At 52.8% G+C, this 68,906-nt stretch overlaps 4 protein-coding genes across 6 annotated transcripts in view; all 4 read right to left on the minus strand.

Annotated features, from left to right (window-relative positions):
- Window positions 1-4,642, minus strand: part of KRT5 (keratin 5) — a 6,316-nt gene extending 1,674 nt beyond the window's left edge. Inside the window, exons 1-7 of the mRNA XM_031462498.2 lie at window positions 3,941-4,642; window positions 3,151-3,365; window positions 2,337-2,397; window positions 2,131-2,226; window positions 1,169-1,333; window positions 684-809; window positions 218-438 (exon numbers count right to left, since the gene is read on the minus strand). Of these exons, the coding sequence (XP_031318358.2) occupies window positions 218-438; window positions 684-809; window positions 1,169-1,333; window positions 2,131-2,226; window positions 2,337-2,397; window positions 3,151-3,365; window positions 3,941-4,495 (1,439 nt within the window). The 5' untranslated portion in view covers window positions 4,496-4,642. The remainder of the gene's footprint in view (window positions 1-217; window positions 439-683; window positions 810-1,168; window positions 1,334-2,130; window positions 2,227-2,336; window positions 2,398-3,150; window positions 3,366-3,940) is intronic.
- A 24,416-nt stretch (window positions 4,643-29,058) lies between these two features.
- LOC105094607 (keratin, type II cytoskeletal 71) lies at window positions 29,059-37,890 on the minus strand. Its single transcript, XM_010986673.3, has 9 exons — window positions 37,379-37,890; window positions 34,806-35,020; window positions 34,270-34,330; window positions 33,661-33,756; window positions 33,140-33,304; window positions 32,817-32,942; window positions 31,408-31,628; window positions 30,710-30,744; window positions 29,059-29,902 (listed from the first exon to the last, which is right to left on the minus strand). Exons 1-9 carry the CDS (start codon window positions 37,823-37,825, stop codon window positions 29,691-29,693), a joined length of 1,578 nt encoding a protein of 525 aa, XP_010984975.2. The 5' UTR covers window positions 37,826-37,890; the 3' UTR covers window positions 29,059-29,690.
- An 11,224-nt stretch (window positions 37,891-49,114) lies between these two features.
- Window positions 49,115-56,113, minus strand: KRT74 (keratin 74). 3 transcript variants are annotated; one of them, XM_064491266.1, is made up of 10 exons: window positions 55,913-56,113; window positions 55,643-55,864; window positions 54,816-55,030; window positions 54,317-54,377; window positions 53,724-53,819; window positions 53,061-53,225; window positions 51,741-51,866; window positions 50,470-50,690; window positions 49,969-50,003; window positions 49,115-49,510 (listed from the first exon to the last, which is right to left on the minus strand). In XM_064491266.1, the coding sequence occupies exons 1-10, from the start codon at window positions 56,111-56,113 to the stop codon at window positions 49,305-49,307; spliced, it is 1,548 nt and encodes a 515-aa protein (XP_064347336.1). In that variant the 3' UTR covers window positions 49,115-49,304. The 3 variants fall into 3 exon arrangements, with proteins under 3 accessions (XP_064347336.1, XP_064347337.1, XP_031318364.1); XM_064491267.1 differs by lacking the exon at window positions 51,741-51,866; XM_031462504.2 differs by having other exon boundaries at window positions 55,643-56,113.
- A 10,347-nt stretch (window positions 56,114-66,460) lies between these two features.
- The window catches only part of LOC105094605 (keratin, type II cytoskeletal 72), an 11,016-nt gene continuing 8,570 nt past the window's right edge, over window positions 66,461-68,906 (minus strand). The window contains exons 7-9 of the mRNA XM_031462502.2: window positions 68,488-68,708; window positions 67,820-67,854; window positions 66,461-67,057 (exon numbers count right to left, since the gene is read on the minus strand). Coding sequence (XP_031318362.1) covers window positions 66,867-67,057; window positions 67,820-67,854; window positions 68,488-68,708 — 447 coding nt within the window. The 3' untranslated portion in view covers window positions 66,461-66,866. The remainder of the gene's footprint in view (window positions 67,058-67,819; window positions 67,855-68,487; window positions 68,709-68,906) is intronic.

Consider the following 68,906-nt stretch of genomic DNA (forward strand, 5'->3'; position numbering starts at 1 on the left):
GGTCAGAAAAGTGAGTTGAGGTCACATCGCGTAAGTCAGCTGTATGTCCAGGTGTCAGATTGGATTGGATTGGATCATTGGATTAATGATGCATAACGATCATGTACAAGATAGTGGCCCCCCCGTGCGTGTGTTTTATACCCTGTAGTGGAGGATAAGCTACACTTTATCAACTGTGAGGCCATCCTGGGCTCATGGTGTCAATCTTGTCACGCACCTGCACTCCTCGCCCTCCAGCAGCTTGCGGTAGGTGGCGATCTCTACGTCCAGGGCCAGCTTGGTGTTCATGAGCTCCTGATACTCGCGCAGCAGCCGGGCCATGTCCTGCTTGGCCTTCTGCAGGGCGTCCTCCAGCTCGGCCAGCTTGTTCCTGGCATCTTTGAGGGCCAGCTCCCCACGCTGCTCGGCATCAGCGATGGCGTTCTGCAGGTTGGCGCACTGGAGGGGAAGCAAGGCAGAGTGGGGCCACTCTAGAGGCTGGGCTGGGCCTGGGGTGTCTCTTTCTGAGCTTCCAGAGAGAAGCCAAGACATTTGTCCTGGTCAGTGTGGATGGTGGAACATTAGAACGCCAGGACCCGCACCAGCTCTCTGGGTGTATGCGTTGTGTGTTTAGAAAAAGTAAAATGAAACAAAACAGGTCTGCCTTTCAGAGCACAGGCGCCTTCCCTGCCTTCTCTCGCTACCTGCTTCTTGACGTTGTCGATCTCAGCTCTCAGCCTCTGGATCATCCTGTTCATCTCGGAGATCTCATGCTTGGTGTTACGGAGATCATCGCCGTGCCGGCCCGCTGTCTGCTGCAGCTCCTCGTACTGGCGCCACCGGAAAAGAGGAAAGATTCCATTTAGATGAGGACGGAAACACTTTCCCAAGTTCGTGGGCACGAGCTACCAAGAGGTGGCAAGCGGTGTCGTTATCTGGGGCCTGGGGCTGGTCTTAGATAATCTCCTCTTTAGTGCCTTTGCTTTTCTAGAGACACTGCTGTGAAATTCAGTGAGATTCTCTTAAGGTCCTTGAATTTATGTGGTAGATTCATACAGGTCTGTTCCCATAACTCATCCTAATAGGCCTCAGCAGGTTTCAGGAGCCCCATCCTTTACATTTGGTCATGGCCTGGGATCCTAGACCTGTGTCCATCCCTCACTCAGGACACATTTGCCACGGCACCCACCTTGGTCTGGTACCAGGACTCGGCTTCTGTCCGGCTGCGGTTGGCGATCTCCTCGTACTGGGCCTTGACCTCAGCAATGATGCTGTCCAGGTCCAGAGAGCGGTTGTTGTCCATGGACAGGACCACGGACGTGTCTGAGACGTGCGTCTGCATCTGGGACAGCTCCTGCAGGGGAAGACTCGAAGTCAGTCATCTGATTCTAGATAAACAACAAGGTCTTACTATATAGCACAGGGAGCTACATTCAATATTTTATAATACCTATAATAGAAGAGAATCAGAAAAAGAATATGTATATACATGTATATGTGTATAACTGAATCACTATACTGTACACCAGAAACTAACACAACATTGTAAATCCAAAAAATTAAAATTAAAATTAGAAAGAAAAAAATGAAGTCAGTTAATTGCTTCTGTATTATTTAATGTCAGGTCCATTCAAATCTCCTCATTGTGCTATGTCAAGTTGAGAAAAAAAATAACTCCAACATAAAAAACTTAGGTAAGTTAATAAATAATCCAAATCATTACTAAGCCTATTTTTTTAAAAAGGCTTAAACCCCTCTGAACCTCAAGAAACCCCTACCATGTAAACTCTCAGACTCGAATCTTACTTTAAAACAATCTAGTTGTGTGGTCTGCTGCTGTGGGAGTAAACCGAGAGAGGGTGGTTCTCCAGAAATGGGAGGTGGCCAAGAAAGGTATACCAGGGCCTCTAATAACTCACTCTAAATCTCATTCTGCAAAATGATTATCGAGGAGGTTTTTTGCTTTAAATTTGACTTTAAAAAAAAAGGCTTTATTAGTTAATAAAGCATTGATAGTATTAAAGAAGTCAGAAAGACGGAGATGTGTCCGTAGCTTAGGAACCACTGACAATCCTTAATCCTGGAGACCCTAATCCCTGGTGGTGTCCCAGTGACCATCATTCGGGCTCCTGCACAGGGAGCATTTCTTACCGCGTCAAAGAACATCTTCATGAAGTTGATCTCATCCATCAGTGCATCGACCTTGGCCTCTAGCTCCACTTTGTTCATGTAGGCGGCGTCCACGTCCTAGGGCAACAGGGATGGTTGGCGCCACTCCCCACTTCCACCCTGACTTAAATGAACAGCACCTTAAGTAAGTGTAACCATGGGCGACAGGATCTCTGCTACCCACGCACCTTTTTCAGCATCACAAACTCATTCTCAGCGGTGGTGCGCTTATTGATTTCATCCTCATACCTGGTGGCACAAAAGATGGGAAGTGCTTAGCAAAGGATGATGGCCAGGTGAAGCCTGGGGTCTTTACTGCATAAAAAATCAACTGTGAGCCTGCCTTTCCACTACAAGGGGCTTCTTGAAACATACAGACAGAGAGGGAGGGCACACTGGGAGTGTGAGCCCCTGGGCAAGGTTCTTACCCGTTAGGATACTGTTTTCTCTGCAATTGTCTATCAGATAATCATTCTATTATTGCTACAATTCGGTTGCTTCAAGAACATTTCTATAGAGAAACTGTGTTATTTCTCCCCACTCCACGTCTAGTCAATTTCTGTAATGCTTTTTATAGTCTTTGAAAAAAAAACTAGCAGCCCAACTGCTAGTTCATAAGGACTAAAGAAATTATTCGAGCCACTAAGTTAGGTTGTGTCATCAAGTCCTGCTCTGGGGGGAATCCATCAAAAAGCCCATGTTGCATATTTTGAGTGTATTGGGGAGGAAAGTCTCCCAAAACAAGGATTATATGACTGCTTTTCGCACCAAGTAGTACAAAGGGCATGGAGCTTGTTGCTCTGGCCAGTGGCTAAATGCCTTGCAGAGGGACTGAGCTTGCAGCTATAACTTTCTAACATGAACCTGCTTTTTTTTTTCAGTACTCTAGTGTCCATGGAAGGTATATGTTTTCAGCCCCTGGGGGAAGCATAAGCAGTAATCTGGTTACCAAGTACATCTGGTGCCAAGACCCACCCCTCTTTCCACTCCATCGCAACTCACTTGTTCTTGAAGTCCTCCACCAGGTCCTGCATGTTCCTCAGCTCCGAGTCCAGGCGGCCTCTCTCCCCCAGGATGCCGTCCAGCTGCCTCCTGAGGTTGTTGATGTATTGCTCAAACAGAGGCTCCAGGTTCTGCCTCACGGTCTTGGTGCCCTGTTCCTGCAGCAGGGTCCACTTGGTGTCCAGGACCTTGTTCTGCTGCTCCAGGAACCGCACCTGGAGGATTGAAGACACAGGACCTTGGATTTCAGGATTCAATGGTCAGTTTCCCAGTTATCCTTCCATCTCATGCTGTCCCCCTAAGCCTTCCCACGGGCAGTGCCTGGACCTGGGCCCCAGGATGGGAGATCCAAAGTGAAGCGCCTAACCTCACTATTCTAGGGGAGACAGGACACTTATCCAGGGCACAAACAGCACTGGGCACAGCTGGGTGGAGAGTGGCCCAGTGCAGTGGTGGCTGAGAAGGCACTTGGGCTGCTGCCCAATGAACTCATCTGCCTTCCTCTGTAATCAGCCCCGTTACATGGAGCACACGATTCATCTCTCTGCCCAAATAGTAATCAAGGAGTCTTTAGGGGGGTAATCTCTGAAGGGAAAGAAGTAAGACCCTCTCTTCCAAACTGCCAGTCTAATTAAGAAAGTGGCCCACAAATCCAGGACACAGAGACAAATAGAAACTCACAACAGCAAACCAGGAAGATACCAGCAAAGTCAGAGGACCTCCCTCTTCCCACTTTCTTTGGCACTAATTCCACTTTCACAGTGGTTTTTCACAAAGAATCATGTCTCACCTTGTCGATGAAGGAGGCAAACTTGTTATTGAGTGTCTTGATCTGCTCCCGCTCCTCGGTCCTCACCCGCTGGATGGCGGGGTCGATTTGCAGGTTGAGGGGAGTCAGAAGACTCTGGTTGACGGTGACTTCTTGGATGCCTCCAGGGGGACAGACGGGGAAGCCAGGGCCACCAAAGCCACCTCCAAAGCCAGCGCCACCACCGAGCCCAAAGCCACCACCAGCTCCACCGCCAAAACCAAATCCACTCCCAGCTCCACCTCCAAAGCCATAGCCGCCTCCAGCACCAGCTCCGAACCGGCTCCTGAAGCCCCCACCACCAGCGCTGAAGGAGATCCTCTTGGAGCTCCCCAGGTTGTAGAGGCTCCGGCTGCCAAAGCCTCCCGCTCCACAAGCGCCCCCGAGGCTGACCCTGCCAAAGCCGCCGCCACCGCCGCCCCCGGACCGGGACACTGTGGTGAAACTGGTGCGGGAGATAGACGGGGTGATGGCGGAGGCAGTGCTGAAGCTACGGCTGCCCCCGCTCCGGAAGGACACACTTGACTGGCGAGACATGATGGCTTGTTCCTAGTGGAGCAAGATGACTAGATACTGGCAGTAGGGAGGCGCAGGAGAGAACAGAGCACAGCAAGACGCAGAAGGTGGCTCTGTTACCCAGGCACCGCAAGCCCCTCTTTTATCCTCTAGAACTGGGTTGGGCGGGAGAGCTGTTGAACTGTGAATGATTAAGTGGGCTGGGCATGCCTGGGGGGCAGCTGTGAGCTCACCGGCACACCTGCGCGGTGGTGTGGGGTGCGAATGCCTTCTTCCTGGCAGGCTCTGCTCAGGTAGGGATAACCTTGCCTTGCAGCCCTGATGTCTTGGCAGCAAGACGGCGATGCTGCTAGCAAGTTTCTCTTTACCACGGGGCCCAGAGCTGTGAGGAGCCCAGAAAAGGGTGCCAGGAAGCAAAGGGGCATTTGGGCAATATCCTGAGGGATCCTTACAGGACTAGGGATGTTGCCAAGCATCCCAGCCCGGTGTACACTGTCCACGAATGGGGGGCAAAGCGAGTCCCCCACTGGCAGTGATCTGCTCTTCTCCCTTTTCTATGAGAGGTTGCTGTGGGGATTTCAGTACTTGAAAAGCCAGCCGTGGCTTGATATGTCAGCTATGTGCTATAGGGAGAAAATAGATTTCCATCCTTTACTGCAAAGTTTCCTTTCTTGGGGGAGGCACAGTTATTCCAGAGCCCGCTGGGCAGATTCTCCTGCAAGGTTTGGTCCAGAAAGACTCCCCAAGCCCTAAGCTCCAGAAACAGAGAACGTGGGACACCCCCAGCCCTGGTCTATCCCACTTTACTCTCTGCAGGGGCAGCCCTATCTGGCCACAGTTCCTTCAAATTCAGCATTTTCTGCTGCATTTGAACATTTCCCTTGCTCTTTGGCCCCAGGCAGGACCCCGAAGGGGCTTAGCAAACCCAGGGACCCCGTGCAATCAATCCCTCCCCAAAAGTCCTGAGACTCCGCCTGGCAGTCATGTCTCTCTTCGGGGGGGGAGTTGCTCTGCCCGCTCCCCGCCCCCCAGGTATGTTCCAGCAAGCCCTCAGTTATTCCACTGGGGAAGAAATGAGTCATCGTATCTGTTGATACAGGCTGAAGGCTGCCACAAACACATACCTGCAGGAGCTTCTAATCTCATCAGGAACATGTCGAGAATCGGCCGGCCTGTTATAACGGCGAACCTCCCTGTTCCAAGCAGCGGGATTGCTGTGCTTTCTCTAAACTCCAGCTCAGCTCTCCTTCAGGGCCAGGGGATTGGAAAAGGAATTCTAAATCTACGGATTGTCCTGCCGGAGAGACTAGAAGGGGCAGGTTTGGGGGACCGGGCAGCTGGCCTAACAATCTACCACAGTTGTTTTAGGAAGCCCCCCCAGTCTGCCTCCCAGTAAGACCCCTCTGCAAAGCTCGTCTGGGTGGGTTATGGCACCCAACGGCAGAGAAAGGGTCTGGCTGAATTTTATCAAGTGTCTGTTTTAAATTACATCCCCTCTTTTTGGCTGCAGACCTGAGTTGGGCCACATCTCTGCCTCCCCAAAACAGAAGCAGGACCCATGAAGAGCTGTGAGGTGGGGAGGGGCACCTCTGGGCAGGGGCTGGAAGTACAGGTAGGGTGGGAAATGGGCTTGAAGCCTTGGGGCCGATGGGCAATGTTCTCAAGAGTAAAGAAATGAGGACCCAGCCCCAGCTTAGGAATCACTAGTCAGGGTCTGTGGTTGGCCACAGGGAAGGCACGGCTGTGGGAAAATGACTCGAAGCTATTGGGGATCAGCTGAGAGGTGATTGCTCACTGGAGGCTGTGGTGAGAAAGCGGTGGACAGGTAAATCCAGACAGACAGACAGGTTGATGGCCAGAGCTGGCCTTATGGGTCTTGGGCAATGAGGTTTGGTTGATTCCCTACTTGGAGAATTCCTGAGACACTCAGAGATAAATTTCACTGAGCTTGCCAATTTCACACTTTGTTGCCTCTCAGGGAGCAGATGTGAGTGTCTTGGGGGCCCTGAGACATATTGGTGGACCCTCAGCCCTTGCCAGAACAGATCCAAGCCTGAAGCAGATGTCTGGGGACTCCAACTACAAGTCCTCTCTCTCCTCTGGAAGGTCACCATCATGGTATGTTCCCCCAACAGGCACATCCCGGGTCTAGTCCCCACTGCCCTATGGAAGCCCCGCCCCTCCTCAGACACTGGGACATTCTTTTCTCCCTAAGCCTCCTCCTCCCAGGAAGGAGGACTCAGTGGAACTGGAATGCATTCTGGCCAGTCTAAGAATGGCTAGAGTGTGCCAAGTTTGGATTCAGATGCCAGGGACCAAAAGGGTGTGGGTGGCAAGTCACTGTGGCCAGGAGTGTTTGGGTGCCTCGCTGGGGGAAAAGGGCTCTCTCTGTGGGAACTCTCCGTTAAACAGGCAGGGCAGCCTCTCCCACAATGCCAGACCTGGACAGCCCCATATAGTGGAGATGCCCCCCCCAGGGAGCCAGGCACCAGCCCCACTCCAGTGCGAGAGAGTCCCACCCCAGCCTGGAATTTCACTGTGGCAGGAAAAGAGAGATTACATGGAGCTCACCGAGCTTTTCTGCCAGGCATCCACAGAGGGAGTTACCAAGGCTTGGCAGGACATGTTAATTAGCTTCTCCAGGCATCATTTTCCTCATCAGCAGAAGACGAGCACAGGGTGGAGGGAGATGCAACACCTGGCCCTGCTGGTCTCCATGTCACAGGAGGATGGGGCCACTGCCTTGGCCTCCTTTGTGAGATGTGGGGGCCTAGAATATGGGCAGCATTTCATCAACAGGGTTGAACCTCACAAACCAGGCAAGGAGTAGAACTGGTCCAGATGTCCAGGGGACAAGGGTTAGGCAAATCTCGTGATACCAGTCCAGGGCTCTTTCCTCGGAGCCCCCACCACAACCTGTGTAACTTCCTTAGAAGGTGATGGAACGGACATATTTAATGGGAGATGGTTTTGCACACACCCTCTAGGTCTCCCCAGATGGTCAACTGCCCCTGGTTAGGGAGCGCATCTGACTCACCCTGGCATCTCCGCACTCAGCCCAGTCGTATGCACCGGAAGTACTCAGCAAACAGTTTTGAGTTGAATTGACAGACGTAAGGTCATTTCCCCCTGCTCCTTCCCTGGGTCTTTGTGGGGGGTCCTCCCCAGCCCCATGCTGAGTCTTAGGGTCCTGTCCACCTGCTTCTGTCCCTGGGTCTCTGTCTAGAGAGCAGATCTCTTGTCTCCTTCAGCCTGGGCAACCTCTGAGAACAGAGTTCATGACTCTTCATTCCTTGAACTTCCCTTCATTCCTCTCTCCCCATGCTGTGCCCCAGCAGGCACGTTCCCCTCCAGGAAAGAAAGAAAGCTACAGTGTCCTGGTCTTTGCCGACCTCCTACCCCATGCATACTCAGCACAAAAAGTGGGGAGCGATAGTTGAGGCATGAGTCACCTATTCACTGGATGATGGTTGGCAGCCTCATCTGGGAGTGCGCAGCCAGAGCCAGCAGGATGGGGAAGGGTGGACAGAGCCGAGAGCCAGCCCTCCCCTCGCAACTCCTCACAAAGCCCTAGCCCCAGGGAGGAACTGAGGGCAGAATTCTCCTGCCTCCACCCAAAGCCAGCAGGAACTCTGGGTCCCAGCACTAATCTAGCTGGAGTCACAGAACTGCAGGGGTAGAGAGGAGACTGGCCTCTCTGTGGACGGGGGAGCAGGATCCACCCCACCCCTCATGCTGTTCCGTCTGGCTGCAGATGCCATGGGACCTGCGACCCCACCCTGCCTCTCTAGGACTCTCAGCACCCACGTCTGAGAATGCAAACCTCCAGTAGTAAAGGAACCACTCTGCCTTGGCTTTGCAGTGGATTTGAAGACGGCACCCTGCTGCTATTGTTTGGTGGCAAGGGGCCCTTGAAGTCGACTTTCATCATGCAAAGCCTTCACAGACACTGCAGGTCACAGCATAGGAACAAAAGCTCATGGCCCCACTCTGGGTTGCATCTTGGTCCTAATCCAGCCCCTGAATTCTTGGGACCCCGAAAGGGGCCTGAGCTCACTGGAGGGGGCTGTGGGAGCTGGAATTGTCATTTTGAGCTGGCTGGGGTTGGCAGGAAGGGTGGGGCAAACATGCAGGGGGCTGTGGGGAGCAGCCTGGGCCCCCGCCCCTCAGATGGGGCGGGCAATTGGCACTTGTGGGGCCAGAGCCTCAGAACAGAACTCTCAGCTTCCCTCCAACAGGTCCCTGCAAGTCTGGGGAATGTTCTTCCCTCCTTGGAAGGGTGTTTTGCCAATGGCATACCAAAGTCTTTGAAAGTCTCCCTCGGTTGATTGAAACTATGGGCTGGAAATCAACAAATACTTTAATTAGTCAGAGGGACTCAAAAAAGGATACAGAGCAAAACCCTCTGTTCTTTGCTTTCTCATAGAGGGCGGTTTCATTATTCTATTTTTTAAATCAATACTTACAAAGGACTTACCATGTGTCAGACACCGTCCTACAAACTTTGCATCTATGAATCTAAAATTGCAAATAAACAAAGAAAGGCTTTTACCGTTTTCTTGGCATGTGCTTTGATCCTTACATGTGGGTGTGGGCGTGTCTAGTACTCTGGGAATTTGCAGACTTTCTCTATAACGGAGAGGCAGGGACGCGATTCATTTACACAAGTGTCTAACCTTATGGGGTCAGAGGCACGCAAGGGAGCTTTTTTACATCCTTAACCTGCTCCATGGTTGTTTTGCTTTGGTTTGGTTTGGTTTCTTTCGCCCTGTTCTTTTCTACTCCCAGCATGGTAGCGACATCCAAGGATGAGAAGATGGAGGTAGAGACGGGAGCTGCCCTCCCGGAGAGTCTGCTTGGCACATGGCTTCCTCCTCTTGAAGAGGTAGGGCAAGGCACAGGGGACAGTATTGTTTCCATCTGGCTTTCCCGGGTGGTGAACTCCAATCACTGGGGCGTGAGTCAGTACAGACAGTGATGACACAAAGGGAGGAAAGCAAAGAGATGGCAGTACGGAGGCTGGAGACGGTCTCCCTCCCAGGGAGGGTCTCTGGAAACACACCAGGAGTCTGGACAGTCCTGGAGGCAAAAGGACACCTTCCAGGCCCAGCCACACCCTCTGCACGTGCTCCTGGCTCCTTCATATCCCACAGGCACACAGACCGCTGGCCCCGCTCACTGTCCACTGGGACCACCAGACACCATCCAGGGCTCCTGGAAATAGGTTCGCTTTTCCAAGAGAGACACAGCATCGAAGGCACCAGAGAAAAGGAAGAACTCAGAACACTTGTATTAATCATCTGATCATTTCTTCATCCAGTATGTGTCTTTTGAGCAATTTAAGTCGCCACGCACAGGGCTGCAGCGGGGTTTACAGCGGTAAATGGGACAGGCTAGTGGGGGAGAAACACAGGATCTAAGGACAAGCCTGGGTCCTGCCAGGCCCAGGATGATTAACCCACACCTGCCTGGTGACAGGGGTGGCTGTGCCAAGGCAGGATTAGGGAATCCTGCTCGACTTGGTTTCTGGAAAACTCAGTTCCCACCAGCCATGCCAGGTGAGCCTTGGCCAGACTTTCCTATGGGAGTTTTCTGACTGTGATTTCTACCGCCAGTCTCCCCATGCCTTCCATGCCCAGATGCACACCAGCAACCCATTCAGAGGGAAGGAAGCTAAGTTCAGAGAGGGAAGATCTGACCCCAAATCCCTCAGTAAGCTGCAGGCATAGTCAGGACCAGGTCGGGGCCTGTCCCCCGCGCTGCCCTCGCCCCATCGCTGCCCTGCCAGGGACCCAGCAAGAGCCTCGTGTGTCTCGGCGTCCTTCGGAGGACACTCCCCCAGCCCTGTGTGAAGGGAGGCCTGTGTATACTGAGGGCACTGACAGGTGGCAGCTTCTGGGTGGTTTTACTGCTTCCCACCCCACCCCCGTCCAGAGCCCCGAGAGCTTCTGGCACAGACCCAGCCTTTCCAGGGTGAGACCAGCCTCAACCAAAGTCAGCCCCACGGCCCTTCCCCAGGGCCCTTGCCTGAGCCAGGCCACCAGGTCCCAGAGGCTGAATGTAGATGGGAGAGGATTGGTTGCTGGAAACCCCTTTCTGTCCTGTCCCTCTCCCCACCCCCTACTCCCATCAAGTGAGAATTCACACATCACTCTGTTTGCCTGTGTTCAGGGCCCCACCGCATTCTCCACTGGCTCTACTCAAGCCATATCCTCTGAAACAGCCTCAAGGGCCCAGCATTCCACTCCCCTATCCCTGGGTTCCCATGGCCGTTCAGCCTCAGCTCTGCTCTCCAGCCAGGGGATCCATTTCCACCCCTACCCCAGGGCCTACCCACCCCCTGCTTTCATGCTAAGATGGGCAGTTACGCTGAGTGCTGGCTCTGTCTCTGTCTCTCTCTGTCTCTGTGTCTCTCTATCTCTCTGTCCTGACTTCCCACAAAATGTGAGGCAAAGACCCAGATGCTTTTTCAGGCAGTCTCTTCCAGGGAGAGACAAGTCTGATAATTGCTAGATGGGGTGCCTCTCTGAAACTCTAGACTTTCCATGATCCCAAAATAGCTGAAAACATGGGATGGGTCAGTGCCCAGGACGTGCTCTGTGGCATGACAAAAGCCAGCAGCAACAGCCATACTTCCACAGCACTGAGTGTGCGCCAGGCTTCGCTCTGGATGTTTCAGTTCACTTAATCCTCACGACCCTGTGAGATGGGCCTATTGTTAATTATCCCTATTTTACAGATGAGGAAACTGAGGCCTAGAGAGATTAAGTAGCTGGTAAGTGACAGCCCTAGATAGGAATCTGAGCAAGTATGGCTCCAAAAGCCCTTGTCTTCACCTTCGTTGATAGATTGTCAGCCCACAACCCTGCCTTGACCCTGAAGAGGCCTTCAGCAGGGGCCCTGGTCTCCAGCCGGCCTGGGAGGGCAGCAACTCAGAAGGCCTTAGATGCCACTTGGCAGTCAGTGTTCTCAGCATCTTCCAGCAACCCAGAGGGAGAGGAAGAGGATGGATCCTTGGGGAGGCCCCTCCCCTCTCTGGACTGTCAGAACCTGGGGTGAAGCAGCTGGGACCCCGGGCAAGGCTCCAGTGGACTGGGGTCACCCTATACAGTGTTCCTGCTTCTCGCCTACTGCGGTTCCTCGGCCTACTTCCCTGGCACCAGACGCAGAGAAAAGGCTCACGTGCCTCTGGGGCAGTCTCTTCCCGAGGGCCCAGATGTGTCTGACAACGTGACCTCACGTGTGGTCTAGTGCCTTGGGTCAGCCTTCAGCTTTTCCTTCCATTTCTCACCTCCCCTAACCCCAAAACTCCCTATGGCCAAGACACCCAGACAGGGCCCTGCAGAGCTCTGCTCTGGGTGCAATGGAGGGGATGAAATGGGGTGACCCAGCCTGGGGGTTATTTGGCATTTTTAATCCTTTGGGATGGGCCAAGCTTCCCAGTGGCCTTACAGGATTATACCAATTCCTTCCATGAGGTTGCCCTGCTCAGAAAAGAAATGAACCCATTTCATTCAGAGAGGTGGCCTCATTTTTTTGGGTGACACTGGGCCTGATTTCTTCCAGCCCCTCTTTGAAGTGAATGGCTATTGGAGTCCTGCTCTGTGCCTGATGTTGTGCTAAGACTTAACGTGCATTGTCTTCCTTACCATTCACATAATAAACATAATAGACATAATAAACGTATTACATAATAAACATAATAGGTGTATATTGTGTATGTTACGTAATAAACGTAATAGGTGACAAAGCATTGTGACTATCCCCATTTTCTGAATCTCAGAAAGGAAATGTATCTCATCGAAGGCCACACAGCCAATAAGTGTCACACTTGAGAGCTGACCCCAAGCCTGGCTGTCCTAGAGCTGTGTTCTCCACCAGTACACAAGTGGTGGTACCCAGGGGACCCTGAGAAGCTCCATCAGCGGCCCACACACCAAAGCCTCCCCAGATAAACATAGCACCTAAATGAAAGCAGTGTGCCCCCTGGCAATTCCGCTGACTCTCTAGAGCACAGCCCCTAAACCCCAAGCCCTAACCACGAAGAAATTCTGAAGGCACCACTCAGGCCATCAATGCTAGGATGCCCCGCAAGATGGAACTTCCCAGTTCTCTGGATCTCTGAGGCCCAAACGTTCTCCACTGATCCATCGCCTCCCCAGGCAGGGTATATGCCAAGGAGTGAACAAAAGCTCCTTTCATGGTGACCTGCCCCTTGCCCTTACCATACCCTGCTTCCCTCGTCAGCAGCCCAGGAGTCCCAACTTGTTCCTGAGTCTGCCCCAAGGACTCGTTTCACCCATCGGCCTCCTCAGCCTCCAGGCCTCCCCAGAAGGGGCAGCTCCACCATTCAGAGCTGGGGAGACACTCAATGGCTCTCTATGCCTTGCAGCCAGAATGTCACGACCTATCTAGCCTCTTGGGCAACCTCCAGCTGCCAGCTGACTTGGGCATCCCTGAGGGCTGGGGCCTCTTACTCTGGCGCCAGCCATGGCCTCCTGAAGGTTGGCACACTGCCCTCAGCAGATAACAATAACACGTTATGGTCTGCAAGACCTCAGACAGAACATGGCTCCAGTGTTCTGAGTCTGGAAAATGATCTCACATTAACCCTGTGAACCGAGGTTATTGCCAGTCCCTTGGTGAAGCGTGGCCTTCTTTTGCTCAAGGACATGAAGTAGCTTCTCACTGGCCTTAAACTCACCAATGCGTTCTTCTGAGTGCCCTTCCCTCAGCATCCTTCCTACCACCTGTGGTGGACAGAACAATGGCGCCCAAAGATGTCCCCACCCTGATCCCCAGAACTGGTGAATACATACTCTACAGGAAAAAGGGAAATTAAGGCTGCAGAAGGAATGAAGATTGTTAATCAGCTGCCGTTAAAATTGGGACATTACCCTAGATTATCTATCTAAGTGGGTTCAATGTAATCCCAAGGGCCCTTAAATGTGGAAGAGGGGAAGTTAGGGTGATATCACCTAAGAAAAACCTGACTACCATTGCTGATTCTGAAGAAGGGAGGAAAGAGGCTGTGAGCCAAGGAATGTGGGCACCTCTAGAAGGTGGAAAAGACAAGGAAACAGATTATCCCTTAGAACCTCCAGAAGACATGCAGCCCTGCCCACACTGCTGCTCATTTCAGTCCTTCATCTCCAGAACTATGAGTTAACAAATTTGTGCTTTTGGTAGTTTGTGAGAACAGCAACAGGAAATAAATACACATTACTCTCCAGATTCTGTTTTGACCAAGGAAGGGAACCTACTCTTTATCCTCTCCATCCAGGTTACCCTTTCCCAACTTTAAGATCTCTTCCCTGCCCTCTCCACCCAGCCCTGCCTGCCCACTCCTCTTGCTGCATTTTGTTCCTCACAGCTTCCCTCCAAAATCCGTCCACTGCCCAGTCTCTCCTGTTACTTCATTTACTTGTCCAATCCACAAGTTGTACCACCAGGCAATGGACTGGGTCTATGGGACAATAGCTAACAGGCTAGTCACCATCTACTGGGGGTCCTTTGCTGGATGCGTGATTTTCCGCCCCAGGGTCTGTGTGCATTTTGTCCACTGGTCTCAGTTTGGAGTTCAGTGTGCATTGGGTCCCCAAGCCCACCTTCCTCAGTACCTACTTTCCCTCCAACCCCTCCACATCCCCTTGCCCAGGGCCCAGCAGGGGCAGTGCCTGGTGCAGACTGATGCGTGTGGGTCTCACAGCTGAGGGTGGGAAGAACTCGATTGGAATAGACCCATCCTTTGCTTGCTATTTGATGAGAGTGAGCCAGTAAGCCATGCCTGCTCGAGAGGCCTGGCCTCCTAGGGTGGGCACAGGCTGCTTGGTGAAGAATACTCCATCTCACCAGGCTCTGTCCTGTCTTTTTGAGACTATTGGTCTCTCAGCAACTCAAGTGGCCCACTTCCTGGCCGGTTAACCTTCCCCATTGCTGCCTTTGTCCACCTTGGTCTCTCCCTCCATCCCCTGCCACCTCTAGGTCTCCACACTGGTGAGGCCAAGAAAAGCAAGATGGCAGACTGTCAGAAAGAGTCTCTACCAAGCTGATAAAAATGGATCTGCCCCGGAAGATGACACCACCATCAGTGTCTCCCTGAAGACGCTGGCCTGGTGAACAAATGCTGGCCTTTCCCCATGGTCCAGCTCCTTGAGAGGGAGGCGGTGGACACTCTTTCCCCAGACAGTTCCCAGAGGGCTTTCCCCAAGTGGTATGGGCTCTGTCCACCTGCCCAAAGCCCCACAGCCTTCCTGGTTAGTGAGGACAGAGAGTGCCTTTGTGTTAGAATTTGGACAGAGATGTAGTCTTGGAGGAGAACGGGGGCTTGCCCGATAGGTCTATCTCATAATGAACTCAGCTGGGAGCCCAAGTGTAAGACAGCCCTTCCCCTGAAAATAGCTCCAGGCTGCTAGGGAATTCTGCCCTCCCCTTGACCTACACCCTCGTGAGGATTCCCACAAACTCTGCCCGCCTCCCCCATCCCTGCGGGGGACTGAGCAGCTGGATTATGGCTCCTCCCAGGTGAAGGCAGCCCCACTGGAAGTAGAAGGAGCAGAGAAGGCTCTGTCTTGAGTTGGCTGCGTGTGGAAGCCGACCCAGCACGGACATTCCAACACCCAAGCATCGGGTTCACATTCCCAAATTGGGCCTCACCTGGTGAGTCAGCTGGGTAGGCACCTCCGAAAGCCTGCAGCACCATCAGTTAGCTGCCTCAGTCTGGTACCCGATTCCAGCTGGGCCTCAGGCTGGACGGCAGATTGGCCACGTTCTTCAATCTGATGTGCGCAGATCCAGGCTGTGGTTGTTTTCCGTGGACAGGAATCCTGGCGTGGCTGAGGCAGGGTCTGCCTTCAAAAATCTCCTGAGGGCTGAGGAGGGAACCCCTTCTATCAGGTTTGACAGCAACCAGAACTGGCCTGCAACCGGCCTGTCAAGCATCTCCCCTCAGGCACCCGGGAACAACAGCCAGCAGCTACCTGACTGACTCTGTCCTCCACCTGCCCCTGAGAATCTTGGTGGTCTCCCTCCCACCTTCCTTTGTTGGAAAGTCACACTGTACTTGCCTGGAGGGACCAGAGAGGGCACCCTTCCCCAGCCCCACTGGGGGTCAGTGAGGGGACTCCTGTCCCCAGACCTACTGGCCCATTTCAGACAGGTCTCATTAGAAGAGAGTTCATCCTCATTGTGAGCGGAAATCAGCCTCCCTCCAACTTCCGGTTCTGCTCTGTGGAGCTACACGGAAGATCAATTTCACTTTCCCTTTGGCAAATTTTTTTATTTTGGGGTCATTACTTAATCACTCCTCCCTCTCTGACTCAGAGGACACTGACTCCCAGGGGGGAATAATCTGGTTATATCCCAAGCTGTCTACACTGCAGTGGCTTGCCAGGCCCTGCGCTTCTCACAGCCTTGGGAGCTGACTGTAGCCCCCATGGCCAACCCAACCCTGGGCTGCGATTTCTGGCCTCTCCAGCCACCTGTTTGCTCCTCTTTAATAATTTATATATGTCTCCTTAAACGTTTCCCAAACTATAGTCATTCAAGCCACCGTCAGGATTTTGCCCATCTCCAAACCACCTGCATTGTTATTTTCTTTTAATACTTTTTCTTTACTGGTTTGCTTGTTTACCTAGCATATTTATATTATAAGGCAACTTTGTTAACTACTGAATGACATCTCTTCTAATACACATCAAAATAAGGCCAGGACTACGAAACAGCCTGAAATGATTCTGTGTGCCCGCGGCACTAGCTGTCTCTGCTTTGGAAGCGCAGCCTTAACACATCATGTGTTCCAGGGTCCCTCCCCACTCACCTCATCCCCCTCCTCCAGCCTCTGCCCCAGACTCCTCCCTAACATGCCTGTGGTTTCCTCCTTCCAAGGGCCTCAGGAGCAGGAATAGACCCTCCCCTCTGTTTCCTGGCTCCCTGAGTCCGTCCTACAGCCATAAAGCCAGGCCTTGCTCTCTGCTCTTAGGTCTCATCTCCTGTCGAGCAGTGAGTGACCCTCCCTCTGTGGCACTTAGGAGAGACGGGGCGGAGGCAATGCCTGGGCCACTTCACGTTTTCAGAACATCCAGCTGTGACGCCAACAGGTACAGCTGACCCAGAGTCAGGGAGGTGGAGAGTCCACTTCTGTAATTACACCATAGAGTGTCTGCAAACCACAAATGAGCACTTAGAAAGCCAAATTACAGCCCTTAGAGGGCGAGAAGGTGAGTGTAGCTAGTGGGAGCTTCTGACCAGGCAGTCAAAACAACCAAGGCTTGGGCAGTTCGGCCCAGATAAGTTTCAGGGAGGTGGAGGGGTGGTGGCTGAGGGGCCCAAGCCCACCCTACCTGAGACAAGTAACACCTGCTAGAGATGCTGAGAATTACCCTCGATGGCCTCAGGCAGGACCCAGGAGAAATTCCTGAAAAGTTTCTCACCCCCAGGGATTTGCCCCCTCCCCAGAGCACCAGGCTCATGACCATAACACTGGCCACCTACTAAGGACAGCCCTGACACGTGGACATTCTGGCCCTTGCATGGCCTTGACCTTGTCTGGCTGTCCCACCCAGTCCACAGTGCTGGCTCCAGCCTCACCGTTGGCCCTCCCAGACCTGTATCATTGGTCCCACACAGAGTCTGCAGTTTCTCTGGAACATCTCTCCCAATACCAATGATTCAGACTTGGTTCCTGAAGACAGAGCCAGATCCTGGAGCAGACACAAGGGGGACAGTGAATTTCCTGTCCCCTCTCCCACACACTGCTCCCCAGCAGGGTAGGAGAGTGTGGAGGCCACTTCTGCCTGGTGACCCTAAGCACATCTCATAGTTTCTCTGGCCCAAGACTTCCTCATTCATATAAAATGGAGGTGCCAGTGGAGTTGTTGATGATGATTTACTATGGAAACATCCTTAAAGAGCCTTGCCTGTGGCCTGACACCCAGGAAGCCCTCAAAAGACAATAGCTATGATCATTTTTCTACCTTCAAAGAAGGTATTCTCTCAGTATTAATTTTCCATCTCCTTGATGGGCTCAGCACAGCCCCTTGGCCTTCTTCATCCTCCTGTCCTTTGACACCCAGGGCTTAGCCTAGGTGCCTGGTTCGGCTCCAGTCAGTGTCCCGAGTGTGGATCCTGTGTCCAGGAGCACCTTATACTTGGTCTTTAATGGGCCCTGCTCCCCACAGAGTAAGGAGTCTGCAGGGCCACAGGGACGAGCTCCGCCATCTGTAGCCAGACTCCCCTTCTAGACCAGCTTAAATAACTAAGACTCCAGAACTCCTGCCCAGTAGCCCCAGCCCACATCCAGGCCTGTGCACGCCTCTTTGCAAGGCATCCTTGGAACACAGACTGCCTTGCAGGTGGGCACTCTTTCAGGCTGCTTGCAGGTTATTGTTGGAGCTTGGAAGTATAGACTGGGGTTTACATGAGGTCCTTGCAGTGAGGACAGAGCCAGGGCTGGAAAGAGAACGGGGCAGGCAGCAGGCAGGAGCTGGGAGTGCTCTCTGCTGCAACATTCTGACCTGGAACTCTGCGGAGTCAAGAATGTTCCATTTGAGCCTGACCTGCTGGTCTGTCTGTTGGGGACTCAAAGCCTGCACATTTCAGTAGGAATAAGATCATCTCCACCAGCTCCTGGGCCACCAGCATAGGGACATTTTGGAAGTGGAAGATTTGGCTTAGTGTGTGGAAGGGATCGGGGCTACCTGGGTGCCTGGGAACTGCCTGGGGCTCTCAAGAGAACTCCAGACTGTACTCTGTTTGACACTTCAGGTCCCTGGCTAAGGGTTGGGATGCACAGGGAAGCTGCTGGCATCTCCGCAGTGGCAACAGCAAAGCCGAGGTGTCCAAATACCCAGTTCCTCTCAGAGGCTAATATAAGCTAATTATCTCATCAGATGTTTTCACTGTTTTTCCTTAGGCATTTCCTAGTATTCTCCCCATGTTCCGTGCCCTTTTCTGAGGATGCCTTTTTGAGAGTCTTGGACCCAAGCATCTTTATATAAAGTGAAAGATTTTAGGTTCATTTTCATCAGTGATTATCCTAGACCCAAACATCTAGAAGCAAGTTGCTAAGTGGGAAAATTATATACATGTGTGAGCTTGGACATGAATGCATAGATTACATATATCCTTATCTATGTCAAGTCACAGGGGTCTGATTTCCCACCTGCTAGCTGTGTGACTTTGGGCAAGTTACTTAACCTCTCTAAACCTCAGGTACCTCTTGTATCTTGCTAGATAAAACTAAAACTCTGGTACTTACTTTCTTTGCTCTCCCTTCCTTATACTGTAGGATAAGGGCACCTAGGAGTCCCTTTTTTCATGTCTTTATGCGCTGAGAAAGCCACTTTTTAAAGGCTAGTTTAAATGTCACTGCATCCAGGAAGCTATCACCCCAACTCATCCTGTGAGAAGCACCTGGAGAGCTGGAAGGGGATCTGGCCATTCACTGAGCCCAGCCCTTTGATTTAAGAGACAAGGAAACTGAGGGCAAAATGACGAAGTGACCTCAAGAGAGAGACAAATGGCCCTTAACCTCTCCACCTGTGGGTCCACAACCACCAGGGCACCATTATAGCTTGCACATACTGTCTCTGTAGGTCTCTGTACCTCCCTTAGGTCACAAGACCTCTGAGGCTGGAATCATACTGTGTTCATTCTAGTCCCCATCCCCACCCCCGCCCGGAACCAGCTCTCCAGCACAGCCCTGTGCCAGATGGGACCTCAATGTATTATACATATACGCACACACACGTGTATTACTATAAAGCATTGGCTCATGTGATTAGGGGGACTGAGAAGTTTCAAGATCTGCAGTTGCCAAGCTGGAGACCCAGATGAGCCAGTGGTGTAGTTCCAGTCTGTGTTTGAAGGCCGGAGAACTAAACGAAGCAATGGTATAAATTCCAGTTCTAGGGAGAAGACCGATGTCCCAGCTCACATAGTCAAGCTGGCAAATTTCCTTCTTACTCAGCGTTTTTGTTCTGTTTGCATATTGTACCTGACCTTACATCAATTAATAAAAGAGTATTGTATATTTTATTATTATTTGTAAACTGTGTGCTACACAGCTTTTATATCAGTTAAACATGATGTACGTGTGTACATATGCACATACATGCATGTGTGTATCTGGATATTTACGTATACACACTTTTTTCAAAAAGCTATGTAGACATTTACCAGCACACCACTGTCTACGACCCTCCTGCACCAGGTCCTGCCCTTTGTGGCACTAGCTGCCCCTCCCCATCCTTCACTTTGTAAATAAGTAGTTCTCAGCCATAGGACCCTTCCCCAGGCCCCGCTTTGTTCCACTCAGGATGCCTCTTTTCAGCCTATTCTCCTCTTGCCCATCCTGGCCCACACCCCAGTTTCCCGACACCAGCTCTGAATAGTCAATCACGGTGCCACGGAGATTCTGTTCCCGGCCTTGGCACTTAGCCCGAGCCCTGCCTGCCTGCTCTTGCCCTGAGACCCTCACAGCTGGAAGTCAGCGTTGGCAGTGACTCCTGACACACCTGGCCCTCAGGGATGAAAGGTGGCAGTTCCCAGACCTGTCTCGGAAAAAAAAGAAAAAGAAAGGAAAAGAGCAAGGCAGAGGGGTGGCTGAGTCGCAGAGAAGAGCGGTGCGGGTGAGTGGTGTTCAGAGCGCTGGGGACACGACTCTGCAGGCGTCTTCTTCCCACCATCATTGACAACAGAGCTCGCCTTGGGACAGTTCTGTCCTGAAATCCGCAGAGGAAAACACTGCACCTCCCAGGCTGTGCCCACCAGGGATCTCAGAGGAAAAGACCTCCACCGAGACAACTAACGAATAGGCCAAGGGGCCCTTGAGGGTAAAGTAGCAACTTCTGCTTAAAGTAAACCACAAACGCGGCAGCATATACGCGTCAGGAGCCAGGCAGGGTTTTAGGAGGAGATTCCGTGGGTTTGGTTCGGGGAAAAGCCCAGGGGCAAAAGCTCCATTCTGATGGGGAGAAACTGAGAAGGAAGCCATGGTTTCTGAACACCTGGGCTAGTTCCCCAGGAGAGGCAGTTTCAGAAACGTGGGCGCAAATACATCAGTCTAGGGGACAAGGCCAAGAGAGGAGGGGACAAGCACTCCTGCTGCTAGGAAATCAAATTAGGATCAGAGTCCCAGGGTACCCCTAAAAATTACCCGTGGTTTCCTGGCTATCACTGTCTCTAATAGTAACAGTAACAATAATAATAATAGTTAACAGTTATCATGGGCCCAGCATTTTATGTCTCAACCACAACAATGTCAAGAGATGGTTATTATGATTCCGGTTTTTGCTGAAAAGAAAGCAGACACAGGAGATGATGCACTTGCTAAGAGCGAAGCCCCCAGGGCCGAGTCTGGGACCAGCGCCCGCGCCCCGGGCCCCGCAGCACCACCTCTGCAGGATCACCATCATCATCTCTCCTTTATCCCTCATCTCAGGCTGTTTTCCCACAGGCTCCCCCTTTGTTGTTCCTTTTGATGATTTTCTCAATGTCGTGTAGTTGACAGAGTGGCTTTATTCTCATTGTTTGGATGAGGACCTGAGACAGGAAGCTGTTGCGCCACACATGCCGAGGCAGAGCCTGCTCTGGGAGCAGCTTTCTTTGGTCCGGAGCTAAGGGAGAAAAGTCAGTGCCATGCTGTACATTTCTCGGGGGGCTGACTTCATTTAACCTCGAGGACTGGACTTGTTCTGAGAGTGTGTCCTCCCTCCTATTAAATTGGCCCTTTCTTTTATGAAATGATGAAGGCAGGAGATGGTCACTGTTGTCTGTTTTATGTCCCATTTTGGCAACAGAAGAGGCTGGCAGCCCTAGCATCTGATTTGAAACGCTGCTTGGTCGTGGACCCTGGGCCTGGCGCATCCTGGCTTGCTTGGCGCTGCCTCACCACACACTTCCTCTGGGCAGGGGGCGGGGGAATTAACCAAGTGCACCTAAGCTGCTGAGAAAATACAGAGGAACCTCAAAGGGTAGGGCTCAACCTCCTTCTGCCCTGACTATGGAGAAAGGGGCGTCAGAGAGACGTCTGGGCCCTCCTGCCAGCTGAGGAAGGAACACCCCAGTCTTTCTGGCTTCAGAGAATGCGATGTCTCCACCAACTCTCATTTTCAAACCTGCCTCAGCCTGCATGGGCCCCCTTTGCCTGACAGTCAATTTGCTTACTCGAGGTGGGGAGGTGGGGGACCGAACAGGAATCTTCCCACCATCCATCCTTGTCCCAGCCATCCCTCGGGCCATCAGAGCCATGATTCATCCACCTTTTATTTGTCTTGAGGATTTTCTACGGCAACCTTGAGGCCCCTCTTCCCTGGCTTGGCTGGATTCCAAGACTATTCAAACAAGCAAAAAAGCAAACAAGCAAACAAAAAAAATCAGGACCCAGTGAGGAGAGTGAGTCTCTAGAGGACAAATATATTTTTTTAATTTCTTGTGATGAAAATAATCCTTGGATCATCTATGCTTCTGAATTAGCTGCTTTGTGGCCTGGTCTTCACTTTTGGATGACTTTTTCTTCCTCTTCTGCTAGCGCTGACAGTGGACAGTGATCGGATTCAGTCTAGAATGGGGAGAACAGAAATAATTAAGGCAGAGAAAGGGTAACACCTAGACTTGGAAACATCACCTCTCCTCAAGCTGGTGTTGGTAAACCCACAGCTGAATGAGGGAACCTAGAGATTTGGACCAGCAGGGTCAGGCTATAGGACCCGAAAATCTCCAGCCCTGAGAGGCAGCTGGTGGGTGAGGCAGACAAGAAATAGTCTTCATTGCTGGGCAAGGTAACACATGCGTGGTAAGGAGTCAGAGTCCAGTGTGGCTGGGGTGGGGGGGATGGTCAGACACGAAGCAGAACTTTTCTAAGGACATGAGGACTCGAGTCTCCCCAGAAGGTGCTCAGTAAAAGTGGAGATGCCTTTGTCAGGGGTGATTGCAGAGGTGGTGGCCATCTTCTGCTGGTTGGACAGGCCATCATGCTGATGTCTGGACAAAGGACAGTGCCCAGAAAAGCCAACTTGCATGGCCAGGCCGTCTCCTTCATGCATCTCCAGATCCTTCTAGCTGGTCTAGAATTTCATTTTGATGCTTCTGCTCACAGAGCCCTGCCAGCTTCTCCGGATAAACTGCCCGCCCCAGTCTGCTTCAGCCCCATTCCCTCCAAAAGCACCCCTGCTCCCTTACACTTAGCCCACCTCCTCTCAGCCTCTCTCCTCAACCCTTCCTGCTCCTGCTCCAGGGCCAGCACCACCCCACTGCCCTGGCCCCCTCTAGTGCTGGAGACTAGGACTTCAAGAGGAGCTTGATAAAGGTACTGCCTTGTTGACCTCTATCACTGAGGGGATGGGCTTCTATGATTGACAGGTGACAACAGGGCCGTAGCCTCTGCAGGAAGCCTGCAGTTTGTAAAACTGAGACAGGTTACATGGCAACCAGGAAGTGACAAGGGAACCTAGCCCAGTGCCTAGGAACCCAGAGACATCAGGCTTCAGATGATGGAATATGATGAAAGTTCCAATAGGGAATGGGCAGGGAGCCCGCGGGATGTCAGGGTAGGGTGGGAACGAACACACAGCAGCTGGGTGGGCAGAGGCAGGCAGTTCCCACACCAGGAGGCGGGATGGTGATGTGGAAAGAGTGTGGGCTTTGGAGAGACAGGGCTCATGGAATCCTGGCTCCAAGTACTGGCTCTGCGGCCCAGGATTTAGCATGTCTATCTCAGGAATAACAACACCTGCCTCAGAGAGAGGTTCCCAGCCCAGGGAGACTCTGGTCCACAGTAGGAGCTCCATGAACATCAATTTCCAGTCCCTCCCCTTGGAGCTCCACCTGGTACTCTGGGCCTGAAGTACAGGAAAGGGTCTGGGGGATGAGGCTTCACAGATGAAAAAAAGGAGCTGAGGTCAAGGTCAGGAAGTTTCAGCCCCTCAGCAGGATCTGCAGGTGCGGTGGGGGACCCGTTTTTACTCTCCTTGCCCTCTAGAGATGTCCTGAGGGTGCCAACATCCCCGTCTACAGCCAGCCTGACTCCCAACAGCCCCTGAGAGTCCCCCAGCTGGGCTGCTGCTATGTCTGGCCTTTTTGCTGCAGGGGCTTCCAGCGGGGTGTCCCAAGAACCGGCTCCCATCAGTAGCCACAGTGGCAGCCTGTGGGGGTTGGGGGATGGGCAGTCCACCAGATCTTGCTTAGTGCAAATGACGTGCCAGGTACAGGAGTATAAAGGTGAAGACAATTCAGTCCCTGTCACTCGTTTTGGGGGAGGTGATGGAAGGGATGAGTAAGGTGGGTAGGGGAGCAGAGACAAGGTCTCAGAAGGCAAGGGACACTTGCCAAGTATCATAGGCCTTCACTATCTGCATTTGAGGAAAGGAATACACTCCTCTCTCTCCTCTTCTCCCATAATCGTGGCCAACCACAGCACCTCTACCCCTGAGATGGCCCCCAGCCCTGTTCTTGCCCCTCGTGCCCACTCCAAGCTCCCTCTTGCACAAGCCATTCTATCCAGTGGAGCTTTCTAGCTGTTTCCAGGGCTGCCTTGGGCCAGTCTCCAGCCCAAGAGATGCTCCAGCATCTCCATCACACTTGGTGATTGATCTGATATTTCAGTTCCTCTCTGCAGTCTCAGAGACTGGGTGTCAGGTGGGCCTCCCCTGCTCACCCCCTTCCCACTGTGGGAGCCCATTTAACATGTCTTGGGCCCTGATCTGGCCCTTTAGTCAGAATGCAACACAGCTCTGTGCCCCGTAGCGTTCTGTGGCTCCCACTCTGGGCTCAGCCTTTACGAGCGAGTGCATCTCACACTTTATTCATCTGCACCAGTTTTTCCTGTACTTGTACCCTTCCCGAATGGCTCCTCTTGCCTGTAGGACCAGAAGCTTCCTGACTGCAGGGACTATGACTTGCTTTCTCTTTCTCCTGCATCCACTCCACAGAACATCACTTCGATGTGAGGAAGGCAGTAAATGGGGACAGATGTGGGGCCAGGACTTGAGGCTCATCACAATGCCCTTCCACCCCTGGGATCAGCTCCCTTCCTGCCCCTCACCCTCTGCTTATTTGCATGCCCCACCCCCACACCATCGCTCAGCACATGGCCATGCCTTTTATTTGACACAAAAAAACTAGGCTCTTAGGTATGAGCTTTCTCAGCTCTCCATCCCCATGTCCCTTTCAGAGCTCATCCTGCCCTCTGTGGTCCCTTGATCCCATCGCTACTCCCTTATTCCAAGACCTTCCTATGTTGGCTGGAATTTGAACCTCTTTCTCCACTGATCACGTTCCTGGAGACTCTAAATATGCACTGTGTGCACTCATTACTCTCTACCTCCTGCCGCATCTCTGTTTTTCCCTTCATGGTCAAGGTGACTCTGACCCATCCCACTCCCATTTCAATAGGCCTTCTGCCTTACTCTTGCCGGAGCCCACTTGGGCGAGGTCCCCTCCCACCCTCATCATTAGACCCAAAGCCACCTTTTGGATCTTGCCCTTTCTTGGCCTTTCTGCAGATTAGTCCCTCTCGATCCATTTCTTCACCCTAAGAATTTTTCCTTTCTTGATTCCCAAATGCCCTCTCCTGTTCTCCGCCTCTCTCTCTGACTACTCCTCCCCAGTCTCCTTTCCCTTTGCCCCAGGGCTCTGTTCTAGACCCTGTAATGATCTCTCTGGGTGTGCCTTCTGGCCCCCAATTCTGATTGCCAAATCTGAATCCCAGCCCTGACCTTTTTTTGAAAAAATCCAATAACTTACTGACCATCTCCCCTTGACAATACTACAGGCACCTCCAACTCGGCTTCTCCAAGCCTGAACTCCACATCTTCCTTTCAGAACCCAATCCTCTTCCTATATTCCCTTTCCCTGTAAATGGTGTTACTGCCCATCACCTAAGCTAGAAACCCCAGTGTCTTCCTGGACACTTATGCGCTTATCCCTCTTATTCCTCAACTACCCGCCGTCACTATGGTGGGCAGCCTCCAAGGTGGCCCCTGGTGATTCTTGTCCTCTCTCCTCTCCCTGAGAAGAGTCCCAGCCCCTCGGGGAAATGCCCAACTGCCCAGATGAAACTTACACTGTACGGAAACTTAACAAATTTCCAGTGAAGAACCTGAAGGAAAACAGAGTCCAAATCTGGACACTGCTCTGGATATAAATGCCCTTCATCCCTTCCCTCTGGGCTTGGCTCTCTCAGTAAAATCTCCTGCTGGGACTTAGTAGCCAAGTTGGAGCAGAAATAGTTCAGTTTTCAGAGAATTTAATTCTGTCAGGTTAGATGGGACCTTGAATGCCACTCAAAGTGAAGTTCAAGGACCAGCAGCATCAACCTGATCTACAAGCTTGGTTGAAGTGCAGACTCTTGGGCCCAGCTGGTCCTGCTGAAACATAAGGTGCATTTTAGCAAGACTCCCATAAGACTGATACGCCAGTGAAAGCGTGAGAAGCGTTGGTCTAATCAAACTGTCCATCCAACTCTCAAGTGCTCTATAACATCGGAGTTTGTTCTTGAGTATCTCTTATAATGGCAAACACCCTATCTCTTAAAGCAGCCCACCCCATCTTGAGTATGGTTTCCTCCAGTCCTCAATGCACAGGTCCCCCACTTTGCCCTTGTCCTCGGCTTCCCCACGTCCCATCCCTTACTTTCACCCTCTCTTGGCTCCAGGGACTCAATACCTCTAGCAATCACCCCAGGAATTCATTCCAAGCCCAAACCCATAGAATCCCACTGAGAAGGTCAAGGGAGATCCCGTTTCAGTGAATTTCCTGCCCAATTTTTATTAATCTTCCTGCCTAGTGTCTTTTAAGCCTGGATTTTAGTACTACTGACCTTTGTCCTGGAGTTCTCAGAAGGCAGAGGGAGCCCAGCCAGAGAGCACTGTGGGGGCCCCCCTGGTCTTCCAGGGCCTGGGCCTCCCTCCCCCGGACCATGTTCTCCTACTGGGATGATGCAGCCAGGTCCACCACCTGCTTATTGCCCGTGGACAGGAACACAGATGTGTCCGAGGCCCAGTCCTGCTGGTCCCCTTCTGCAAAGTGGCAGGAAGCCCAGCCCTAGGCTAACAGGCCAGCTCTCTGCACACAGCAGCACGAGGAACACCCTGACTCTTCACACTCTGGGTGCACATGAGCAGCCTCTGCCCTGTTGGTGCTCATACCAGCTGGCTTTGGGCATCCAGCAGGAATTGTTATGACAGGTAGTAATAGCCCAGAAGCAGTGGATTTGGGGTCAGCGGCTTGGGCCAGGCACCGTCATGTACCCCTTCGAGGTTCAGTTTCAGCATATGTGAGTGGGAAATGGGCATGAGGTGTGATCCTGGGGGCGGGGGTAGGGATGGAAGCGGCTCAGCAGCAGAGGGAAATGAAGCCCTTGTTAACCCAGAGGTCACCCACAGGCCCGTGTCGTCCAGGCAGAGATCAGGACCCACTCAGTCGAGACTCCCAGGGCCAGCCCCGATGCGACCCCTGGAAGCAGGTCTCCTGCACAGCCCTTCCAACTGGACCTCCACCTCCACCCTCCGACTGAAGGCTCCTCCACACTCTGAGGGTAGGAAGGACCATGGGCCTCATCCCTACCACCGTGTGAACCAGCATCTCCTCCTCTGCCTCAGATGCCTCCAGAGACCCTGTCCCTTCCCTCTGCTCCTCCCAGGCAGAGGGAAGGAACTGGATAGAGGGAGCAGAGGCCTGATTGGGGAAGAACTGACTGGCTGTACACAGTATACCTTCTGGCTTCCCCAGACAGCTCTGCCCTACCTCCTACCACACCTCATGCTGCCTCCTCCTTCCGCCCCCCTGATGTGATACAGGCCCACCTGCACCCCTCCACCCCACTGATGCCACTGAATGCTGCCAAGTGCTTGCCTCTGTCTGACTGTCCAGCAGCCCCTCTGCTCCGAGACTACACAGGTCCCTAACCTGCCCACCTCGGGCAGGACCCCTCGCCCGTATTGGAGAACAGTGCCATCCTGCCATGGGTGTGTTGGAAAGAGCACAGGACTTTGGGGTCTTAGCCTGGCTCTGCTCCTGACAACCTAGGTGAACTTAGACAAGATCCCTGTTCCTCCCTGGGTCTCAGTTCCTTCACTGGTGAAATAGAGAGGCCCCTGCTGCAAATACAGAGGGCCCCCCACATCAGGACGCGGGAGCTGTGTGAGGAACCAGGGCATCACTGAGCCCTCTTCCACATTCACCCTGCAGTAGATGTCCTCCTGGAACCTGCCAGGAGGGAGGAGCAGGCAGGTGGCAGCACTGCCAAGGACAAGCTCCTGTCCACTCACATGCTGGAGCCAGAGCCCTGCCCCCACTCTCCACCTCAGCCCCCTAAAATTAGGCAGGCAAGCCACAGGGCACCTTTGGGGTCTTCTCCAGCCCAGGGTGCTTGTTGATAGATGGGTGACCTGATAAACAATCTTTTTGTCTGTAAAAGAGCAGTAGCACCCTTCCGTCACTCTCAGCACTGTTTAGACAATGGGTGTGAATGTACTTGGTAACTGCAAAGCCACATGTGGGCACCAACAAGAGAGGGAATCGTGTGCCACCACTCCCTCCACCCGTGGCCATGGCAGGCATTACTAATCCATCAGCCCTTCCTCCCCTCTGGATCCTGGATCCACACTCTAGGCCAGTGGCTCCTTAGAATTCCTTCACTAGCCTTCAGAAGATACCAATGAAACGTGGGCCCCACCCCAGTAGCCTGACTTAATCAGCTTGGAGAAGAGGCTCAGGTATCAGTATGTTTTGAAGTTTCCAGGTTATTTTTCAACTGATGTAAAGAACCACTGCTCTTGGCAACCACAATCCAATGACCACATGGATTCATGTAACATAGTGGCTGCCCCTCCACCTCCATCGCTGGAAACCCCTCGGGCCTCCAAGGACTTCCTGGCTGAGGTTTGCTGGCTCACGGCTGGTTGCTGGGGAATCTGTCCATCTGTCCTCACACCTCTCCTCACCACAGGGCAGGACTGGCTAACTGCATCATCACTAAATTTCACAGCCTGCCCCACCCCCAACTCACTCCTCCTCAGTCTAGCCTCAGGTTCCAAGAAGTTGTTCCCTTAGATTTTCTAGCAGAAGGGTCCAGTGTATGGGGTCCCCCATAGCTCCACCCATCTGGGGTGACCCCCCAAGGAGGCCAGATCTGTGAAAGTGATGAGCAAGTGGAATAAATGCAGACACCTGTCCATCAAGCCCCTACCTTTCCTCTAGGAAAGATCTAGTTCTTATAAAGAGGCCAGGGTTCCTGTTGGGAGCAGGACCCCTTCTGCCAGTGGACACAGGTAACACTTCTGTTGAAAGTCACAAACGAGACCTCACACACACCTCTCCATGCTTTTCCTTTCCTCTCTCCCCACCCTTTCTCCATCCCTCTTCTCAAACTCTGCTCCGCACTTCATCTCCCTGCAGCCCCAATGGTACTCGCAGCCCCTCTGCCGTGTGTGCTCTGAAAGCTTCTTTTTCTGCCTTACAGAGAAGATTACCCTTGAAATATGGGGTGCACAGGCGACACGCAGCGCTGTTCTGTGTGTGTCCGGGTGGCTGTGTGATACCTGCTCATGTGAGCAGCTGAACTGAGGTACACGTGCACACCTTGATTACTCAGAGACCAAGCCATCAGACTCTGCTGTTTATTGAGGATGCAGTGGGAGGGCCTTTAAGAAGAAAGGAGAAAGGAACGGGCCTCCTCTTCTCTGCTTGTGGAAGCAGGAGAGGGGAGAAAGAGACCCTGGGTTGCACTTGGTCCGCTCAGAATGAGCCGTGAGACAGCCAGGGTGGGGTGCGGATGGCCTCGCCTGGTCATTTACCCTCCAGCCCTCTTTTTCCTGAACACAGAACCAGCTCCCCTCACAGGGCAGGAGCTGGGACAAACGCCCCAGTGTGAAAGGGGGTCTCGGTCTGAGATCCATGGAGCCAGACAGAGTAATTAGCAACTGAGCCAGAAGCTGTGCAGAGGACAGAAGGCTGGGAGCCAGGGGCTGCTCTGGTGGCATGGCTAGGGGACCACAGCCAAGGAGGCAAACACCAGCGGGTGCAGGGAGGAATTTCACCAAGCTTAGTCGTCCACACCCATCCAGGCTGGGGAAGACACAGGTTGGGAGGAGTGGGTGGCCAAGTCCAGCACCAGAGGTACAAGAGCAGGGCTGGCAGGGTTGGGGTAGGGCTGACAGTGGCTGGGGGAGCCAGATGCGGGACACAGGGATGGCGGAGGGGCATGGGGCAGCCCTCTCTACCGACTGGCCTTCTTGGAGGGGGCGCTCAGGCTGGAGCCCTTCCCCAGGGCATCCTTGGAGTCGCTGGTGCTGCTCCGGCTCCGGCCCTCCCCACCGCGGACACTGCACACTCCGGAGATGCAGCTGCTGCTGTTGGCCACGTAGCCTCCGCTGACCGAGCTGGGCCGGAAGCCGTAGCCAGCGCTGCCGCTGGTGCTGCTGATGATGGCTGCAGGGGAGAGAGCAGGGTCAGCTCCCCACAGGCAGAGCAGGGGGCAGGGCCAGAGGAGGCCACCTTGCCCCTTGGAAAGATGGGGCTCTTCTTGAAACAGTGGGTTGGATGGGGGATCTGGTCATAGCCAAGCCCCTCCCCATTGGGGAAAATATCTCGGAGACAGCTTCCCCCACGCCCTGCCCTTGCCTTGCCCAGCTTGTACCCAATCTAGCTCATTCTTAACTCGCAGAAGTCCATCTCTTTGGTCCAGGTACCGATAGACCTGCCTGTCATGCTGGACACTCCTTCCTCTTCTATTAGCCTTTTTTTTTCTAAACTTCCCACCGTCCGACCTCTCCGTCCTGCCAGCTGTTCTACAGATGGCATCTTTCAGAAGCTCTGATTGAATTCTTAGCCTTGCTGAGATACCCAGAGAGCTAACACTGTCAACTTGACCTCCGAGGTACCCCATTCATTAATTCCCCAGCCCAGGTCTGATCACAGGTCTGGTTCCCCAAGCCTCACACACACCCATGCTCTTTTCTTGCACCGTGCCCTTTGATTTCCCATCCCCAAGATAATATGCTTGTGGCTGCCATCCCCTGGAAACAGGGAGACCGAGTCATAAGGGGGAAGGAGCCCTGGGTTGAGAATCAGGAGGCCTGATTGCTGGCCATGCCTCTGCCATCTGGCTGTGTGATCTCAGGCAAAGTTTTTCCCTCTCTGGTCCTTAGATTGCTCATCTACACACACAAGGTGTAACTAAGGCCCTCTACGGTCCACAGATTCCACAGTTTTAGGTCCAAGCGTACAAGTACTTACAGATGCTGACGGGGGAGGGAAATTCTCCTGACATCCTGTTAGGGGAGAAATAAAATAAGAGCAAACAGTTATCCAACCCACAGTCTATTAACCTCAAAGCGAGTGCCCCCACCAGCCTAAGTGGGTTTCTGAACTCAGTGGGAACCCATGAAAATTTCAGGGCTTCTTTGGCACAAGCAGAGCCTGAGAAACTGTGGGGCCCCCTGAATCTTTGGGGTAACCAGGCAATAATTGAAGTAAAACAGTTGTTCTCCTAGGAGCACATGTGGGGGTGGCATGTACACCTCCCAAGGGTCAGGCCCAGCCACTGAGCCCTTCCTTCTTCCTAGAACATTGGGGAGTTGGAGTGGCTTCTCTGGGACATCTCCAACAAGCTCATCTTGTACCTGGACAGGTAAGGAAGATAGGACAAAAAGGCCTAATATAGTAATGGGTTTTTCTGGGGCGGGGAGAGATGGAGGAGTGGAGGGTGAGAATGTGTCCAGGTCCACACAGGGAAGTCATGAGGAATAAATGAGCCAATCCACATAGCACACTGCCTGGTATGAAGTAAGCACTCACAGCTGGGTAGGTATTATTAATTACTGTTATTATTTCTAGCTTCATTACTCATTCTCTTCCCTAAAACTCTTCTTTTCTGATGAGTTTTGATCCTTCCCAAACCCTTGGAGCCTTCCTGCCAGAGCTTCCCCCCTCACCGGCACTCCTCGCTCTCCAGCAGCTTGCGGTAGGTGGCGATCTCCATGTCCAGGGCCAGCTTCAGGCTCATGAGCTCCTGGTACTCGCGCAGCATCCGAGCCAGCTCCTCCTTGCCCTGGTGCAGGGCAGCCTCCAGCTCATCCAGCTTAGCCCGGGCATCCTTCAGGGCATTGTCCCCCCGCTGCTCAGCGTCAGCAATGGCCGTCTCCAGATTGGAAGCCTAAATGGGGAATTGGAGAAGTTGGAAACTGGAAGGGCTCATTGGAGTCATGCACATCCAAATCCTACTCATTCTTTGAAATTCTGGGGCAGAGATGCCCACCTCCACCGTTCCGACCCCCTGATCCTCTTCTAGATTGGAGCCCCTTCCTTAGCTTTATCTCCACTCCCTTGGGTTTCGACTTTGGTGGTGATGAACAGTAGTACATCCTGCCCTCCTGAGATGATGGTCAGCTTAGCACCACTTTAGTTCATTACAAATTCATTTACCTGGCCACCTTGTGCTAAGGGCACAAAATGAGGAAAAGTAAACTTGACCTTCTGCTCTTGAGCTGTTTAAAGCCTAGGAGGAGAGATCACTGGGATACGGTGTCACAGGCATGACAGGGACTGCCCCGATGCTTGGGACCACAGACAAGGGCACCGGGAAGGCGATTCTCTAGGACCAACTATTATTTCCCAAGTGCTTACCATACACCTGACACTGTGCTCAGCCCTACACATGCCCTTTATATACCTTAGCTCATCCAGTCCTAACAACACCCAATGCAGTAGGGACAAGTAACTTGCCCAAGGTCCCAGAGCTATGGAGAGTTAAAACCCATGGGAGAGTGGAAAAAGCACTGGACTGGGAGCTAAGAGACCTTGGTTCAGATCACACTCTGCCACTTATTGCTATGCAACCCACTCAACCTCTCTGAGCCTCAGTTTCCTTCTCTGTAACAATTTAATCAGAAAATGTTTATTAAGCAGCTAGTATGTGCCAGACCCTGTACTAGATGCTGGGAAAACAATGGGAGAAAATCAGCCAGCTCCCTGCCTCCCTCCAGTCCAGTGGAAGAAGGAAAGGCAGGTGCTGGGCAGTTACAGAAGCGTGACAAGTGCAGGGGAGGCATGGGTGCTGGGAGAGCACATTGATCGTGTCAGCAAGGGCAGAGGGATGTGGTCCTAGCTCACTCTGGGTGATGAGAGAAGGCTTTCTGGGGGAGGGGGCTTCAAAGCAGAGATCCTTGGGGTGAACAGCGGATGAGGTGCCCCAGGGACCCTTGCTATAAGGGTTTGATACAGTGATCCCTTTGGCTCCTTTCCTCTCATGGGCAGAGATCTGGGAGGCTGACGTCCTCGGCCCGCCCCTCCCCTCTCCACTTGTGCCTGCCTGCCCGAGGCCACGGGCAGTTGGTCACCTCACCTGCTTCTTCACATTCTCAATCTCTGAGCGGATCCTCTGGATGAGCCGAGTGAGCTCCGAGATCTCGTTCTTGGTGTTTTTGAGGTCGTCCCCATGCCGGCCGGCCGCCAGCTGCAGCTCCTGGAACTGGAGACCCAAAGCACAGAGTCATGGATGGGTCCCATGTGGTGGGCATGCATGGTGGCTCGGGGCTGGTGATGCCATGCGGGCAGGCCACGCTGGACATGTAACTGGACACTGCCTCCACTCTGGGAATGATCAGCACCATCCCTCATGCCAGCTGAGGTCGCCACCCTTCCTGGCAGGCCTTTAGTCCAGCCCACCTTGGTCTGGTACAGCGCCTCGGCCTCGGCCTTGCTCTTCAGGGCGATCTCCTCGTACTGGGCACGGACCTCATCAATGATGCTGTCCAGGTTCAGGTCCCGGTTGTTGTCCATGGACAGGATGACAGACATGTCGCTGATGTGGGACTGGATCTGAGCGATCTCCTACAGGGGAAACAGGGACGGTCTTGGGACTTGACTGTCAGAGGCCTGCAACCTCCCCCAAGCAAGGTGAGCAAATCCTGGTGGTGCCAATTTAGAGGCTCCAAACCAAGGCTGTTGCTCCCTGAGCAAAGTCAGTTCCTTCTGGGCCCCAGACAGATTTCCATCACCATAAAGCCAGGACCTGGGCCATTTCCTTCTCACCCAGAGGGTGGAGATGAGGAGCCTCTCAGGGTCGAAATGGAGATGAACAGCTGAGCAGGTAAGCCTCCCTGAGGTACCGGGTGACCCTCCCAGCCCCAGAATAGAATTTTCCCCACTGACCACCCTCAGAGGGATGGGTGGAGGGACAGACTTACAGCTTCATAGAGACACTTGAAGAATTTGATCTCCTGGTCCATGGAGTCCACCTTGGCCTGCAGCTCCACCTTATTGGCATAAGCCGCATCCACGTCCTGAAAGATGCCCCCGCCATCCCCAGATCACTGCTGGTGCAGCCAAGAAGGCAACATGCACCCCAACCTGGGTCCCCTGAATGGGGAAATAGCCACCTCTTCTCTTTGGGAAGCTCATGGAAAAGGGGAGGACAGAGCAAAAGCCCCAGCCCTGCCCCATCCTAAGAATGGGCTCCCTCCGCAGCAGGGACGGGTCCCCCTCTAAGGAAGGGAAGCTGTCAGTCATCCCTATGACATCCGAGCAAGGCTCCAAGGCTGCAGAGGAAGCCCCTGTGTGTCCTCCTCTGTTGTTCCTCACTGCAGTCAACCCCATTCTTATTAAATTCTCAAGGATGCCTTTATCCTCTCTGCCATTTTAGTCCCTTCCCTGGATAGTCCTACATTGTGGTCTTCCCCTGCCTTCCTCTTGCTATTTCTGGATCGGGTCACCTTCTTTGAGAGGAGAGCACGCCAGCAGGCTCAGCTCCTCCTGGTCCTGGACCAGCCCCAGACCAGGGCCTGCCTACCCCTCACCTTCTTGAGCAGCACAAACTCGTTCTCTGCAGCCGTCCGCCTGTTGATTTCTTCCTCGTACCTGTGGGAATATTGGGACTCGGTCAGTTAATACATCTCACTGGGAACTCTCGTTTGCCCAGGAAGACCCTGAGCAAGGGCAGTGTGTCTGTCAGAGGGCACAGGTGCTGAGGGGCTGCAGAGTCCAAGGCCAGTGGGGCCAACCAGGCAAGGAAGACTTCCAGGAGGAAGGGATGTGATCATCAAATTTGGAAGGAGACTGTAAAAGATCCAGCCTCAAAAATGAGGAAGGAGCATGTGGTGCAAATGTCCTGTGGGAAATCTCACATTTGTCCCAAGTGCCAGGCTGTAGGAGCAGGGAGCAAGTTCCAGTGTTTTGGGGGGGGGGGTGATGATTCGGCTTGGTATGAGGAACACTGCCCCCACCTCCAAAAACTTTAAACTGGGGGAGCTTCCGGTGCCCCAAGGGGCCCACTCCTGCAAGATGAGCTCAGAGGCACAGGGCAGTCATGCAGTTACAGGGGGTCCCCGCTCACCTCTTCTTGTAGTCCTCCACCACGTCCCGCACGCTCCTCAGCTCCGAGTCCAGCCTCACCCTGTCCCCGGACAGCGCCTCCAGCTGCTTCCGCAGGTTGCCGATGTAGCTCTCGAGGATGGGCTCCAGGTTGTTCTTGCAGTTGTTCAGGTCCAGCTGCTGCAGCAGCTCCCACTTGGTCTCCAGAACCTGGTTCTGCTGCTCCAGGAACCGCACCTGGAACCCAACAACCATCAGTGCTGAGCCCCACGGAAACAGTCACACCTGTCACTCCCTGGGGGCTGGGCAAAGAGTTCTCTCCGTGTCTTCTCCTTTACCCCTCACAACAGCCACCTGAGGTGGGCAAATTGTTAATCCTGCTTCATGGAAAGGAAACTGAGGCAGAGAGAAGTTGAGCCTCTTTCCAAGGTTCAACGGTTTAATAATTGGTGGAGGTCAGAACTAAACCCAGACGTGTATCTCCATCACCCATGCATCTGGTCACTTGGAACCCACCATGACCAAACCAGCCCAGGTCAGGAGTGGGCCTGAAAATGCCAGGGCAGAGTCGGGCTGGGTCCATCTTTGGAAAGGCTGACCATTCTGAAGGAGGGAGTCTGCTCTTCATTTTATAACATCTCAAGCTCAGCCAGGCTCAATAGTTCAAGAGCTTCTGAGTATCCTAAATTCCTGCATTGGGCCCCAAGTCCATCTTTGCTATGGCCTCTTCCTTCTTTCCTAGTCCTTCTCCTCAGAACCATCTTCCCTAGAGCAAGGGAAGTTTCCTTCCCTCACTGGGCCAGGAAACTCACTAGAGAGGGTAGATCTTTGATTGGGGGGTTGTCAATTTAAAAATATGATTTCCCTTAATCCTCCATGGGCACAGCTACTGTTTAAATAAGGTTGTTTTCCTTAAAGTTAAAACACAAGACATCAAAAACCTGTCTGGGATTCAGTGTTGAGATGGGATTGACCACCAAACAGCCTGCCTCCAGGAGATCAACTAGCATTAGGTTTGGTTTAACCAGTCCTGACTTTTTCCATGTCTGTCCATAAGACTTAGCATTGACCACAGAGAAAACCCTGCACCCAGGACACCGCAGTACACATTAGGACTCCACATCCAGATGCAGACAGGATGCACCCATCTTCTCTGGCTGCCTCGGTTTATGGGATTGTCCTCCTCTAGAGACTAAAATTATTTGGGAACTCTCCAGGCCTTTGAGCCTGCTTCCCCCCACCCAAGGCAGACCACCGTTTCCACAGAAGTGATTGTCTTCTTGTTTGTCTTTCTTTCCATGTCTCCAGACTTTACTTCTTAATAAGGTTCGACCAGCCCAGCCAAAGGTCAGTTCTCTCCTATCCTTCCAGACTCCAAACCTCAGAACACTGTGATCTTCTAGATGTGAAAAAGCTTAGAGGTAAGAGGCTGCAGAGACCGTTCAGGGCCAGCAGGGAATCCTCTGAGCAGGAGTCTGGAGCTGGGGGGCGGGGGTCTGACGGCCACTGACCATCTCAAAATAAGCCATGTCCTGGGCTGACCCATTCTTGGTGCCTGACTGTCATGTAGTCAGCGTAGCTTTCCAGTCCCCAGTACTGGGTCTGGAAGCAGGAGGCTGAGTGTCCAACCTCACCTGCCCTTCCCTACGAGATGACCTTGGGCACGGCATTACCTCCACTCTTTTGCTGACCCGCAAAATGAGAGCAATTATTTCTTATCACCGAAAGTCAAGAACCTGTGAGACCTCTTCCAGACCTTTGATTCCTCTCCTTCTCAACACCCCTCCCCTAGCTCTCAGAGATAAAAATGATAATCACAATGACTGCCGTCTGAGGAGTACTTAGCCTGTGTCAGGTGTTATGCCAAGATCTTCATATGCATTTCCTTTCATGAACCTGACAATGACCCCTAGAGGTAGATTATTATCTCCACTGTAGATATGAGGAAACACGGGCACACACGGGATGAATGCCTCTCCCCACAATCACACAGCTTGGTATGTGGCCAGCTTAGCTACCAGAGTCACACAGCTGGTAAGTGATGGGGCCGCAGTCAAAGGCAGGTCTGACTTTGGGGCACTGTGGAGACCTCTTCTCCATCACACTGTTCCGCCTCTCGTGGGAGTCCTTAGCTGAACAGAACTAATGCCAGTGGCCAAGCCACCCATGAAGACCATACACTGATGCTTCCAATCCAGCAGTCAAATGACAAGTGGACAAGATCAGCCTGCAACATATGGGAGGAGGACAGCTTCCCTGGTCACTCTGGAACAGATCCCCGTGGCTGGCTTTTTCTGTAGCCAGCCTGCATGGGCCCCAGCTTAGCTATGGCGGCAAGCCAGCCCTCAAGAGTAAGAAGCAGGGGCCTTCTCTTTGGAGCTCCTGCCAGTAGAAACTGACCTACCTCTGTCTTCTCACAAGAAAGACTACACAGGGAATCTTACATAAGTCACTCTGAGGATAGAAAGTATCTGCCTTGTCCACCGTAAGTGCCTCCTCATTTCTAACCCAATCCCTTCTGCTGCAACAAAAGTTTGTGTTCAAGAAGAAAAGAGAAGGGCTGTCCACAGTTCCCCCAGGTCCTAGCAGACCCACCTTATCGATGAAGGAGGCGAACTTGTTGTTCAGAGCCTTGATCTGCTCCCGCTCCTGCGCCCGCACTTTCTGGATCTCGGGGTCCAGCTCCACGTTGAGCGGGGCCAGGAGGCTCTCATTGACGGTGACCTGGTGGATGCCTCCAGGCGGGCACACAGTCGGGCACACAGGTCCCAGGGCCACACTGCCAAACATGCTGCCAGCAAAGCCGCTGGCCCGGCCCCGGCCAAATCCATACCCTCCGCTCTTCCCGCTGCCGCTGGCCAGGTTGAGGGTGATGCTCCGGACGCCGCCCAGGTTGTACAGGCTCCGGCTTCCGAAGCCCCCGCTGAGCCCTTTGCCCCCTACCCTGTAGGAGGACGAGCTGCCCCCCGAGAGCACAGCCGAGCAGCCGCTGAAGCCCCCCTTGGCAGCAGCTCCCGACTTGCAGGTGAATTGGCGGCTCATGCTTCCAGTGGAGACGGAGCTCAGACGCAGGAGGGACGAAGGCAAACTCCCACACGGTTCTGCAGGTTGCAGTGAGGACTGGCAGGTGCCCTCCTTTATATGTGCTGGGCACTGGGGCTCGTGGCTGGCCAGTCAAGAGCTTAATTCGTGGGTTTGGCTTGCCTGGGAGCAAGAAGTCATTTTCTCTGTGCTGAGCCAGAGATCAAGCCTCCCCACCTCTGAGACAACACGAAACCTTCAAATTGCTGGCCTTGCAAGCCTTGCTCATGTAATTTGGGTCTTATCTAATTAATTAACCTGCTGTTACAGGGTAATTTGCCCCAGGCCCCAGCCTCTCCAGGGGGATGTCACTGGCTTGTCACCATCCCTCTCCTGATGAAACTTCTCTCGGTTGTGGGCTTCCTCTTGGGTGTCCAGGAGAGGATGAACTGCCCTGGACAGGGCCGGCTGCTGGGTAGAGTGTGTGAGGGCTGCAGCCACAGCTGTGTCTTCCTGTCTCCTGGAGAAGGGCCATTCATTCAGCTGCTCACCCCTCCCCCAGGCCTCCTGGAGACACACCCCACTGCTGGCCTCTTCTCCTAACCCACAGAGGACAGCAGCCCTCTTGGGGTGGCAATTAGGGATGGAGTGGCCCTCTCTCTCCCTGGGTCATAAGCATCCCAGGTGAGAGCCAGCTGAGGACACAGGGGACCTTGGTGCTTCTGCAAGTTCTCCAGGAAGTGGGATCGCCAAACTTTATCTCTTCCCAATTCCCATTCTAAGGCAGGCTAGAGGCTACTCAAGGGACAAGTGACATCCAACCCTGCTAGCACTGGCCAGAATGAAGAAGAGAAGAGGAGGACGGAGTTGGGCAGGTAGCTGAGAAATTCCCGGAGTCAACTGGGAGGAGGTGCAGATACAGCAGAGAGGGGCTCACCCAGGGCCTGGGGTTTCAGGTGAAGCCGCCTAGGGGGTCCATGTCATTCTTTCTGTCTTTCCTCCAATGTGTGTTTGCTAATAAGACCAGGAGCAACTTGAGGACAGGAACTACCTGTTTAGAGTTTGAATAAAGCTGTGTCTTTAGAAGATGAGACTGGACTCATCACATCCCTGTGGACCCAGGCAAGCCAAGAACTCAGGCAGGCTGGGGCCTCCCCAGGAGTGCAGGTCAGGCCAAGAAGGGTGGCCTGGTGAGCACGGTGCCTCCTGCTCCAAACAGTCCTGTGATCCCTTCCCAGACTGCCTGCCGTCCCCTCCCTGCTGGGTCACTGGCTCCCGCAGTGGACCCCAGTGCTCCCTGATGATTGCCGCTGCTGCTGTGGCCCCTGTTCTGCCCACGGCCAGCTCTCCTCCTAGAGACTGCCGTTGCCCAGAGATCTCTGCTGGGGCCCTGTGGGTGGGTTGAGTGTGACCACAGGATGGAGGGGAATCTGGGGCCAGGCTGGTATGTCCTCTCTCACTTTGTTTAGGGGGTTAACCTGGAATCCCTTCCTTCCCCCTCCCCTGCGCTCCTCCCCAGCCTTCCCCCTGCCGTTTTGATTCACCAGCATTTCTTTCCCTCACTTCTCTCTCTCCCCTCTCCTGTCTCCATCCAGCCTCATCCCTCCTCTCCATCTTCCGTCCATTCTCCCTGTCTCCTTCTTGCTCTGCTGCTCCCCTGTCCTGCCCTCTTCCCGGAGGTCTTCCCAGGTCATCATTTCCCCGGTCTGACTCTCCCATCTCCCCCAGCCCCTAGTGTGTTCTTGGCATGTGACTCTGTGGGCAGCTCCCACGAGCTTCCTCTGAAGGCTGCGTCACATGTCATCTCAGCTTCCTTTGTGGGGAGAGTGGAAGGGTCCCAGATCAGCCTCCACCTACTGCATGCCTCCCTCCCTCCCCTTCTCCCTCCGTAAACCTCTGGGAGCACTTACTGTGTGCCAGTCATTGTGCCCAGTGCCGGGGACACAGGAGCTTGTGCTATAGCACCAAAGGCTGTCACAGCTCGTAGAACCCTGTCCTCACATGGTCCCCTCGATGGCTTTGCTGGCTGTGTGTTTGATGTGCGCCTTACTCCGGCCAAGGCCAGGTCACCCATGGGCCTCATCTTCAAATACCTCCAAAATTTTGCCAAAATATTATTACTCAGCCTAGAGCACCTTCTCATCCCGTCTCTTCTGACCCAAATTCTTCTGCTCTTTCAACATCCTGCTTAAACCGTGGACTTAGCCCCATGTCCTCCCGGTGCCCTGAACCCCTCTGTCCACTGACACCTGTGTGGAGGCAGCCATGTTCCCTAGGGCCAGGGGCCTGGGTGAGGGTTCCATGTCCCCCACTCGACTCCTCCTTCCATAGCTTCCCTCAGGGCCCATGACCAGCCTCTGGACATCCCTTCCCAGGTGCGAGAGGACTGACAGTTGTTGGAGCAGCAGCGAAACGGCAGGGCTGGTGCCTTTTGGGGAAGCTCCTGGGTCTGCATCCACCTCGAATGGCACCAGGCAGGAACCCAGGCTCCGGGAGCTGGTTCTAAGGGTCTGAATTCCACCACCCAGTGGTGCGTAACCTCTTTAAGCCTCAGCTTCCCAATTCTAACTGGGATAATATCTCCACGTGGGGTAGCTGTGACGATTACGGGTGTTAATTCGTGTAAAGCCTTGGTAAGTTCCTGGTACATATTCAGTGTTCCATAAATGTTATCAATGACCAAAAGGAGAGCATAAAGTAGAATTTAGGAATCGGCCTGTCCTCTCCTCTCCCTCCTTCCTCTCCTCTGGCAGAGGGTGTCTAGATCAGTCCCATACAGTGACACCTGCTGTTGGGGGACCAGGAGAGGCTGGTGTTCCCAGAGGTCCCAAGCTCAAGGAATGTCTCCACTCAGACCACCTATGATCATGGAAAATTCACCATTCGAAACACTAATAGACACTGTCTATTAAGTACTTCCCACATACAAGACTCGGCAGGAAGCCCTTTTCAAACATGAAGTGGGTTGGAATTGATCCTTTTATCAAAAACTCACTGAACCCCCACCAAGTGCTGAGGGAGGCAAGACAAATTATTCTGCCCTCAGAGAGCTTTCTGGATCTGTCCAAACACAGGTATCCTTGGGAAAAACCTCTCATCAAGCTATGAACAAGTCATTAACACCTTAGCATAAACTAGGTAATTAGACAGTGACCATTAGGAATGAAACACCCAATGTTGTTGATGAGGATAATGGTAGCAGAGGAAGGAGAGGCCTTCTGGGCCACCCACAGGAAGGGTGGGCCCAGGTGGGGCTCCTGGGGTGCTTGTGTTTTTCCTGGAGGAAAAGAGGGAGGAAGGGAGGGATTGAAGAAAACCAGGACAGGGTGGCAGGTCACCAAGGTTCCAAAGGCCCTGCCCTCACTTTAACTGAGACCTGGGGAGACATACGGGCAGGAGGAAACAGAGCCCCCAGCTTTGGGAGACCTCTCAGAAGGTGTGATCTACAACGTCCCACATTCCAGCTTCATCTTCCCTGACGCCCTCCACAGTACCAGGGTCGCCCACCTTTTTGAGGTGGGAATCCGATTCTGAGCGATGCTTGGCCAGGTACGGGCATCTCTGAGCTGCAGTTTAACCCACCTGTGAATTGGTGGGACGAAGTGTGTCAGATCAGAGAATCACATCCTCAAGTTATCAGGAATATCAAGCTTGAAGATTCAAGGAAAATTTAAATTCCTTGTCAAATAAATTACATTTGTATGGCCCTTGGTTTTATGGCCAAAATGTTTTATTCCATTTACACAATCTGTCGCTTTCTTTGTAGTTTTGTGTTTACTTCTGGACAATGATCAGTTTGGCACGTTTGTGTGGCTCCACGGCCTCCAACAGGACCCACTGACTCCCCCTTCTCATTGTTCTGGGGTCTGATAAGTCTCCAGAGGAGGTCTCAGAGAGGGAAGGGTGAGAAAATCTGGTACAACCCGAGAGTAATTGCTGGGTGAGAGGCAAAGGGAACGCACAAAGGAGAGGCAAGACCAGGGACATTGAATCCACAAGGGCTGCCTGGAGGAGGGGGTTTGGATTCCAGTCTTTAAAGTGAAAAAGACTTGGGTAGACTGGCAGTGAGGAATGGTGAAAGCAGCCCAGGCTGGCAGGAGGAAGGGCATCTGTGAGGAAAAGACCCTTCAGGGTGGAGTAATTATGAGTAAAGGGGTAGAGGGATCCTAGATCCCAAGCTGCACATATGACAGGGAGAGCAATAGGGAGCCATTGAGGACTCTGGAGCCAGACAGAGCCTGAGTGATACATGTTTGAGGAAGCGGAATCTAGCTGCCATGTGGGTAGGAGTTGGGAGTGAGAGGTCATGCAGAGAGGCTGCAGGCACGGAGAGAAGGGCAGGTGGTTCTCTGAGTAAGTAATTGTCTTCAAAATTAGAGAGAATGAGCTAGTCTGTTTGGATGACATCAGCTCAGGCCCAGCCAGCCCTCCTCAGCAGATGGACCCAGGAAATGAGCCTGTTGTCTGTGAATCCCCCACAAGTCCCCCTCCTCATCCCCCTACATCCTCCTGTAATTTCGGGCGGGCAGGGCACGTATCCCCAAGCCAGCTGGACGGTGCGCAGTTCCTAGGGGGACTTGGCCACAATCAAAGCTACGCATCGGGGGAAGGACAGCTGTCAGCAGGTTTGCAGCTGGCAAGGCCAAAGGTGACCTCACCAGAGGAGCTGGGATATAAAGGTGGGAGGAAGGCTGTCTTGCCGGCCACTCGGCTCTTCTCCCATCCTGCCGTTTGGCTGCCAGGGTAGCCCCATCCCCCTCATTTTCTCCTCGCTCAGCTCCTTGGCCAGGACCATCCCCTTTGAGCTTTGCAAGCCATCTCCTTCCTCTAGCCCCACCCCAAGCCTCTGGCGAAGTATGTGGACTTGGGACTCTGAGGACCCAGGTTCCGGTCCTGCCGTGTGACCATGGGCAGGTCTCCCAACTTCCTAAGCCTCTGTTTCCACATCTCTAAGAAGGAGGGTACTAACATCCACTCCACCTACTCCCTGAGGTGAATGGAAGGCACCTGGTAAATAATAATAGTGATAATAACAGTAATAATAATAATAATAACAGCTAACACACAGTGCGAGCTCTGCCAGGCACTGCTCTGAGCACTACACATATATGAACTCATTTAATCCTCACAACAGCCCTGTGAGGCAGGTACTGTTATTATCCCCATTTTACAGATGAAGATATTGAGGCACAAGGAAGTTAAGTAACTTACTCGCATTCATTCAGCTAGTGAGCAGCGGAACCAGGATTTGAACCAGAGTCCAACCCAGGCAGCCTGACTGCAATCTGCATCCTCAGCCTCCACCCGGTCCTGGCTTTCTTGTGTGTGAATGTCCAGTGCAGGTGCCTGCCCTGTTCCAGGTGTACACAGCCGACTCTAGCCTCCCACAGCCCGGTTCCCATTCCCTCCGACACCTGAACCACAGGGTAGAAAACTGAGCTCCCCAGCACAGACTTGCTCTTCCCACACTATTCTTCCTGCCCCAGGCCCTCCAGCCAGCGGATCTGACCCCCACTCCCCTTCACAGCCTGCTTTGCTCTTTTGAAGACAATTGCTCAATTGAAGGCAATTTCAGGGCTTGGGTGAGGAGTGCTCGTAAGACCATTGCATGTTTCTCACATGCATCATGCTTTTCCCTGATGACATGCTCTGGGCTGGTGTCCCAGACTTGTTCTTTTCTTTAAGACAAACCAAAAAACCGAACCCTCCTACACTGTTGGTGTGAATGTAAACTGGTGCAGCCACTGTGGAGGACAGTATGGAGGTTCCTTAAAAAACTAAAGATAGACTTACCATATGATCCAGCAACCCCACTCCTAAGCATATGTCCAGAGAAAACTATAATTCAAAAAGGCACATGCACCCAGTGTTAACAGCAGCTCTATTTACAATAGCCATGGCATGGAAGCAACCTAAATGTCCGTTGATAGATGAATGGATAAAGAAGATGTGATATATATATTCAATGGAATATTACTCAGCCATAAAAAAGAAGGAAATAATGCCATTTGCAGCAACATGGATGGACCTAGAGGTTATCATGCTGAATGAAGTCTGACCGAGAAAGACAAATATCATATGATCTCATTTATATGTGGAATCTTAAAAAAATGATACAAATTCTGTTTACAAGCCAAAAACAGACTCATGGACATAGAAAACAAACTATGGTTACCAAAGGGGAATTGTGGGGAGGGATAAATTAGGCATTGGAGATTAGCAGATACACATTACTATATATGAAATAGATAAGCAACAAGGACCTGCTATATAACACAGGGAACTATATTCAATTTATTGTAATAACATATAATGGAAAAGAATCTAAAAAAATATGTATGTATGTATAGGTATAACTGAATCACTTTGCTATACACCTGAAACCAACATTGTAAATCAACTACACTTCAATAAAAAAAAAACTTTATTAAAGATATCTTTAAAAAGACAAACCAAGACACCCCTCCGCTAAGAGACCTCCCCTCAGCCCTGCCTGGGTCAGCTGCAGCTTTCTGCACACAACCCTATCGCCCAGGAGCTGTGCGCATCCCTCCAGCCTAAAGTTATCAAACAGGTCCCTCTGAGGTTGGGGCTTGTGGTATGAACTGTGAGTTCTGCTGGCCAGCAGACAGACGTGCTCCCACATGTGTCAGAGGCCATGTGGGGGTGCACATCTGTGTGCCAGTGACTGTGAACACAGACGTGAGCAGGATGGTGTCCACCCGGTAAGGACTAGTATAGCTGTCCTGGTTGTCTGTAGCTGACACCTACTGTGATGGGTTCGTGCCTGATTGTACCAGTTGTTAAGTATTTTGAGTGCCTTCTTCTTGGGCCATCCACTTGAGTGGATGAGCATGTGTCTATGCGAGAGTCCCTGGTTTCTGATGACAGTCCACCTGACGCTGGGCCCCACCTTGGATTAGCTATGGCCTTCAGACGTCCATGTCTCCATTCCTCTCCATTAGGGGCAACTAGCAAGAGTCAGTTGTCCTGTTTTTATTATATTCTTTTAGAATAATAGCCTTGGGGGTTGTGGTGACTCCCAGCTGGAAACCAACTGACAGAATCAAATTCATTCACTCATTCAACGTCCCTGAGACCATGAAAGCAGGAGAGGTTCTACTTAGCTGCGCCGGAAAGATTATCACTTCCCACAGGCAGGAGGATGGACAAGGTCACTTCTCAAGTTCAGAGCATCCGTTTCAGTGTGACCTTCTCTACCAATGAACATGGATGAGTCAGTTAAAGCCTTACTCTGTACCACGCTTGGAACTAAGCTTGGAATGTTCACAAAGATCAGGAAATGGAAAGGTCAAAGGCGGAAGGAGAGGTGCAGGGAGGAGGGGCAGGAAAGAGCGGAGGAGGTTCCAGGAGACAGGGCACAGACATTGTGACTGCCAGTTCTCTTTAGCATCCGCCCTCGTGACATAAGCGCCTCCCGAAGGCCCCACCTCCTAATACCATCATCTCTGGGGGTGGGATTTTAACACATGAATTCTGGGGAGACACACATGTTCAGACCACAGAGGCTATTTCCACTTTTGGCTATCGTGAACAGTGCTGCTATGGACATGCACATACATATATATGTTTAAGCACCTGTTTTCAACTCTTTTGGATATAGACCTAGGAGTAAAATTGCTCTGTTATATGATATTTCTATGTTTAACTTTCAGAGGAACTGCCCAACCATTTTCCACAGTGGCTGAACCATTTTACATTCCCTCCTGTACGAAGGTTCCAGTTTCTCCACACCTCACCAGCACTTTTTATTTTCCATTATCTTTTTATTGCCGCCATCCTAATGGGCGTGAAGCAGCACCGCTTTGAGGTCTGGATTTGCATTTCCCTGATGACTAATCACGTTGAGCATCTTTTCGTCTGCTTGTCGACCTTTTGTGTATCTTCTCTGAAGGAAGGTCCCTTAAATTCCTCTGCTCATTTTAAAATTGGGTTGTCTGTCTTTTTGTTATTGAGTTGTAAGAGTTATTTATGTGTTTTAGGTACTAGACCCTAATCAGATATATGATTTGCAAATACTTTCTCTCATTCTGTAAGTTACCTTGTCAGCTTTCTTGGCAATGCCCTTTGATGTACAGCGATCTTTAATTTTGATGAAATCTAGTTTCTCCATTTTCTCTTTTGTTTCCTGGGCTTTTGGTGCCATATCTAAGAATCCACTGCCAAATCCCAGATCATGAGGATTCACCTCTACATTTCCTTTTAAGAGTTTTATGGTTTTAGCTCTTAGATTTAGGTTGTTAATCCAATTTGAGTTAATTTTTGTATATGGTGTGAAATAGGAGTCCAACTTCATTCTTTTGTATGTGGAAATCCATTTGTCCCAGGACTATTTATTGAAGAGATTGTTTTTTCCTCCATTGAATGGTCTTGGTATTCTTGTCAAAATGGCCATAGATGTATGGATTTAACCCCCCAAAATCTTTTAAACACATTTGTGCTGGATAGAAAGATTCTAGGAACATCATGCTCTGCATGTGTCTGTTTGATGAAGCTCTTTTATGTGCTTACAAATTGCTAAGCCCGGCAAAGAATAAGAGCAGTCCTTGCCTTTGGGGCCCCCAAATCTGGTAGTGATGGAATCAGTCACACACAGAGATCATCCCAATCACCTGTGGAAGTATTACGGTGGAGGTGAACATTGCGCACTGCAAGATCCTAGAAGATAAGCACTCAGCTCAGCCTGGGGGTTCAGGAAATCTTCCACGTAGAGTGAATACCTGAACAGAATCTCAAAGGAAGAGTAAAAGTTGTCCAATAACAAAAGATGTGAATGGCAGTGGATGCACAAGAACCAGATGGGCATGAGCATCATCCAGCCAGATGACTCAGCTCCCAGAGGGATCTTCACTGGAGGTCTACACAGAGCAAGGGAAGCAGATGCTTACCCTCGTAGACAGTGTGGGGCTCCCTCACTGCCCTGGGCTGCTCTCCTACCAACACTGCCACACGTGCCCATTCCTTCCGGTCTCTTTGCCCTGTGCACTGAAGTCTGACCCACAGACCTGAAGTTGATCGCCACTGGTCCCACCTCCATGATTTCTGTCTTGGGCTTCAAAGGAACCTCCAAGCTGAGTCCTAAAGCAAGAGCACAGGCACCCTGCACAATTCTCAGGATCCTAATTAAGCCCCAGATGACAAAGACTCCCCATCTCTCAGGCGGATAAGCTGCATAAAGGGGGCTGCCCTCTGCCCTCCTCAACACCCCAGCACAGGACATGTAACCTCCATCCCCCAAAGCACATCCCGCAGTCTCTGGGCTGCTCACCACGCACCCGGGGCTGGGCGCAGCACTCAGGCCTCAAGCCCAGCAGTCAAGGGATGCCTGCACTGGGACCCTGGGGGAGACCATCCACTGATGGGTCACAGATTCCTCTAAAGATTATTTCAGGGTATGGGTCCCACTCACCCCCTCACCCCAGCCCCTCTTACTGGATCACTAGGAATTTGGTCTTTTGGGAAAGGCAGAGCATCAGTGCTTGGAAGGCCTTAGGGGTAGCTTGTCCTGGTGTACGAGACCCAGGGGGTCCACAGATGGGCTTCAGGGGTCTGTGAACTTCTGAACATGCAGACAGACATAATTCTGTAGACTTTTCAGGAGGAAAAGTCCGTAGCTTTCATCAGACCTCAAAAGGGTCCATGACCCACAAGGTTGAGAAGCACTGGTTCGCTCTGAGCATGACAGGCGACTGGTTAGTGGTGGAGCAGCCACGGAACCCCCATGACCCCGAGGCACTATTCCTAGTACCTACAGTGATGACAGCAGTGACATCAGAAGGAGGCATTTGGGCAGGAATCCCTCCATACTCCTGGGATCTTGTGCTTCCCGAGGTTTATTATATCCTGACGGACACAGATTTCACACCTTAATACTTAAAAGGCACAGTGAGGTCAATGGAGGTGGCAGCTTGGGACCAGAGGCCCTGCCCTTACAAGACCCCACCTCATTGCCCTGAGGACTGCAGGGGAAAGTATCTCTGGTCACACCCTTACCATAAGACTGATCAGAAAGCTGACAAGAGGGCTGAATTCTGCTGGCCAAACTCTACTTCCAACTTCAGAAAATCTGAGACCTCCCACCTTCCCTCCACCCCCCAAAACAAGCCCACAAAACCTGTGCCCAAACCCATTGTGAGGTATGATTTAAATTCTGACTCCAGGAGTCTATATGCCCACCTTTCTAGTTGTTTGATTAAATGCCTCCCCCTCCAGGAAGCCTTCCTTGCTTAGCTTCTCCATTCCATCATTTCTCAGCACTGCCGCACTGGGCTGCCCTTCCCTGATTTGTATGAGTGTGCGGCTTTGCATACTTGTCCATTTCTCCTATCAGGCTAAGATCACCTCCAGAGCAGCCTCCATGCTCTGGTCTGCCTCTTGGCTCCCCGAAAGGCTTGTGCGCATGTTCTGGGTGGGGCACATCACAATCAGGGGTTGGGCAATTGGGAGAGATTGACACATTGACAGGATCGCACCTCTGACATTACTCCAGGGCAGTTTATTGAATACACAGCAGAAATTCAGAGTTCTTCACTCAAGCAAAGGAGGAACTGGGTGTTGCCATTCTTAGAAACATTTACAACAAGAGCTAGGACTTCTGGACTGGGCGGTACCACCAGAGACAGATTAAACTCCCTTCACTGAACACAGCTTCTGGCAACAGGAATTGAGAATCAGAAGCTTCTACAGGACACAGCCCCAGAGAGAGGCCCAAAGAGAAACCACATACCCACTAACAGAAAGGCAACCTAAGTCAGCTACCCTCATCAGAAGAACCATGAATCTGACATTCCCTTTGTTAAAGAGGCACGAGTGTGCCATGGAAAGCGCATAACCCTGGAGTCGGCCCTACCTGGGCTCGACTCCTGACCCTGGCACACAGTGAGTGATGGGGGCAAGCTCTGCGGCCTCTCAGAGGCTGGGGCTTCTCATCTGTCCCAAGGATGCTGATTGCGTCTACTTTGCAGGATTGGGTGAGAATTAGAGGCAGTGGAAACAGGGAGCCTGGCATGTAATGGGAGCTTAACATAGAGGAGCAGCTGTCACCTCTTGGTTGCACGTCTCCGGGCTCACCGGAAGTAAGCCTGTGCACCACTGCTGACTCCACCGAAGCACAGAACGAAACTACCCCGACTCCCCTGCCCCACCCCTCCTTCTCCCTGTCCTCCCTCCTCTTCTCTCTCTCCAGGGATGATCACAGCTTCCCAGGGCCAAGGAGGTAATTACAGCCTGTGCCCCAAAGCCTCCTACCAGCTGAAGGCAGCAGGGGAGAGGGGCAGTCACAAAGTCCGCACGGGACCAGAGGAAATGGGGAGGTGATGGCGCCAATCAGAACTTGACAGGGAGACAAGCCATGGTGTGTGCAGGTGGCCGAGCAGTCCCAGGACTCGGAGGGAGGGGTGGGCGTGGCAGACATCTTCAGGCAGGGCGGCAGCAGGAGCGTCTCTTCTCCCAGGTGCTGAGGTGAGTGGGGACGTGGGGCTTACGGAGTGGCTATCCTGGCCGGGCCGGTGACTGGGGCGCTTTCGCCTTGGGAGTCCTCGGGGTCTCCCGCTCGTGCTCCTTTGGCCCTGGTCTGCCCGCCTCGGGTACTGCCGGAGCTGCCCACCGTGGCGCTGGCCCCAAGGTCGACGCTCTCCGAGGAGCCAGGGTGGTAGCCAAAGCCGCTGGTACTGCTGCTGATGACAGCTGGGGAGGGAGAGCCAAGAACAGGGGAAGGAGGGGGGCAGTGTCAGTCAGTGAGCCACCGCCTCATCCCACAGCAGCCCTCAGCAGTCAAGAAACACTACAAAGGTGGATCAAGACCCAGTTATATGGCCGGCTCTGTGAGATGAGGACCGCACAGGACAGACACGGTCTCTGCCCTCCTGGAGATTCTAAAGCCATCTGGCTCCCAAGTCCAAGATGATGATGAGCCCAGGAGGAAGACAGGAAGGAAATGGTGTGTGCATGACCTCAGGCACTGCTTCCCTGGGACAAAAGGCAAATGGGCTTCCTTTGAAGTCAGAGAACCTTCACAAGACAGTGCCAGAAGCTCCTGAATGGGCGGAGACAATGAGTGGAGGTGGCATCGCCTTTTCCTAGGGTCCCCAGCTTTCCCATCCAGCTGGGATCCCCAACCCAACCTGTTTTCCAGGCATACTCACAGATGCTCACAGAAGAGGGATTCTCACCAGACATCCTGTAATTCCAAAAGTTAGAGAAAGATAAACCCACAGGGAAGTGTCTAGATTCTGCTAAATATTATGGGCTCCTGCTTTTATATGCCTATCATTTGAATTCTCCTTCCAACAATCCACAAGATGGAGATTATAATCCCCAATTTATGGATGAGCTAATAGAGGCACAGAGACCAGGACCATACAGCTGGTATATGGCAAAGCCAGTCATGAAACCCAGATCCATCTGACCCCACTGGCTCTTTTCACTCCACCACCCAACCTCCTGTGCTTCATGGTTCGTGTCTGACCTCCCCTTGTAGGAAGTTGCAACTGAGCTCAACAGTCAAAGCATCCCTTCCGTGTTCATGTCACCAGCACTGCTGTCTTTCACCTTTTGCCTCCCAAATGGCCCCTCAGCCCATTGGAGAGCCACCTACAGCCCCTTCTCCCTTGGCACCCAGCATTCCCCTTCCCCTTCCCCCTCACCGGCACTCCTCGCCCTCCAGCAGCTTGCGATAGGTGGCGATCTCCATGTCCAGGGCCAGCTTCAGGCTCATGAGCTCCTGGTACTCCTTCAGCAGCCGGGCCATCTCCTCCTTGCCCTGGAGCAGGGCGGCCTCCAGCTCATCGAGCTTGGCCCGGGCATCCTTCAGGGCGTTGTCCCCCCGCTGCTCGGCGTTGGCGATGGCTGTCTCCAGGTTGGAGCACTAAAAAGCAAAGAACGAGGAGATCATCGGAACATAAAATAATTTTTAGATCTTATAGGTTAGGTAGCAGAATCCCCATGGAAGGCCCCATTGGAGGCCACCAATGGCTGTAGGTTCCAAGTCTACCAGGTCCTGGAGAACCATACTGAGACCCCAGCTAGGACGCCACCAAGGATCAGACAGCACGGCGAGGCACCACTGTGGTTGGATTCCTGCCTGTAGGACATCTTGCAGAGGGGACACCTCCTACTCATTAGCACCAAGAGTGAGTGGCTCTGGACTGTTCCAGCACTCTGCAGGGAGAGTCTGTCTAAATGCTCCTCAGGTCTGGTCTAATGAGTAAGGGATGTTTCCCTTAGAGCAGGAGGTTGAGGGTCTGAAATTATACCCACAACCTCAGACAGAGCCTTTGGGTTCTAACGAGCATCTAGCAGCACTGGGATGGCAAGTACCAACCAGATGGTAAGTAAGACAGGACCCCCCCCCACCAGGCAGAAAGGCAATGCTCCACAGGGCAAGGCAGGGGACCCAAGACAGCTGCATCTGCAGGCATCCTCACTGGCCACCAGGACCAGGAGGGCAGGAACTTAATGTGGTCCCAAACGGACGCCCCACACCCTGCACATATGTTGAGTGTCCAGTGGGAGAAGGAGGCGTGGGGCCCAACCTCAGAGGGGCACAACTGAAGGGGGCATGGGGCAGGTTTGTTGCACCCAAAGTCTGAGAAAGATGGAAAAAAGAAAGAGGAAGTCTGAAGCCTAACCCTGGCTCTGTTAATAACCAGCTGGGGACCCTGGGCAAGTCCCTTTCCCTCTCCAGCCCAGTTTCCTAAGCTAAACAGCCAGAGTCAGATGAAATCAGCTTGAGGCCCCTCCAATTCTTAGCAGGGTGCCAGCTCTGACCGCAGGGGTGGGGAAGAGGGGCTGTGGGTGGCCCAGGGGTTCCCAAGCCAGGAGGGGGAGATTTGCTTTTTGCTAAGGGAGGGCTCCAGTTTCTCCATCACAGAGGGCGAAACTGAGCCTCGGTGGTCTCCGCGGGGTGGCTGCGCACCTGCTTCTTCACATTTGCTATCTCACACCGGATCCTCTGGATGAGCCGGTTCAGCTCCGACATCTCGTTCTTGGTGTGTTTGAGGTCATCACCATGCCAACCGGCTGCCTGCTGCAGCTGCTGGATCTGGTTTCCCAGAAATAGAAAGTGGATGAGGAGACAGGTATTCCTCCCACTCCCACCCACCCGAGGTAGGGGAAGGGTCCTGATCAAATACTTCCACCAGTGGAACGAGCCGAGGAGGTGGCCCTGGAGCAGGTCATGGAGCCAGGATCTGGGCATCCTTCCAGCTGTTTGGTGCTGATTCTGCCCAAGAAACCCACCTGTCTCTCTAAGTAGAACCTATTTGCTGGGCCTACCCTCCTTTCTCATCTCCCTGCCTACAGTCTTTCCTACGGTGGATCAAGGGAAGAAGCAATTCACATTTATTGAACACTTCTGAAAACATTAGAAGAATTCTGACTCGCTTGACTGATTTAACACCTCTTTACAGAGGCATATTTTAAAGACCAGGTTCTGCTCCAAGTACTGGAGATACAGCAGTGGGCAAGATAGATGAGGTCTCTGGGCCCATGAAACTTCCATCCTTCTGTAGCCCTTTCTCGGAGGGTCTGGGCCAAGGACCTCATGTACCCTAGAGGGTGCTGGGATTGTCGGCTCAGGACTTACAGCTCAGATCTTCCCCTCTCCCTGGACCAGTCCTCCAGAGGAGAGGGGATGACACAGCCACAGACAGGGGACCAAGGAACCTGTGATCCTTGCTGTCGGCGGGATTTAATGGCCATGTCCAGGAAGGTGTGAAGCCCTGGGGAGTGCCCACGTAAAGGGTCTGCTCTGTGACAGCCCAGAGGGGTTTTACTTCAAAGGGTAACTCCTGTTCCCCAGAAGACTCCTAGAATTCCATTTTTCCCTCTTGGAAGTCCTCCCATGCTGGTCAGAGGAAAGCTCACAGCATCCTCGTCTTCACTCCCTGCCCCATCCCAGGTCACCTGCAGCCTTTCGCCTCCATATTTGGTACTCTCCTGCCCATGGTGACATGACCCATTCCCTGTTTTATAGCAGGAACACCTCCCTTTTTTCCTCCATTGGAAGATTGCCTGTCCCCTCTGTTGGAAATGCCCATCTGTACCAGTTCTATGATTTATCTTTGATACCAGTCTCTGCCAAGAATCCTTTTTGAGCAGAATGTCGTTAAAGCATTGGTTATAACCCTTCTTTCATTCAACACATCTACTTAGGGATCTCTCACACTCACTGGTGGAGCAGTCCTGTCCCAGGAAAGGAGGGCTGGTGGAGGAGGGAGACCCACCCGGTGCCCACCTTGGTCTGGTACAGCGCCTCGGCCTCGGCCTTGCTCTTCAGGGCGATCTTCTCGTACTGGGCGCGGACCTCGGTGATGATGCTGTCCAGGTCCAGGTCCCGGTTGTTGTCCATGGACAGGATGATGGAGGTCTCACTGGTGTGAGTCTGGATCTGGGCCATCTCCTGAGTTGAGAGGTGAGGACAGAGTCAAGGTCTCCCCGCCTCCTTTCTCTGCCCATCAGTCTTCTGGGCCTGTGACCCCTGGCAGAATTGGCCAAAGTGGGGAAAAGAAGTGCCCACTGGAGATCTGTCTGTCGGAGCTGAGGTAGAGGCTCACACGGCAGCATACACCCCCAAATGGGCAGCAGGCTGTGGGACAAATTGCCTACAATTCACAGAATCAAGAATCTGTGCTTTAGCAGGATGTCATGGTTCATTCTTTCCTGCCTGAGGGCAAGGTCATTAATGTGGCCCCGAGAGGATTGTCTCCTGTGTGTATGGCCTCTGGGGACCAGAATCCTACACTCCCATGGTCTCCTAGTGCACAATTTTGCACCCTTCCATCAAGTCATCTTTCATTCTCTTTATCCTAAACCCCTCCTGCTGGTGTCTCCCTGGAAGAGCCAGGTGAAGCCCTCAGATGGAAAGGGCAGGGTGTGGAAGGGGTAGGAGTGTCCTCACCGCATCGTACAGGCACTTGAGCAACTTGACATCTTTGTCCAGAGAGTCCACTTTGGCCTGAAGCTCCATCGTGACTGTGTAGGCCGCATCTGCATCCTGCCAAGGGGCACCCAGAGCCATCAGTCAATACAGTCCTCATCCCATCAGCTTGGCTGCCCCTGCCCCCAAAGCTGTCTGATTTCCTAATTTTTGCACACAGAAGGAAGCATGTTGATGAATACAATCCCTCAATACTGCTTTTCTCTTAGATTCACTGCATCTTTGGGAATAGGGAAAGGAGAAGACCAGCTCTTCCTGTGTTACACCTGGAGAAAACAAAGCTCAGAGAGGTAGAGTGGGTTTCCTCAAGTCACACAGGAAGGTCAAGCTGGACCAGATTTTCCTGATTCCCAGACCAGAATTCTCTCCTGTCTGTCACTATCCATTTCCTGGGTATGTGTCCTGCCTCTCCAACTTCTAGAGGCCGGAATATGACTCCCTCCCCTTTTAGGTACCAGCCCCTCCCCAGGAGACTGGGGCTGGGGTCTTGAGCAGGGCTGGTTAGGATGGGGGTGCAAGAGAGACCGAAGCCCATAGGCTCTTTTCTCCATTACCTTCTTGAGTACCACGAACTCATTCTCAGCTGCTGTGCGCCGATTAATCTCCACCTCATACCTGTCGGCAAGGAGAGAAGATAATAGAGGCCTCTGCTCCTTCGGCCAAGTGACCATCTCTTCCCCCTGGCCAGGCAAGTGCTCGAGATGCAGGGTCTCGCAGGACCTCCTGGAGGCGAGCAGTGCAGAGGCTGATGGTGGCCGTCCTCTGACCCTGACTTGCCTCATTTCCATCCCACTCTCTGGATCCTAGGAGATGCAGGTGCCTCAAACTGGCTGCTGAACCAATCAGTGGATCAACAAACACAGAACTCCCTCCTATCACCCAGATAGGAAGTCCTCTCCAGACAGGTGGGGTCCTTCCCCCGCAGCCAGAGGTGGGGCTGTGAGCCCCTGACCCTGGTGCTCGCTCCCTCCCTTCCCAATAAGTGGCACAGAGATTGAGTGAGTGCAGGAGCCCTGGGACCATGACCCATGACCTTTGATGGTTCCCACTCACCTCTTCTTGTAGTCCTCCACCACGTCCCGCACGCTCCTCAGCCCCGAGTCCAGCCTCACCCTGTCCCCGGACAGCGCCTCCAGCTGCTTCCGCAGGTTGCCGATGTAGCGCTCAAGGATGGGCTCCAGGTGGTTCTTGCAGTTGCTCAGGTCCAGCTGCTGCAGCAGCGCCCACTTGGTCTCCAGCACCTGGTTCTGCTGCTCCAGGAACCGCACCTGGAACCCCAGTGGGTGACACCGTGTCCCGTGGACAAACACCACTACCTCCCCAGATAATACAGATTTTTCTAAAGTTGTTGGCTCCAGTCCTGACTCTCCACTCATGGAATTCCAGGCAAACTAGATCCTTTACAAGTGCTCATTCCATAACTTTTTGGACAAAACCAATCACTGAAAACTCACTGAAGATGGAGATTCCACACATTCTTCTCTTGCCTGACCAAGAGATACTTCCTAAGTCTCAGCTAGGTGTTTCTTCTGCACCATGAGCCCTTCCCTCCGAATAGTGTTGATTCTGTCAGCCTTTTATCTTCTTTAAAGAGCTAGAGATGCATGCAGCTGCCCTCCGGAGTTCCATGGCTTCTTTCTCAAGGTAGGGCTACCTTTTGGCCAATTTCCCATCCTTCACTGTAAAATCCCCAAAGAAAGCAACACATTCATTTCTTCCTCTGTGCTACCCAGCTCACAGTTCTGTTCTTCCTGTTCTGATCAGGGAGCCCTTCCTGAGGTCCAGCAGCAACCTTTCCACCCACAGTGCCCTGGGCACTCCCAGGCAGCAAGGAATCACTCACATCTCACCAGACCATCTTATCCTCCTGTGAGACCCACCTTGTCAATGAAGGAGGCAAACTTGTCGTTCAGTGCCTTGATCTGCTCCCGCTCCTGCGCACGCACTTTCTGGATCTCGGGGTCCAGCTCCACGTTGAGTGGGGCCAGGAGGCTCTCATTGATGGTGACCTGGTGGATGCCCCTAGGTGGGCACATGGATGAGCACACAGGCCCCAGGACCACACTGCCAAACATGCTGCAAGCAAAGCCACTGGCCCGGCCCTCTCCGTACCCAGAGCCAAGCCCGAAGCTGTAACCTCCAGTCCGAACACCGCCACCAGCCATGCTGAGGGAACTACACTGATTCCCTTCGAGACCATAGAGGCTTCGACTGCCAAAGCCAGTCCCTGCTCCTTTGCCAGCTGCACGGTAAGAAGGCGCACTGCCCACCGCCTTCCTCAGCACCACTGCCGAGCGCCCACTGAAGCCACCCTTGTCGCCACCAGACTTGATGCTCAGTTGCCGGCTCATGGGGGCAAAGATGGAGTTGACGGAATTGGAGAAATACAGTCACCAATGGAGAGAGAACGCTCGATGGGGCGCCCGGAGCGCCGCTTCCTTTTATCCCGTCCATCCCTGGACGCCGGAAAGGGCGTCCCTCCACTATCTCCTTGCCTCCTGCTGAAGGGCCCGGGGCCGTGGGCCATTTGTGGAATGGAGCTCTCCAAGCCCTTCGCAGCAACAAAGCAGTTTGACAGCGAGCAGGATGTGCTGCCCTTGCAGACCGGAGCAGTCTAATCAGGCATTTATCTGCGCTCCTAATTAGGGGCCTGGAGAGTTATCCCCTTCAGAGATCGCCTACTTTTATTTTTCCAGGGCTGCGTCTTTCTTGCTTATCTATTAGCAAGAAGCAGGGGAAATGCCTGCCTTTGTCCAAAGAGGGCTCATCAGAAAACCCCAGCTCTCCTCCCCGGAGAACCCAGCTCCCTAGTATCTGGTCTGGTTGAGGAACTGGGGTGTCAGCGCCGGAGAAGAGGAGACTCAGAAAGGACACAATGGCTGTCTTCAAAGATCTAGATCCAAGAAGGAAGTTCCAGGGTTCATTGACTGGGTCTGTAAAGACCACAGCTGCCTAGCAATGGAACAGAGCCAAGGGAGAGGGTGGAATGGCCACATGGGATCTGCATGCCCCCCCAGCAGGGGACCGTTGGGGCTTTCTGTACTGGGCAGGACCTGGGTGGCCGTCACCTTGAAATTGCTTTGTCAACAGTGAGAAACTTTTCAGGCAGCCACCACTCTCTGCAGCTGACTTTTTTCTCCTGGACGAGGTTATCTGCCCCTTCCAAGGAGGTCGGGCCATGCAGCATTCCCAGGAGCTGGGACGTTGACTCTCCCGGGGGAGAACATCTCCCCCCAGCTCCCTGGGGAAACAGTCTAAGCCCAGGAACCAAGGTACAGGAGCCCCTGAGTCTCACTTCTGGGTTCAGGGTGGCTGTTCTGCCGCTTTCTTGACCACTTTAGGAAGCCACGTAGTTTGGGGACAGGCAAAACAAGTCCTTTAGCTCAGATCGTCCTGGTGAGGTGAAATGTTAAAAAAAATCATTTCAAAAACAGACATCTGCTTGTTCTGACCACTTTGGGTAACTAAATTCGGGAGGTTTGACCCACTGGATCGGCCAGTGATAGTAGACAACCGTTCCCCTCCTGGGAGGGGAGGAGGGGGCCGTGAGCTGGGCAAAGGGGATGAGCGTTTGCCTGGAAACTGCATCTGAGTGTTTTCTGTCCAGTGTTCTCCCTACAGCCCCAGAGGCAGCAAGAAAACTCCTCCAGGTGCCATGTCTCCCGGCCTTCCCAGCAAGGCCTACTGTAGGGCAGGCGAGGGTGTAAACTGAAGTGGTTTCTTATGGTTTTCTAAGCCAGATCACAAGTGCTATTGAATGAATGTCAGCAAACGATGAAAACCCTTGACGTCAGTGACTAACATCAGGTCCCAGCCTCCAAGGAGCCTGCAGAGCAGTGAGCAGAATCTACACAAAGAACTCAATCCCAGGTCTAAGCTGTAGACTAACAGAAGATTGTTGGGAACAAAGGATCAGAGGTGTGCTGGGGAGGAGAGGCTAACTTTGATGGGGTTGTTAGGGACATCCAGCAGGGTTATCCCCCAACGACACTCATGGCAGGGGCTGGTGGGCTAGGCACTCCCCGGCAGCGGGGGGTAAAGTATGACTTGCAGTCATGGTAGCAATGGTGGCAGCGCCAGTATCCATTGTGACAGTAGTGACAGTGGTAACAAAAAGAGTCAGCTTTGATTGCTCATGTCAGGTGCACCAGGCCTTGTGCTGAGCACTGCCGGGATTTCTAATTTTGTCCTCTTGTCACTAATGTCACTTTACAGTTGAAGAAACTGAGGCTGAGAGGCATTAAGGAACTTGCCCAAGCTCACTCAGCTAGCAAATCAGAGCTGGGACTGGAATGCCAGTGTGTCTGGTTTCAAAGTCCACATCCCTAACCATCACCATGTCGTTCATTCTGTGATGGAGGTAAGAGTTACGGCCATGGATGCAAAGACTCTCTGATGCAGGAGGCAGGCGCGGCAGTCACGGGCTGAGTCCCTGTGCTCACATTTCCATCTGTTGTTGAGACGAGCTGATGACAGGAGAAGAGGAAGTTGCCTCTGAACTGGGGACTTACGTAAAGTAGTTGCTCTAGACAACACAGCACTCTGGGGTTCAGAGAGAAAGGCAGTCAAAACGGGGATGGGCAGAGGGAGAAAAAACTCACTTTAATGAGGGGCTATTTTAGTCTAGAATCCCCAGCAGCTGGACCTTCACTGAGGGGCCCCAAAGGGGAAATCAGCATGGTTCTGCTGATCGGAGTCTCCTGGACCAAGTCTGCACCTCGCTGCCTGGCTGAGTGTGAGCCCCAGTCTGCTAGGGGAGCCAGACCTCTTGACGGGGACATCCACAGAAGAGCATTTACAGGTAATGCATGAGGCTGGATCTTCCAGGCTGGAGAAGACTTAGAGTAAATAGAAAGCAGAGTGTCAGGTGCCCAGGAAAAGCTGCAGAAGCAGCTGAGCCCATCCATCTTGGGGAGAGCCAGGACCAGGGCTGGGGGTCCTGGTGCCCTTTGACCTCAGTCTGTGAGCACTCAGTGAATGCCTTGGTGTGCCTGGCCCTGCACTGGGCTGGTCAGTAAGGGTCTAGTGATGGTGATGATGGTGATGGCCGTGGTGGTGGTGGCGGTGACACTGAAGCAAGAAGAGGAGACCGAGGGGGATTTCCAGACAGCAGTGTGACCATGACCAACACAGATGCCCCTCCTAGAGCATTTAATTGTAGAAAATTGCCTTTGGTCTGCACAGCAGGATATCTGACAGTTCCAATCTTCACCGTGTTAGCTACCCTTTAATTAGTCATCACACTCCACACCCCGGTCATTGAGTTCATTGGACTAATGAGTGTTCCAAGGCTTGAAGAGATAGGTTCACTCAATAAGTAGAAAACTGAGTGCTACTACGTGAATTTCTCTATGCTAGACGTGGAGAGAGAAACATCTAAGACACTCCCCTTCTTCCTAAAATGTTGAAATCGAACCAGAGGAGGCAAAATATAAGTATGTGAAAGTTGTTTTGCTGTTGTTATTGCTACGGTTTAACTCTATGCGTTTAAATGAATGACTCAGACAAGCTGTTACTGAAATTCTGATTTTATTTAAACATCAGAATAAAATACATTGGGCTTTCTGAGGTAGGGGTTGGGAAGTAGAGGGTGGGCCAGATTGGACAGGTGCACAGAGCATCCCAGAGGCATTCAGCAGCCCAGGTGGACTGGAGGGGCAGGTTTGGCTTGGGGAGCAGAGGTTGACGGGAGAGAGATGGTGGAGTGGGCCAAGACGGTGGCCTTCTCCCTGCAGACACCGTGGAATCATATGAGGGTCCTCCGGGGAAGAGACTTCACAGAGCCTGTGCTCTAGATGAAAGAGCAGGCTCTGTTGCATGAGGAGAACTGAGGGGGAGGCAGGTGCCCGAGGGAGCCCCGAGTGACCTGAGCCCCTGGGCACCATAATCTCCCGCCATCTTGGTTGAGGGTATCCATGGAAGCAAAGAGTCCCACTCTGCACACCACACTGGAGGTAAATAAAAAGCAGTGCCACGGATAATGCCAAATGAACATAACTGACGTCACGTCTGCTTAGTTTGAGAACAGATACCAAAGTCTTTTCTCTCTAGTCCATTGGTCTTCTGACTCTTCCTGGACACAATCAAGGGAACCAGCATCTGTAGATCAAGGTCATCAATGGACAGAAGCTTGAAGGATTCTTGAAGGAAGCTTGAAGAGTACTAAGACTTGGGGGCAAATCATGGCACCTTAGAAAGGGAAAGGACCCGAAACTTGAGTTCTCTGATTTCCCTTTGACAATGAGCTCAGAGCAGAAACCTCATACTCTCAGCCTGTCTGAACCAGTTTGAAGGGAGCCTGTTTTTCCATCCTTGTCGAAAGTTAGCTAGCCTAAACAAGAGATTTCACCTGCTCTTCCCCCCTCTCTCTACAGCCCCTCCCAAGTCCCTTCACCTTCCTGGCATGAAATTCTCTGGGTCCTGGGGTATCAAGTCCAACAGCAGGTGGGACGTGCACCGGAAATCTGAGGCCAAGCTCACTGCTGCAGTCTGGGGTCAGAGCCACACGGCTGGGGGCACAGCAGGTGGGAGAGGATGTGCAGAGACTGAAGCAGAAAGTTCTGTGTTTGTAAGAAGGGAAAGGGGCAGCTCTGGGCACAGAAGATGACGGCAAGCACCCTAGACCAAGAGCAGCTAAAGACTGTTTTGTAGGGTGACCAACTAGCCTACTTTGTCTGGGACTGAGGGGTTTCCCAAGATATGAGACTTTCCATGCTACAAGCTGGACAGTTTTGGAGAACCTGGATGGCTGATCACGTTAACATCACCCACCATACTGCAGAGTAGAAAGTCCCAAATTCTCCAGTAGCTTATGGGCATCGCTGAAGTAACATCGCTCCAAGTAAAACTTAAATACTCAAGCCATTCCCTGGTCTCTCTCCATCCCTACTAGTCATTTCCTCCCATCCCCAACACACGTGTGAATACAAACTCTCCAGATTATTAAGAAAACAGGGAGCCGGATGGCATCCATCAGATTCACTTCCACTCTCATTTATTCAAGTCCCGCTCTGTTACAAGGCGCCACGCTGGGTGAAAACGCAGAAGGGCAGTCAGCATGGTCAAAATTTCCACTTCTTGGTGCCACGTCAGTGTAGAAGACATTGTGTAATAAGCCTCTATTTATTAAAACTTAGCAGGGGATATTTAGTGACTGGAAACCTAACGATGGTTCCCTTATCACCACTGGCCTCAAAGAACTTTCTACTGGCCCTCCACGGCACATGTCCCCAAGCCCCATCTCTGAGTCTCGGGCCTTCCCCACATCCTCCCCTTAGCATCAGCATCTCTTCCTTTCTCCCTGCTGTGGTCCAGCTCCGGAAGGGCCTGACCAGCCTGCCCTCCTCAAGAAACAAACGTCAGCACAGTTTAGCCAAGTGGCTGCAGGGCCCTTACGCAGCGCCTTTGTGCCAGTTACAAAAAGGCGCCTCTTCTTCTGGGCAGATGCAGCCCTTTGCCGGGGTGCACAGCTGGATTTCAGTGCCCACCTGCCCCCTTGCCAGGCCCTGGTGCTGCTCACAACCTTGCCTGAATCGTGACATATAGGTGAACTGGAGCCGGTAACCAGATTCCCCCTCCGCCCAAGGCGAGGGTCATCAGGGTCCTGGCTCCCTGCATCCCCACCCCGCCGCCCAAATCTCGCTACTTCTCCAGGCCTGAGCTCTGTCTTCCAGTCCCAGGTCTTTTCCTCTCTGAGCCCCTGGGGGAAAGTGATGGTCCCTGGCTCCCACCGCTGCCCACTGCGGGCTCTGTCCTCTGGGAGCTCGGCCCGGCCCAGCTTCCCTCTGCCTTTGGGATCTGCAGACTAGCTTTCCACGTTCCCAGCCTACGTGTCTTTCGCCTTCAGCACCCCTGGGTGTGCCTCACTAAGCTTCTCATTCTCAGTTCTCACCCTGTCTTCCTACTCTGGTTCCTAAGCCCTTGAGGACCGGACAGACCCCCAGCCCTTCCGTGTCGATCAAGCACTCTTTAGTTCTCTTTCTCTCCTCTTTGAGAAAGAAAAGCTCTCTGGAGTCTTTACAACTCCACCCCACCCCCTGCCTAGTCATCGCCGGAGCTTCCTCAGCTCAAAGGCACAGAGGTATGCGGAGACAAGCGCCGTCTTGCTCTGGGAAGGACACGTTTGCTTTCATTTGCTCTTTTCAAAATACCACCAGCCCCTATGCCCTTATTATGTCCTCCATCTCCTAACCTCAGACCCCCACCCCTACCCCAGCTGCTTCTGGAAGAAGTTTGTAAGGCATTTTCTGATCCCCAAATCCCTTTATCAAGTGACTCTTTTTTTGGAAGGAGAACAGGGAGGCTGGGGGAAATGCCTTAATCTTTTGATCACGGCTGTGAAGTCTCATGCTTGATCTGCCTCTTCCTTTGCCCATTTCCAAAGCAAACAAGCAGGCTGCGCAGCAGGCCGTAATTAAGCCAGTCATCACTAATGGCATGCCCTGCATCTCCCACTCGAGCACCGCGCAGCCCTGTCCAAGCAGGAGGGAGCGGCCCACCCTCACCCCATCCTGCAGGGAGAAGCCGGAGGGGACTGGTGCTGGGGGGCATCTGCCTCTGGTGTGGGGGGGACAGGACTTAGGAGAGGGACAGGAGAGAGCAAGGAACATGCAGGCAGGGCAGAAGCACCAAGGGGCCTGGATGGCCACAGGCAAGGTAGGAACTGGGAGGGAACAAAATCTGAAAGTAGGATGTGCAGAAAGAAGCATAAGAAATGAGAAGTGGGTGTTTTAGGGAAAGGAAGCTAGAAAAGACTGGGCAGCGGGGAGGGAGGGGTTGGTCCTGAGGGGAGGAGCCAAAGGGTGGAGCGGGTGGAGGATGAGCCCCAAGGCTGGAGGCAGAAGCTTAGTCAGAGCCCTCCGTGGACCCACGACAGGCATTTCCATCCAGCGCCAGCCTGGGTGGAAGGGATGAGTTACCTGCTGGCTACAGGGAGCCTCCTCCCTGCTCTGCGGAAGCACCGCCCTCCATGATGTAAGCCTGCCCCGGATTTAGGGGCTCCAGCATGTGATAACACTGGCGCCTGAGGTCCTGACTTCTGAGCTCCCCCAGCTAGAGCTGAGACCACAGCTGAAGCCCCTTTGAAAAGTTTCATCCATCTTCCCTTGCAGAGAAGGAGGCCCAGGGACCAACCCCCATCTCCCCAGAGTCATGGGCCCCCTACTGAAGCAAGTAGGATGTTATGTCTCGGCTACAAGGTGTGACACACAGCTGTGGATTCAGGAGTCTGGTTGTGAAAAGATCCTGCAGATCAGAGATGGGGGAGGGTGAGAGCCACCAGGAGCAGTGCGAAGTCTGAGCCAGCGAGCACAGAGGACCGGGGCACACAGGCTCCCAGTTAAGGGGAAGGAAAGAGGGGGGTAGCATGGAGCAAGGTGGGGGGCTGCATGCCAAAGCAGAGAACCAAGGAGAGGGCCAAGAGGGACCAGCAGCCATGGGAGAGAACCTTCTGGAAATGGATGTGGGGTGGGAGGGCCGAGGAGAAAGGAGGAAGAGCTGCTGGCCTGGGATCAGAATTGAGCTGGAAGCTAGCCTGACGCAGGTGTAGACATGGTAGATCATTGGTTGAGGGCTTGCTCTGTACATTTCATCCTCACACCAATCCTGCAAAATAAATACTCTTATTTTCCCACTTTATACACAAGGAGACAGAGGAGCAGGGAGACTGATTCGCCCGCATTATAAATGGAGAAAGGAACAAACTCTTGCCGCCCGCAAAGTGTGTGTCCTTACAGACTGGATGAATTCCTACTCAGCGGTCACTTCCAGCCTGGATCCACTGAGCCATGATTCTTTCAGGTCCGCTGAGTTGGGAACAGCTTTAATCTGGAACTTAGTGCTGCAACTGGAGTTCCAGCAGAAAGGATCTGGACTCCCCAAGAGCCCTTCTAGAGATGATGGATGTGCAGTAAGAAGGAGGGGTTAAAGCGATGAGCCTCTGAGAGGGACCAGATCTACCAGGGGTGTGATGTGGATGGATACCCACCAGGGAGGGAGGGGTGGGCGGGGCGGTGGAAATGGGTCTGCCGGAGAGGAGAGACCCTCAGTGTCTCTGCTAGTCCATGAAGCACCTGCCGAACGTGAGTGCAAGGGCTGAGAGATGGTGCCAGAGACAGACTGATCATCCTACCAGCAGCTGTAGTCCTGAGGTGGCAGAAAAGGTGAGACCCTGGAAGCAAAACTGGAGGCAGACGGCAAAGGGCAGCTCAAACCTCAGGGCAGCTGCCAAATGTGACCTAAAATGTCTTTAAGACGCTTCCGGTCTCCAACAAGTCATGTCTCCTGCACCTCCTCCAGGAAGCCTTCCCAGACCGTGTGCAGCTGATCCTTTCCTTCTGTAGCCCCTTGTCTGTGCCTCGCCAGTGCCTCCATACCTGGATCATCCACTGCATTAGAGGGAGAGAGAGAGAGAGAGAGACCTCAGAGGCTCTCCCCCAACCCCGCCTCTGCAGCCAGGACAGGAGTTTGCACACAGCGCAGGTGGGGCTGGGGGGCGGTATTGCTGAGGGATGGGGGGTCTCACTCCCAGGACCTCTGGATCAGCACCAAGATTCTCAGATGCCCGTTGAGGAAGAGCTATCTGAAAGCCCTGAATTCTCTGACTAGCGCTGAGGAGGTTCAGGTAACAGCATCACCAGCGCCAGCCCCCACCACAATTCTGTGAGAGAGAGGTGGGGGAGACAGGAGTCAGGACCAGGGCAACACGGCTGCTGGGACCAGCCTGAGCATGCCAGGGAGGGAAACAGCATCCCCTCCAGCTGGCAGCACTGCTGGTGGGCACAAATCCTTTCCAAGTTCATCCCACACCCTCTCCGTTTTAGGGAAAAATCTTTCCTCCAGAGCCAGAGATGGAAGGTGCAGTACCTGGGGCTGACAGCAGAGGACAGTGGATGCACAAAATACAGGCACCAGGGAGTCACTCTTCTTGCTCGGAAATTAGCAGTTGGTGGCTGAATGGGACTGTGTGTCAGTGAACAGACCCAGTGCTGGTCCTGGCCCTGCACTTAGTCCATCGGAGCCAAGTTTCCGGGCACAGTCCTGCTGTGGCTGACCCAGAGCACAGCACCCCATGAACACACATTAATAGTAATTATTATAATAACAACTAACATCTATTGGCTGCAAACTATATTCTAGGCATTTCCGTTATCCATTTTCATATTTTCAACTCTCCTCTACAGCGAAAACTTTGACAGGCAATGAGGCATCGTGCCTGGAAGCGTGGACTCTATGCCTTCCTGCGGCAAACCTTATACCGAGTGCAGCCTGTGAGCCAGACAGAGGGCCCTGGAACAGAGCGAGGGGCTGTGAGGGGTGAGAGGAGGGGACAGACATGTGCACAGCTAATGTGACACCAGGAAAATAAAGTACCAACTGTAATCCAGGTTCGGGAACAGTGCTGTGGTTGTGCAGGGCCCCAGTCCCCACCCTGGTGCTCACCAGCGCTGTGAACTTGGGGCAGAGCACATCCCGGCCGCCCTTTGCTCGCCTATGAAGTGGAAGCATTGCGGGAGTGGTTGGGCCACTAGCTCTAATGTTCCTTCCCATTTAATGCTGGATGACTTGAAGGAGTCCACCTGGAGGGAACAGAAAACGCATGCCCATGGGAGGCGGCATTTCAGCAGGGCCACAAAGGAGGTGTGGCTGTCAGTGAATGGGAAGTGGGCATCTGAGGTTGAAAGTCACCTTTGCCAAGGTCCTGGGCTGTGAAGGAAGGCCTGCAGGAAGGAAGACTGGAGTGTGAGGCTGGGGAATGATGGGGCGGAGAAGGGGCCATGGGCCTTGAATGCCACCCTCATATGAGGCTTATCCTTGGAAGGTGGGCTTGCCCTCAACTCTCCTGTTTTGCACCTTCTTCAAGGCAATGGTGCTAAATGCTCCTGAGAAAACAGTCTTACAGAAACACGCATGCGCTTCAAAGAGCACCCTTCTTAATCCACTTAATCTGTCTCACAGCCGCCATCACTACTTGACAGTGTGTCATGCGTCTCTTTGCTGGTTGCTTAGTTTTACTCTCTAACGTAGAGACTGGGAGCTCTGTGAGGACAGGCTGTGTGCACCTGCTTGCTTGCTCCAGTCTTCCCAGGGCCGGAGCCGTGGCCCGCTCGCTAAAGCCTGGTGCAGTGAGCCACTGCTCCGCAGACATGACAGGCAGAGACTCACGAGGTGAACGTGCAGGCCTCCAACGTATAGTGGGAAGGAACTGGCCAGAAAAAGAGGAAGGCAGGGCCGGTGTAGGGGAACAGGACCGGGTGGTGGGTAGGCAGGAGAGTCAGGAGGAAAGGAAAAAGGAGTGATCGCTCTGGCAACAGGAGGTAGGCGGGGTGGGACACCGTGGGAGCTTTTGAGAAGGGAAACAGGAGGCCACTCTGAAGCTTGAACGCCTGACAGTCCTGGGTGACGGCTCCTTGATCTCAGCGGCCTGAGCCCCTTGGTGTCGGGGATGATAGCTCCTGTCTTGCAGGCCGTTGTGGATAGGTGCCTCAGTGCGCTGGAAACCCCAAGCCTGTCCGGAGGCGCATCAGTTTACAAGGAGCAGCTGTCACCCAATGCCTACCTGGCCAGGAGAAGACGGCAAAGATCCGTGTCAGGCCAGGGACCCTGAAGGAAGCAAGAGCTGGGCCAAGAAAAGTTGGACAGGGCAGCTCAGATGTCGACATCCCTGGCAACAGATTCGACAGCACACAGAATCCACTGGCATTGACCATTTATTGTGGGGGAAGCAGGACCTAGACATGACCCCAGTCAGAGGACAATGAGAGCCCCTTGGCTGTGAAGACGCAGAAAGGCACAGGTACGGAGGGGCTGACCCCTGGCCACAGGGAAGCATCCTGGGTATGTGTGTTATCTCTGCATTGGAGGCAGGGACCCATTGAAAGGTGATCGAGGAGGAGAGCTCACCAAGAGAGCTGACGGCTGGACCTCCTGCACCAGAGCACCGCCCGGCTGAGGACAACAGGAAGAGGGGGTGGGACTGGGATTGTGGTTACAGAAGAAGCGCTTTCCTGACTTGGGAAGGGGACCCAGGGGAGGAGATGAGGACAGCGGGAGGAAACGGATGGAGTCTGCAGCTCTGTGCTCACAGAGCCAGCCATCGCCTGTCCTTCATCTCGAGGCCTTTTTGGTTGCACAGCTGCCACCCGAGGTTTTAACAGGGAGAGCCTTGAACTCGCTTCCGCAGCTGCCTTTGGTTTTGACGTCCACCGCCGAGGCTTTGTAGCTGTAACCACTTGAGGTGCCAAAGCCCACGCTGAAGCCAGGCCCTCCTGCCCCGGGGCTGGTGTTGCTGATGACGGCTGCAACGGTCGAGAGAAGACCCAGCCCGGTCAGCCTCTTGGGGCATCCTGACTTCTCCCTTAGTTCTCCCTTGGGGTGGCTTCACATGACAACACATTCTCCATTGGCTATTTTTAGTTTAGTAAGAGATCTGCATCAGCACGAGTCATTTTTCATGTACTTGGTCCCACGTGTTTGATCTTTCCCTAACTCATCTGTGTCAATCTGTCAATATCGGGCTGTAAGCATTAGCAGGCTCTGTCAGCGAAGTTGCCCCCGGGCAGGGCCAGATGAAGAAAGGCACTTCACAGAGGCCTTCTGATGCTGCTGCTGAAGAATGGGCTGCTGGGAGTATCCCTGCCTCTCACAGTAGAGCACCTCCCCTGCACTGACTCCAGCTTTTCACTCTGGAGGAGGTTATTTCTGCCTTTTCATCATTCACCCTTTCAGGCGCCCCTCAATCCCTCTTACTGCAATCGGGTGCCTTTTCTATGGACTGGCCTCAACAAAAATAGCTTGGAGTCATTAGGCATCATTCTCACAACAGACCTTTGGATTATATCCTGTTGGGTGTCACTTGATCTTTCTATAGGTTACACTTTTATATTTCATGATATTATTTTCCTCCTTGGTTACTAAAGCCAGCCCTCTCTGTGTCCCTAAGGCTCCCCTGAACCCACTCTGTTATTCTGTTATTCTGACTTCTCTTTGGTGTCGTGGAATTAGAGAGACAGACTTCTGGTCGGGGACAAGAGTAGAACCAGCATCCTGCAGATACTCACAGATGCTCACGGAATTTGGATATTCACCAGACATCCTGAAGAGGGAGAAGAAAAGCAGATAAACCCTCCATAAACCATCACCCCATTGATCTAGGGAATCACCTCTGTGAATCAGCCTCTCTTCTCGGACGTACCACCTCCCACGCCAGCCCAGCCTCCTTTCTTCCCAAACACCCCAGGGGGACCTCTCAAGAAACCTCTCAAGAATATGGGCTACAAGGAGGCAGCTCTCCATCAAAGTGGCTTTGGGATTATCTGATACGTGGGATAATTGTGCCTCTGCTTCTGGCCAGTTATGTCATTGGTCTTAGACGATCAAGAGGAATGAGCTCACATCGTCACTGGGACTTAGGCTTTTTGAGAGTAACCTTGAACTTGGGTGACTCTTGGAGGCCATTTTGCCCTGTCCCCCCTTAAGAATGCATCATGAGGGGTTAGGAATGTTCTATTTACTAATTTCTCTAATTCCTCTCCTACCACCTTGGGATTTTTACAATCCAGTCCCTCTTGCAGTCTAACTTTGCTCTTTCTTACTGCACTATTTCAAGACCATTCTCTGTAAGATTTTATCTCAGTAGGACCTGAACAAAACCAAACTGTTTGCCTTCAACCTCCCTACTAAAGCACAGAGAGGACGCTCCAGACAATAGATACCCTCCGACCCTCACCGGCACTCCTCGCCCTCCAGCAGCTTGCGGTAGGTGGCGATCTCCACGTCCAGGGCCAGCTTGGTGCTCATCAGCTCCTGGTACTCCCGCAGCATCCGAGCCAGCTCCTCCTTGGACTGATGCAGGGCAGCCTCTAGCTCATCGAGCTTGGCCCGGGCGTCCTTCAGGGCACAGTCGCCCCTCTGCTCGGCGTCGGCGATGGCCATCTCCAGGTTGGAACACTGAGGAGCAAATGGATTCAGTGCTTTGGGTCAGAGCACAATGCTGAGAATCTGCTCAGAAGACCTCCCCTCATTAGGTCCTGACTGACAGTAAATGCTTTGAGGTCCTCCTGGTTTCTCCACCTTTGGACATCACTAGAGGTGAATTCTGCATGTGAAGGTGGAGTGTCCTTCCTCGGGAGAGAGGAGGGACGGAGG

This window comes from Camelus dromedarius, chromosome 11 (genome assembly GCF_036321535.1).
Source record: "Camelus dromedarius isolate mCamDro1 chromosome 11, mCamDro1.pat, whole genome shotgun sequence".
Classification (NCBI taxonomy): Eukaryota; Metazoa; Chordata; class Mammalia; order Artiodactyla; family Camelidae; genus Camelus; species Camelus dromedarius.

What these genes read in the sequence shown, in the direction of transcription:
- LOC105094607 (XM_010986673.3), bottom strand. Translation starts at nt 37,825, where the DNA reads ATGAGCCGCCAATTCACCTGCAAGTCGGGAGCTGCTGCCAAGGGGGGC. An exon ending in AGGCGCTGTACCAGACCAAG is followed by an intron (nt 32,943 to 33,139) that starts GTGGGCTGGACT and finishes TTGGGTCTCCAG; the next exon opens with TTCCAGGAGCTGCAGCTGGC. An exon ending in CTGGAGAGCGAGGAGTGCCG is followed by an intron (nt 30,745 to 31,407) that starts GTGAGGGGGGAA and finishes CTCCCCTAACAG; the next exon opens with GATGTCAGGAGAATTTCCCT.
- KRT74 (XM_031462504.2), bottom strand. Translation starts at nt 56,113, where the DNA reads ATGAGCCGGCAACTGAGCATCAAGTCTGGTGGCGACAAGGGTGGCTTC. An exon ending in GTGGAGGACTACAAGAAGAG is followed by an intron (nt 54,378 to 54,815) that starts GTGAGTGGGAAC and finishes CCTTGCCGACAG; the next exon opens with GTATGAGGTGGAGATTAATC. An exon ending in TCAAGTGCCTGTACGATGCG is followed by an intron (nt 53,226 to 53,723) that starts GTGAGGACACTC and finishes CTCTCAACTCAG; the next exon opens with GAGATGGCCCAGATCCAGAC.